This window comes from Leopardus geoffroyi, chromosome C2, assembly GCF_018350155.1.
Source record: "Leopardus geoffroyi isolate Oge1 chromosome C2, O.geoffroyi_Oge1_pat1.0, whole genome shotgun sequence".
NCBI classification, from domain to species: domain Eukaryota; kingdom Metazoa; phylum Chordata; class Mammalia; order Carnivora; family Felidae; genus Leopardus; species Leopardus geoffroyi.
This window is the reverse complement of record NC_059333.1, coordinates 112,569,268-112,641,356: the sequence shown is the minus strand read 5'-3', so window position 1 is coordinate 112,641,356 and position 72,089 is coordinate 112,569,268. Positions and strand designations below refer to the sequence as shown.

The 72,089-nt window shown below is 35.5% G+C and overlaps 1 protein-coding gene across 1 annotated transcript; it reads left to right on the top strand.

Annotated features, from left to right (window-relative positions):
• Positions 1 to 41,004: 41,004 nt before the first annotated feature.
• Positions 41,005 to 49,545, top strand: SUCNR1 (succinate receptor 1). The gene is made up of 2 exons (XM_045503234.1): positions 41,005 to 41,973; positions 47,374 to 49,545. The coding sequence occupies exons 1-2, from the start codon at positions 41,866 to 41,868 to the stop codon at positions 48,325 to 48,327; spliced, it is 1,062 nt and encodes a 353-aa protein (XP_045359190.1). The 5' UTR covers positions 41,005 to 41,865; the 3' UTR covers positions 48,328 to 49,545.
• The last annotated feature ends 22,544 nt before the right edge of the window (positions 49,546 to 72,089 follow it).

Below are 72,089 nucleotides of genomic sequence, written 5' to 3'. Positions count from 1 at the left end.
CATGGAATAATTTCTCTTCTGCACTTTAAATTTGGTTACAGAACAGCAAATCAGTGTATTAGTTTGCTATGTGGAAACCTGATCAGTCTAAAAACTCAAGCCTCAGTATTTCAGGAAAAAAAGAACAAAGGTGCAAAGGATTGATGTTAGGAATATATGTTTTATTCATAACTGTCTTCTTAAATTCTTATGTAGTAGTTGTTATTATCAGTGGATGATTTTTTTTTCATTTTTTCATTTTAAATTCCAGCACAGTTAACATGCAGCGTTATATTAGTTTCAGGTATATAACATCGTTATTCGACACTTTCATACATCACCCAGTACTCAGTACCACAAGTGCCCTCCTTAATCCCCATCACCTATTTTACCCATCCCTTCACCTACCTCCCCTCTGGTAACCATCAATTTGTTCTCTGTAGTTGAGAGTCTCTTTCTTGGTTTCTCTCTCTCCCTCTCTGTCTCTCAACCTCTCTCTCTCTCTCTCTCTTTTCCTTTGCTCCTTTTTGTTTTTCTTAAATTCCATACATGAGCAAAATTATTGGTGGATGATTTTTATACATTAGTCTGAGAGTAATTCTCTCACTTTTTTGTTCCTTAGAGTGGATTAGGTTTTTTAAGTCGTTTATTTATTTTTGAATGAGAGAAAGAGAGCATATGCCTGTGAGCAAGGGAGGGTCAGAGAGAGAGGGAAAGAGAGAATCCTAAGCAGGCTCCAGGCTGTCAGCATGGAGGTCAACATGGGGCTCGATCCCACAAATTGAGATCATGACTTGAGCATAACCCAAAAGTCACTCAACCAACTGAGCCACTCAGGTGCCCAGTGTATTAGATTTTTATTTTTTTAATGGTTATCATTTTAAAATCTCTAAATTTTCTTACCTTCCTTTTTCCCCCCTTACTTGATGAGTTTTACACTAATTAAAAGAAATGTCTGCGTGTCTACTACCAAGGCTTGTCTCAGCATGGTTTCAGATCTTTGGAAAAACCACATTCACCACTAGTAAGAATGAAGTTGTTACTCTTCACAAATACATTTGTCCAAGTTTGATATCATCTATCATTATAAACTACATTTCTTAATGCACAACCAATTTCTTAGTCCAGGACACCAAAATTTAAGCAATATATATTTGAAGATATCTGGATCTCTGAATCTTTTGGTCAGAGGACAGTGATAGCTTATTTTAGCCCGGTGCCCCCACACAATATTGTTGATAGTACCACATAACTTATAACTACCCTTATAATATTTAAAATGTTACATTTTGACAGGCCTTTTTCAGGTTTTTTTTTTTTTAAATACTATTGTTTAAAGTGGTGTTTACTCTTGATAGACATTATTCTAGATAAAAATGTCCCAGGACTGATATTCACTTCTTTTTCTTCATCAGGGCTGGAATTATTTCTGATGGTTTTTCTAAAATTCTCAGCTCTTCCTTTTTACTAATATTTTGGCTAGAGCACCATTATAAAATAAAAATATAACCCTTTTTGGAAAGCCTAAGATACTTTAAAACTGAGGTTCCTTATAAAAGATTGTAGAATTCTGAGAGGGCTGTAGATGGCTTCCTACTCATTTGTCAATCTTTTATTGTCTCTGTTTGTTTTAGTACATTTAGGACTCTGAAGAAGATGAGATGCCTATGTAAGGGAAATTAATGTTTCATTCTAGTGCTGTCTTCTCCCACTGAGTATCTGTTGACTCCATTTGGGTGGTGTATCTGACTGAGAACTCGCTCTTGCAAGTAAAAGTCTGAATAGCTAACTCTATTTGATAACATAAAATCCATTTTGTGTTTTGATGACCTGATGTCAGCCTTCTCTTCCAAGCTGAGACTTCAGATTCTCAAAATCCTCGACCTCCCCTAAATCCTCCCAAGGTGATTCACTCTTTAGGGAGGCTCACTCTCATGCCAATGACAGGCCCAGGAAGCCTGCAGTCTATCCTACTTCTAAAACCCAGAGAGACATGTTCTAACTACTTCTGGTTGAGCCTGGCATACTAGTATGAGTTCACATTGTCCAAAAAGGAACTTAATATTCTTTTTAACTCTAAGCTACTAAAAACTAAAATTTACATTCTTATGATTTTGGCAGAGTCTCCAAAGTCATGCTTCCTTGTGATTAAAATCGCATCTTCTCTAAAAAGTGTCTAATCCTATGCGATGATTAGAATTTGTCAGTTTTCTGACAAATTAAATTAAAGCACAGTTTTCATCTTGTGCTTTAAAACTCTATGCCTGTGAAAGACCTGAAGTTTAGAGAATGTATTTCTTCTTTTTCAAACACTTCTTCCTAACTTGTGGGGGTGGCAGTCTGTTCAGCAGGATCATGTGTAGATTGGCCTTTCAGCTATGAACAATTCAAATTTTAGTAACTATCTACTCTTTCATTCCCTTTATGCTTAGGATGCATGGTGGCTATTTAGAGAACTAACCAGTTTTATAACTTTATAAATCTGTACTCTGTGAATTAAATGCTAAATTTAATTAGTATTAAATTAGAGACAAGGGCTAATTTAATGGGTAAATTCATCTTTTATCTATAATAAAGTGGAACACCCCTTACATATATTTAAGTGTATAGACTGCTAGATAACTTCCACTTTTAAACTAGTTGAATTTAGAAGTAATATATATTAATATATTAGTTAAATCTCACTTATTTATAGTAGATCAAAAGGTTGACTTATCTTCAGTGCAGGGTTTTTTTGAACATTTCTTTAATTATTAAGGATTAATGCAAATGTGAACTTTTCCTTGTGCCAAAAAATGGTCTAACAATAGTTTAGTCCCATAACCGTTACATGATAGCTATAATTTCTAGATAGATGAACACACACAAATATAATAACTCCCTGAAAAAATAGCTTCTCTTAGAAAATATTTTCCCAGTTAATTGAAAGATCTTCAAATAAACATGGAGAGTTATTTAAATGTTTCAATCAAACTATGAGGCCACAATAAAAATAAAAGAATACAAGAGCACCCAAACCATTTGTCATTAAAATAATGATCTATATAATTGATGTGAAAGCAAATAAGTCAATAGTTATGATTAATACCATTACATTTTTGGGAAAATAAGCCAAAAATTTTGAGAAAAATTAACTACTAGAAAATAATGGAATGGAAATCATGAAAATTAATCCCTGCAGCATAATGTCTGCCTTCAACACAGCTACTCTTCTGTCTCTTAGAAAATAAATGACACAATGGGTATTGTCAAATGAATTTAGATTTCTGGTGTTCAATCAACTTTTCAATATTGTGCAAGGAAAATATGAAACTACTTTCACAGTCGGGATAAAACAAGATAAAAATCAGTAATAAGAAAGTAAATAAAACCAAATCTATGTAGTTTGAATGTAACTGTTCATCAGAATAAAAGAGGCTACAGATTGAGGACCAGTTTATTTCATTTCTTCTTAGTCTGCTCCCTTGTGTTTCCAGGAAGCTGTTACCCAACATAAGCTAAAAGGCCAAGTTATGTAATAGCCTTATTATAGATGTCCAGTAAGATCAAGTTTTAACATCTCTTTTCTTTTTTTTTTCAATATATGAAGTTTATTGTCAAAATGGTTTCCATACAACACCCATTGCTCATCCCAAAAGGTGCCCTCCTCAATACCCATCACCCACCCCCCATCAATCTTTCTTAAATTTTTAAAAAAATTTTTACTTTTAGAGAGACAGAAGAGAGCACAGGCAGGGGAAATGTGCAGAGGGGGAGAGAGAGAGATTATCTTAAGCAGGCTTCATGCTCAGTGCAGTGCCCAAAGCGGGGCTAGATCCCATGACCCTGGGATCATGAACTAAGGTGAGACCAAGAGTTGGATGCTTATCTGACTGAGCCATCCAGGCACCCCAACATCTCTTTTAAAGTGGTTTAGAAAAATGTTTCAGCCTGCTTCAATTGAACATACAGAAAATATTTGAAACTATAAATAAATGCCTCAAAACCAACATCTTGGATTAAATTGAAGGAAAATAATTCCTTTAGTTCCTAAAATTCGTTTTAAAAATGAAAATATTATATAAACTATATATATTTCAAGAATTTAAATATTTTTATTTTCATGACTGTTATGGAAATTGGATCTCTGAAGCAATCACCAAAAAGATGCTATATGAAACAATTTGGCTGTGGGCTTTTTTGTATTCATTCAGTGTCCTGGGATTTGATTTTGAAAGCATTTCCTAATAATTTCTTTATGAAATAAATTAGATTATTATTACCTGATATAAAAGGAGGCACATGAAATTATTCTGTGGGCTGTTGTCTTTAGAAATTGCTTGATCATAGTGAATAAGTCTTTTAATACACTGTTGAATTTGATTTGCTAGTATCTTGTTGAGAATTTTTGCATTTATGTTCATCAGGGATATTGGAGTGTAATTCTCCTTTTTAGTGGTGTCTCTGTCTGGTTTGGGAATCAAGGTAATGCTGGCTTCATAGGATGAATCCAGAAGCTTTCCTTCTGTTTCTATTTTTTGGAACTGCTTGAGAAGAATAGGTATTAACTCTGCTTTAAATGTCTGGTAGAGTTCCCCTGGGAAGCCATTTGTCCCAAAACTCTTATTTGTTGGGAGATTTTTAATAACTGATTCAATGTTTTTGCTGGTTATGGGTCTGTTCAAATTTTCTCTTTCTTTCTGTTTGAGTTTTGGTAGTGTGTGGGTGTCTAAGAATTTGTCCATTTATTCCAGGTTGTCAAGTTTGTTGGCATATAACTTGTAATAGTATTCTCTAACAATTATTTGTATTTCTGTGGTGTTGGTTGTGATATCTCCTCTTAATTTGTGATTTAATCTATTTGAGTTCTCTCTCTTTTCTTTATGAGAAAGTCTGGCTAGGGGGTCATCAATTTTGTTTATTCTTTCAAAAAACCAGCTTTTAGATTCATTGATCTGTTGTACTGTTTTGTTTTCGTTTGTTTATTATTATTATTATTATTATTATTAATTATTATTTGGATTCTATATTTTTATTTCTGCTCTAATCTTTATCATTTTTTTTCTCCTGCTGGCTTTGCTGCTTTGCTTCTAGTTCCTTTAGTGTGAGGTTATGTTTTGTATTTTGGATTTTTCTTGTTTCTTGAGATTGCAATGTATTTTCCTCTTAGAACTACCTCTGCTGCATCCCAAAACATTTGAACTATCATATTTTCATTTTCATTTGCTTCCATAAATTTTTAAATTTCTTCTTTAATTGCCTAGTTTACCCATTCATTATTTAGTTGGATGTTCTTTAACCTCCAGGCATGTGGAGGTTTTCCAAATTTTTTCTTACGGTTGATATCCAGTTTAATAGCATTGTGATCTGAAAATATGCATGGTATGATCCCAGTTATTGAGAGCTGTTTTGTGATCCAGTATGTGATCTATCTTGAACAAATCAAAGGACAGATGATGGAAGGTTGAAACCACTACTGTGAGTAAGGACATAAAGCAACCACAGTCACAACGATAGAGAGCATGCAACACACTCCAAAAACACATCCTGAAGGGCTAGGCCCTGGACAGTGTATGACCCCTTTTTAATATAGTAGTACTTGCAGGTGTAGGACACATAACAAGCTATTAAAACACATAAAGGACAGAAAACTAGTCAAAATGATGAAATGGAAGAATTCCCAAAGGAAATTCCAGGAATAAATGATAGCTAAAGAATTGCTCAAAACAGATATAAATAATATATCTGATCAAGAATTTAGAATAATTGTCATAAGATTAATAGCTGGGTTTGAAAAAAGCATAGAAGACAGATGAGAATCTGTTGCTGCAGATTCAAGGAACTAAGAAATAGTCATGATGAATTAAGTGTTGTAAATGAGGTGCAAAATAAAATAGATATTGTGACAGCAAGGATGGAGGAAGCAGAAGAGAGAATAAGTGAAATAGAAGATAAAATTATGGAAAATGATGAAGCTGAGAAAGATAAGAAAATACTAGATCACGAGGGAAGATTAGAGAACTAAGTGATTCAATGAAATGTAATAATATCCATATCATAGGAGTTCCAGAAGAAGAAGAGAGAAAGGGGTGAAAGGTGTACTTAAACAAGTCATAGCTGAGAACTTCCCCAATCTAGGGAAGGAAACAGACATTGAAATCCAGGAGGCACAGAGTACTCCCTTCAGACATAACAGGAATCGATCTTCTGCATGACATATCATAGCAAAACTGGCAAAATACAAACATAAAGAGAGAATTCTGAAAGCAGCTAGGGACAAATGGGCCTTAACCTACAAGGGTAGACACATAAGGGTAGTAGCAGACCTATCTACTGAAACTTGGCAGGCTAAAAGGGAGTAGCAAGAAATTTTCAATGTGCTGAATAGGAGAAATATGCAACCAAGAATCCTTTATCCAGCAAGGCTGTAATTCAGAATAGAAGGAGAGATAAAGGCTTTCCCAGACAAAAACAGAAGGAGTTCATGACCACCAGACTAGCCCTTCAAGAGATCCTAAGGGGGACTCTGTGAATAGAATGCTACAAAGAATACAAAGGACCAGACACATCATCACAAGCATGAAACCTACAGATAACATAATGACACTAAATCCATGTCTTTCAATAATAACTCTGAATGTAGATGGGCTAAATGCCCCAATCAAAAGACACGGGGTATCAGAATGGATAAAAAAAACCAAGGTCCATCTATATGCTGTCTACAAGAGACTCATTTTAGATCTGAGGGCATCTTCATATTGAAAATGAGGGAATGGAGAACCATCTATCATGCTACTGGAAGTCAGAAGAAAGCTGGAGTAGCCATACTTATATTACACAAACTAGATTTTAAACTAAAGGCTGTAACAAGAGTGAAGAAGGGCATTATATCCACCAAGAAGAGCTAACAATTGTAAGTGTTTATGCCCCAACTTTGAACTCCCAAATATAAATAGCAGTTAATCACAAACATAAACAAACTAATTGATAAGAATATGGTAATTGCAGGTGACTTTAATACTCCACTTATAACAATGGACAGATCATATAGGCAGGAAATCAATAAAGAAACAATGTCCTTGAATGATACCTGGACCGGAAGGACTTGACAGATATATTTAACCCATCCCCTACCCACCTCCCTTCTGGTAACCATAAGCTGGTTCTCTATAGTTCGAAATCTGGTTTCTTGTTTCATCTGCCTCCCTCCCTCCCTTCCTCTCTCTCTCTCTCTCTCTTTTCCCTTTGCTTGCTTGTCTTGTTTCTTAAATTCTACATATGAGTGAAATCATATGGTGTTTGTCTTTCTCTGACCATTTCACTTAGCATAATACTCTGGAGCTCCATCCATGTCTTTGCAAATAAAATATATAAAATGTATATATGTCTATAAAGCATATATGTAATGTACATGTATATAAAATCTTTATCCATTCATCAATCAATGGATGCTTGGACTGTTTCTATAATTCAGTTATTGTAGTTATGCTACTGTAAACATTGGGGTGCAGTATCTCTTGAATTAGTATTTTTGTTTTATTTAAGTAAATACCTAGTAGGGTGATTGCTGGATTATATAGTAGTTCTATTTTTAACTTTTTGAGGAACCTCCATAGTGTTTTCCAGAGTAACTGTATTGCTTGCATTCCTACCAACAGTGTACAAGCATTCCTCTTTCTCTATAATCTTGCCAACATTTATTGTTTCTTGTGTTTTTGAGTTTCTCACACACGTGAGGTGATATCCCATTGTTGTTTTGATTAATTGACCATATAACTGTGGGCTCATTTCTGGGTTTTCAATTCTGTTCTACTGATCTATGTGTCTATTTTTGTGCCAGTACCAAACTTTTTTGATTACTATAGATTTATAATATAACTTGAAGTACTAAATTGTAATGCCTCCAGCTTTACTTTTCTTTTTCTTTTTTTTTTTTTAATTTTTTTTTTCAACGTTTATTTATTTTTGGGACAGAGAGAGACAGAGCATGAACAGGGGAGGGGCAGAGACAGAGGGAGACACAGAGTCGGAAACAGGCTCCAGGCTCTGAGCCATCAGCCCAGAGCCCGACGCGGGGCTCGAACTCACAGACCGCGAGATCGTGACCTGGCTGAAGTCGGACGCTTAACCGACTGCGCCACCCAGGCGCCCCTTTGCTTTTCTTTTTCAAGGTAGCTTTGGCTGTTCAGAGTTTCTTGTGGTTACATAAAAATTTTAGGATTGTTTGTTCTAGTTCTATGAAAAATGCTGGTGATATTTTGATAGGGATTGCATTAAATGTGTAGATTGCTTTGGGTAGTATGAACATTTTAACAATATTTGTTCTTCCAATCCATGAGCATGGAATGTCTTTCCATTTCTTTTTGTCACCTTCCATTTCCTTCATTGGTGTTTTATACTTTTCAGAGTATAGGTCTTTCGCCTCTTTGGTTAAGTTTATTCTTTGGTATCTTATTATTTTTGGTGCAATTGTAAATGGGATTGTTTTTGTAATTTATCCTTCTTCTGCCTCATTATTGCAGTATATAAATGCAACAGATTTCTGCACACCACTTTGATATCCTGTGACTTTACTGAATTTGTATATCACTTCTAGCAATTTTTTTTGGTGGGGTCTTTCAGCTTTTCTATATATAGTATTATGTCATCAGCATATAGTGAAAGCTTTACTTCTTCCTTAATAATTTAGATGACTTTTATTTCTTTCTGTTATCTGACTGCTGTGGCTAAGGTTTCCACTACTATGTTGAATAGAAGTGGTGAAAGTGGACATCCCTGTCTTTTTCCTGACCATAGAGGAAAAGCTATCAGTGTTTCTCCATTGAGGATATTAGCTGTGTGTTTTTCATAAAAGGCCTTTATTATGTTGAGGTATGTTCCCTCTACACCTACTTTATTGAGGATTTTTATTATGAATGAATGTTGTACTTTATCAAATGCTTTTTCTGCATATAGTGAAATGATATGCATCTCTTAGACTTTCTCTTCTTGATGTGATGTATACACTGATTGATTTGCAAATATTGAACCACACTTGCAACCTAAGAATAAATCCCACTTGATCGTGGTGAATTATTTTTTGATGTATTGCTGGATTTAATTTGCATGTATTTTATTGAGAATCTTTGTCTCTATGTTCATTATGGATATTGGCCTATACTCTTTTTTAGTGGTGTCTTTATCTGGTTTTGGTATCAGGGAAATACTGGCCTCATAGAATGAATTTGGAATTTTCTCCTCCTTTTCCATTTTCTGGAATAGTTTGAGTGGAATAGGTATTAACTCTTCTTTAAATGTTTGGTAGAGGCATGCCTAGGTGGCTCAGTCAGTTAAGTGTCCAACTTTAGTTCGGGTCATGATTTCATGATTCATGAGTTCAAGCCCCTCATTGGGCTCTCTGCTGTCAGCACAGAGTCCACTTCAGATCCTCTGTGTCCTCTCTGCTCCTCCCCTCCCCCTCTCAAAAAGAAATTAATATTTATAAATAAATAAATATATACATACATAGATACATACATACATGTAGAATTAGCCTGAGAAGCCATCTTGTCCTAGACTTTCCTTTGTTGGGAGTTTTCTGATTATTGATTCAGTTTCTTTCTGGTTATCAGTCTGTTAAAGTTTTTCCATTTCTTCCTGTTTCAGTTTTGGTAGTTTATGTTTCTAGGAATTTATCCATTTCTTCCAGATTGTCCAATTTGTTGGCATATAGTTTTTCATATTATCTTATAATTGTTTGCATATCTGTAGTGTTGGTTATTTCTCCTCTCTCATTTCTGATTTTATTTATTTGGGTCCTTTTCTCTTTTCTTTTTGTAAGTGTGGCTAGAGATTTTTCAAATTTATTAATTTTCAAAGAACTAGCTCCTGGTTTCATTCATCTGTTCTATTGTGTGTGTGTGAGGGGGAGGGGGGTTGTTTGTTTTGTTGTTGCTATTTGTTTTTGCTTTGGGTTTTGTTTTGTTTTGTTTTTACTTTCTGTATCATTTATTTCTGCTATAAGCTTTATTATTTGCTTCCTTTTACTAGTTTAGGGTTTTTTTTGTTGTTCTTCTTTTCTAGCTTCTTTAGGTGTAAGTTTAGGTTGTTTATTTGAGATTTTTCTTGTTTCTTGAGGTAGGCTTGTATTGCTATATACTTCCCTCTGAGGACCACTTCGTTGCATCCCAAAGGTTTTGAACCATTGTTTTCATTTTCATTTGTTTCCATATATTTTTTATTTCTTCTTTTATTTCCTGGTTGATTCATTCATTGTTTAATAGCATGTTGTTTAACTTCCATTTATGTATGGTCTTTTCAGATTTTTTTTTCTTGTGCTTAACTTCTAGGTTCATAGTGTTGTGGTCAGAAAAGTTGCATGGTGTGACTTCGGTCTTTTTGTATTCCTTGAGGCCTGTTTTGTGACCTAATATGTAATCTGTTCTGGAGAATGTTCAATGTGCACTTGAAAAGGATGTGTATTCTGCTGTTTTAGGATGGAATTAAGTTGATGGTCATTCAAGTTTGAATGCATTATTCTCTTTTCCCCATGTTTTAGGTATGTGTTATCAAATCTCATGTGTTTTTTTTTTTTGTGCGTGTGAATTCTTGACTAATTTTTACAGAAATATTCATTTTTTACTGCTTTGGTGTTTTCTGCCTTAATACTATCACTTTTAGTCTCTCCTTTGCATTCAAAGAGTCTCCTTTAATATTTCAACCAGGGCTGTGGTGCCTCAGTGGCTCAGTCTGTTAAGCATCCAACCTTAGGTCATAGTCTCACAGTTGATGGGTTCGAGCCCCACGTAGGCCTCTGTGCTGACAGCTCAGAGCCTGGAGCCTGCTTTGGATTCTGTGTCTCCCTCTGTCTCTGCCCCTCATCTGATTGCTCACTGTCTCTCTCTGCCTCTCAAAAAAAATAAAAATGTTAAAAAAAGTTTAAAAAAATTTCTTGCAGGGCTGATTTAGTGGTCATGAACTCCCAAGTTTTTGTCTGGGAAACTATCTCTCCTTCTATTCTGAATGATAGCCTTGTTGGGTAGAGTATTCTTGACTGCAGATTTTCCCCATTCAGCACTTTGAATATATCATGCCAGATTTGCCTAGACTTTAAATGCCAACATTTGTAGGTTGTAAATGTGTCCAAAGATAACTCTCCAATGGTCTATTCTGACGACTAATAGGTCAGTATACTTATTATAAGTTCTTAAAATTTGAGTATTTAAACTAGGTATCTCTAAACTATAATATTAGTAATCTATATTATATTTGACTTAGTTTTTATTATTTAATCCATGTCTTTTTTTATCTTTTATATTATACACAGTTCTTTCATGCATTAGGGGATTTGTTTCTTTTGTTTGTTTTCCTGTTTGGTGGGAGAATACATTTTTAGTTTTCCATATTTGAATGAAATTCTTAATAGATTCTTCATAAAATGAATAAAGAAAAAACATAAACCTTATAATTAATCACAATGTCATTTTCCCAAGTAGTGTCCCAGGTTTTGATATGACCATAATCTCTAAGTACAGTACAGTATATTATGTTGTTTCAGGTTGAAAGGAAAAGAAATCCAGGTGGGCACAAACTATGTTATATGTACATACACTTGCATATACACACACACACACACACACACACACACACACACACACACACAATTTTTTCACCAATACTTTGCCTGAAAATTTTTGGTGATTGTGGACAAAACTTCTTTCATATCTTTGGATTAAAATTCTTACTTGTAAAATGATAGTGTAGGAGTTGGTTAGTATTTTTCAGACTGAGGTCTACAGATCTGAGTGTCTGCAAGCCTTCTGGAGGAATTTACAAGTATTTTGTTTTCATAATTCTTATAATTTAACTGTACACACAAATTGTAGATCATTTAGATGAACACCTTATAACTGGCTGTGTTCGTGAAGCCAAAACCTAAAGTAGAGGTTTTGAATTTGTCAGGAAGAGTTTTTCAATATATAGTCTAAGGATCTTTGTCATTTTCAGAGATATTTCTGGTAGTCCACAAGTGCTCAAATGTGAGAAATATTTCTTAAATTTCTTTCAGCGTTTAACATTTATTTTAAAATATAATATTCACTTGCTTTAAATGAGCTACCAGCAGAAGGCAGCATACCACAAAAGAAAGACATTGATTTTTCTCTATTATGTTTGGGTGTTCAGCTCCTCCAAGCATTTCAAAAGAAACAAACTCAGCTAAAGCAAAGCTGCAGTAATGTTGTGAAAGAAACTGACAACCTCCTGGAAGTGTTTGCTGAAATATCCAGCATACTGATGGTACTCTGAAATGCTTGTTGGCAGAGTATGGGAAAGGAATGTCACGAGCTCTGAGGGAAAACAAAAGCCAATAAAATAAAATAAAATAAAATAAAATAAAATAAAATAAAAATAAACCCCACATATTTGTAACATCAGTGATACTGAAGCAAAGAATGTTACAAGTTTCAAGGAACTATATTTCACAAGCACACCAGTCCTTCCAGTGAGCTTTCAAAATAATTGAGTTTATGCAAAGATGAGATTATGAACAAATGGATTGAACAATAATAGGAGTAATTGATCAAAAGACAGATTGGTTGCTGATCAGGTTTAGAATGAACATACTCCAAAAGGGAAGATGGTTTAGAATATTTGGACTAAGCAATTGGAGTAACTCTAGACAGAAGGAAATAGGTGGCAGACAGTCTAATATCTATTGGGCTTGTAAACATTTTTGTTTGTAACTCAGATCATCTACCAACAAAATGATAGGTTCAAATTCTGTCTCCATTAGCAAATAACTCATGATCCACAAATTTGTTAAGACCACTAAATAGGGCAGTATTGAAAAATTGTCAAATACAGTATTTAGCAACTTATTTTTAAGAGTCAATATAATTAACACAATATTTAATTACTATATTGATGTTACTTTCCTGGTCTAATTATTTGAGTTTTATTTGATTTAGTCTGATAGTTTGAGTATAACACAATCATAAGTCTGTTACCAAAATACTTAACGGTTAAAATTTTTCATTAAAAATTATAACTAATTAAAAATTCATAACTGACTAAATATTTTATTATAAAATATATCACATTCTACAGTTAATTCCTTTCTTATTCACATACATGTTTTATTTTTGGTACAGAATAGAGGGAATCAATTAAGAAATTATGACTTTAATTTTGAAAAGCAAAGTATACTTCTTTATAAAGAGAATCATTTTTAATTGTAAAGAAGACTCTTTATGGCCCCATAAATTCATTCCTGATAAAATACATCCAAAATAAAAACAGAAACCCAGTTAAAAAGAAAACTACACATCTAAGTTGGATCTGCCTCTTCCTTTCTTACCAATGATGAAAAAATAACCAGCTTGAGCAACTTTGTAGGAAGGATGCAACTAACCTGGAGGTCAAAGACAAACAACAGAACAGGCCATATTTTATTATGATGTTAACAGAAATAAAAGAGAGAGCAAACATCTCTCTCCCTGCTTTGATAGTTTACAGGATAAAAAGCAACAGCTGGCTTAGCTTTCCCAAAGCCATCTATCATGAACAAAATTACCTAACAATGACTTACAGAGAACCCTGTTTCGTCAATTGAACTGTAGGTATATGGAGGGAAGGGGCCTATTCATTTCTGTTCTGGGACTTCTAGGTGATTGAGTCCTGCTAAATCTACAGCACACCCTCTCGTATTCTCCCTCAGCTCAGAACAATATCTCAACACTTCACTAATTTGCGTAAGAGCCTCCTGATTTTTGCCATATCCACGTGCCACCTTTGCAATTAATTCTCTTATTTTTTTTAGTAGTTAACTATTGTAAATTAAATATATTTATTCTTAAAAAGTAAAACTTCATATTGTATCATCATCAAGACACCTGTGTTACCTGTCATGAATATAAAATGAACACAGAATACTAATAAATACATGCTATCTGAGTCCCCTTGCCTGTCAATGTTCTGAACCTGAGGCTGTATACCCCCTTTTAAAAAAAAAGTAGTAGCAAGCATTAAAAAATATTAAAAACTTGAGATAATCTAAATCAGCCTTTCTTAAAAAGTAATTGAGAAGGAGGTAAATACTTTTCTCACTATGTGAGTGAATGTCACAGTATTTCCTACAGTCATCTGATGTCTTACCATTAGTAAGAGGACCACTTTCTGAAAATGCAGCGTATAGCAAGACAAAGAGTGATGATAGTTCAGTTTCTTAACTTCATACAGAAAAATATGAATTTCTTATCAGGTTTTCATATGACTCGGCTTAGCCTATCAGGTCTCTCCAAGTTGAGGTGGAGTCTTTTCAGTACTTATCACAAGAGGCCTAACAAGTTTTGTCCTCCAAAGACTCTGCTCTGCATCTATCCTTGTCATTCCTTTCTCCTGATATGCTATTTTCTGACCATGTTAGCTCCAAGTCAATTGGTTGTTAGCATCCACTAGCTATTATATGAGACTCAGAGCAACTAAGGGCTAAAAATTAAACACAACTAAGAAGATTTGGCATAAATAGGAATTTGGAATTTGCTGTTGTTTCCACATTTACTTCCTACGGGTGCTAGGTTGAAGTCAGAGTTGTGATTTTGTGTTTTTTGTTTGTTTGCTTTAAAGTTTATTTATTTTTGAGAGAGATAGAGAGAGTGAATGCACTAGCTGGTGAGGGGCAGAGAGAGAGGAAGAGAGAGAATCGCAAACATGCTCCACACTCTCAGCGCAGAGCCTGACACAGGGCTCAAACTCACAAACCATGAGATCACAACCTGAGCAGAAATCAAGAGTCAGGCACTTCACCACCCGAGCCACCCTGGCACCCCACGATTTTGTTTTCTCTTCAGTTTTATTAATCACTGTATGTTTAAAAATCATTCTTTGCCTCCAAAGTCTGCCACTGATCAACCTATAATTCCATTTCTAGGAACAAATGATAAAACATGACAAAATCAATTATGCCAAATCACATCAGGCCTTTGGTCAATTAACATCATTTGGCTGAACATAATCCATTTAAATCCCTGACATTCAACTCAAAAGCATATCCTCTTCCTTTAGTTCTCTGATAAGAACTTTACGTCCTTAATTTTACTGATAATTAATTTCATCCTCGTTTTTATTAGTAGTAGTTCACCTACTTTCCATTTCTATATTCCTGTCCAGTGCCTATCACAGTATTTTATACTTAAAAACCAAATAAATCCTTCCCAAATCAATACAGGGAAGGAATAACTAGGAAGTAATCTTATTCATATAGTCTCTATCTTCACAAATAATATGTTGATTTTGTAAAAAGGCTATCTATTGCTTCTTGTGTAACAATGTATTGAATCTCTAAAAATGAGTTTTGAAATATAATATTTGGAGGTTAACTTTGTATTTTAAAACCCAATGTGTAGAATTTGACATGCATGAGTGTTCAGTATACAAAGGTACTCTGTTCTTCTCCAAGAATGGAGAAAGTCATACTTTTATCCTTATTTCATTTAATAGAAATGTATAGAAGCCCTCAGGGAATTTATTTCACCAAATATTTATTTTTTTTATAAATTAAAACTACCACGACTATATCACATAATAGCAACCTATATTCAGATGTAGAAACGGAAGCTTTAGAGTTGTTTCATAAAAACCAAACTAACACTCTTTTAAAATGTTTGTTTTTTTCACCTAGCTATAATTTGTTACTGAATAAGATATGAATCAAAGTTAACCACTCTCCATATTTTTATAATTGTAAAAACATGTCTAAAATGGTGAATTATTTCCTCGTTGGAATTTTAATCAATTACACGTTCTATTTTGTAAATTATTCAACAAATAATTAAGCTGCTCTTATGTGTTAGGCACTTAAAGTATATAATGATTAAGCAACTTTTGTCCATTCTGTTTAGTTGAGGCTCTTTGGTTTCAAGTAAAAGAAACACATTACAGCCAGCTACATAATAGAGCAGTTAGTGGAGAAGAAATGTGAGAGTGAAATTATTAAAACATAAAGAACAGATCCTAGAGAGCCAAGGGCAGGACCATACAGAAAAAATCTCAAGGAAAGAGAGGGTAACAAGCACCTAGAACCCCAGATTCTTGATCTCTCAAGGGGGGTTCTTTTTCTTTGCTTCAGTCTTCTGATTTAAAATTGAATAAATGGGGTCCCTGGGTGGCTCACTTGTTAAGCATCTGATTTCAGCCCAGGTCATGATCTCACAGTTTGTGAGTTTGAGTTGCACATTGGGTGAGCTCAAGGCCTGTTTCTTGAGACTCAGTTCAGGTGAGCACGAGCCTTACTTTGGGTGAGCCCTGCTTTTCTCTCTCTCTCTCTCTCTCTCTCTGCTCTTTCTGGGATTCTCTCTCTCTTTCTCTCTCTCTCCCCCTCACTCACTTGTGCCCTCTCTCTCTCTCTCAAAAAAAAATTAAATTAAATAAATGATACAACCACACATGTCATTCCATAGAAAACCCTGATATGTGCTGATTTCTGCCCTTCTTGCTGCTCATATTCTTAGTTACCCAAACTTTTCAAAGAGAAATCTGATTGTTGGGTATATTTTCCCAAACCAGGACATTGAGCCACAGGTCAAATCACGTGATGCCACCACCAAACCAAAAGCTCAGCAGGGCCTGGGGGTTAGAGGGGTTTCCTAAATGTGAGTGGGCTTTCTCATACATTTCCCTCCCAAACTTTATGATTTTGTTGAGGGAGATAAGCATATTATCCAAAGCCTTCTTTGCATATTCCAAGGTAAAACCTAATTTTATCCATTAGTTTCTTTAAATAATATATTGACATCATAAAACTTTTCTATGTCACTTTTGAAGTAAAAATCTTAGCATGTTACAGACTAAACTCTATTTTCTGAGATATTTTTTCAACACCCTATTTAAAAAAACGTTTAAACTATTTTCTGAAACACCTGGGTGGCTAAGCGTCTGGTTGGTTAAGCGTCTGACTCTTGATTTTGGCTCAGGTCACGAGCTCATGGGTTCATGAGCTTGAGTCCCACATCAGGCTCTGTGCTGACAATGAGGAGCCTGCTTGGGATTCTCTCCTCCTCTCTCTCTGCCCCTCCCCCCTCTCACAAGAAATAAACTAAAAACTATTTTCTAAGATTTGATTTCAGCTCTTTGTATCTATCTTTATAATATGCTAATGCTAATATTTGCCTTTTGGTTTTGCTCTGGTCAAGACTGAGAGAAAAACCACATTTTTTATTCTTGCTAAAATAAACCAGAAATAAACATGCTATTTATATCTTAGAGAAGTATTTGTACCATAAGAATCATTCATCACTAAAAAATTTTGAAAAATTCCATGCAGTTTATTTTTGAAGTTGTTTCCTTTTTACCATTAATTCCGCTTTTATTGTTCCTCACAAGTTGTCTGTTTGATACTATTAGTTTGCTATTTTGTATTTTTAAGTAGTTTTCCATTTCCAGTTGGAAATACAAATTTGTATTATTTAAATATTTCAACTGTCTAGTGGATGATCTTTCTCTAGTTCTTATTTAATGACACATTATATCTGTCTTTCATTAATTAGGCTGATACTTTGACTCTTTGGAAATTCAAATAACCGATTTCATTTAGCTTTCAATTTTGTTTACTTCTGCTCTTTTCAGTATTTCCCCTTCTGAGTTCCTTTTTGGCTCTGTAGGTGGAGAGTTAATGGCAGTAGTTGCGTTTTGTTTGTTTTACAAATATAGATATTTAGGTCAATACATTACCCTTAAGGAACGTCTAGTGACAAGGCGCCCCTTGTGTGAAAGGTTATGTTTTTATTTTCAGCTTTTTGTCCTTTCTTTTCCAACCCTTAATATAAACATTTTCAAACATACCAAAAAGCTGAAAGAATTTCACAGTGAATACTCATGTACCTACCACCTAGATGTAACAATAAATGTCTCATTATACCTGATTCATTAGCTCTCTATTCATTTACCCATTCTCTATCTATCCATCACCCCAACTTATTCTTTCATGCTTTTCAAAATTGCAGACATCAGTACTTTCCATCCCTAAACATTTTAGTGTGCACTTCACTAACCCAAATACTAGCTATTGTTTTTGCTTTCTTTGAGGCAAAATTTATATATTTGAAATGCACAAATCTTAAATATATCATCCATTGAGGACCAACAAACAAGTACCTGGGTGAATCTTATCCCTATCGAGATAGAAAACATTACCATCACTCCCCAAAAGTTCCCTCATGCTCCTTCTCCAGCAAATCTTAGCCCCACTGCCACAGAAGCAACTTTGTTCTGATTTTTTTTTTGTCACAATAGATTTGTATTTGTTGTTGTAAGAATGCTTCAATTTTTAGTTTTTTATGAATGAAAAGAAACCTATTTTGCCTTATTACTGTCAAGCTATTTTCCTCTGTTAATCTATTCAAGTTATTAATTGATCATATTAAATTTATAATCTTATTTACAGAAGCTTCAGTATTCTAGAAGTACAGTGCTAAACAAGTTGATGATTAGATTTCTATTTTTCTTTTAATTTAGTTATCTTGTTGTATAGTTCATTCCTATAATATTTGAAATGAATGAAATTGATATGGTATCCATCAAATTGTGAAGTTGTAATTTTACCATTTTCATTATTTTTATAAACTCCACCCAAAAACCATTATGTCACTCAACGTATTTCTTATTAGTTCTCATCTTAACTTCTTATACTGAATAATTATATATAATTACAGAATTTTAAGCATTTCTGCAAAATAACTTGTGTATCCTTCGGTTTCTGGTGTGTGTCTTCAGGGCTTTTAAAAATAATTTTATTTAACTACTTTATAGTTTTATCAATTTACACTACATAAAGTTGTGTTATTCTTTGTTATCCTGAAAAATTGGCCTTGACATATTCTTTTTAATATTAAATTTTACCTTTCTGAAATGAAATTTATGTATTTAGACAATACACTGCAACAATACGGTAGATACTGATGGAAACCTAACAAAAATTATGATCTGATTTTGTAGGGATGATGAAAAAAGGTAATTGCATTTAATTATAGGTAAGACTGTATGTACTTACCTTTCAGAAGAAAGTCAAAGGTAATACTTAAAATTGAGAAGTCAAGAAATATCTATATAAACATCAAATTTAGAATTAAAGAACTAAAATACTAGTGTTTTCTCAACTATAAATAGTATAAACTTACTTGTAGTCCTTTTAAAACATATTTTGAAATAGTATTTCTGTCCAACATTTTGCAGGCCATGTCCAGGGGCAGTGGGCAGCTAATGTATAAAATATGATCTTAGGCATCAAAAGTTTCTATTTCCACATAATTATCAATTGTCATAAATTCAGCTTTTTGGAGATACTATCTTATGGTTATATTTAAATGTATGTATAATTAAATTACTATTATGTATATATTATATATATACATATATATACACACACTTAATGTATAAATATTTATATATAATTAAATATACTAACATATGTGTGGGAATTTAGTGGCAGAATATATTATCTCCAGCTGATATTACAAAGTAAGTTAGATTTGATTTGTAACTTTAAAAATAAGTAGAATTTTGACAAGTGGTATTGGAGGGAGCATTCCAAGAGGAGGAATATCATGAATTGAAAAATAAAAGAGTGTGCCATCGAACGTGTAGAGTGCAAAAGAGTAATGCAGTGGACTAGAAGGTGAATAGGCTGTGTTGGCTAGACTTGCTGAGTTGGAAATTAGGGGTTTAGACTTGATCCCATATAGTAGGTACTGCGAAATGTCCTTGAGTATGAAATTATTTTGATAAAAAGAGTTACTTGACACTCAGATATTTTTAGGAATAATTGAGTTAGAAATGAAGAATCCTGTGAAATTATTCCAATGATTCAAGTGTGAGAAAATAAAAATCAAAATTAGAAAAGTGGAAAAAGAAAGCAAGTGTGTCTGTATGTGTCCATGTGCACATGCATGGGGGGGAGACTCTTTCATAATGTAAATATGATTATTATTCTGTCATTTATAACATTTCAATTCTTCCTTCTGCCTTTGTTGCACTCAGCAGTGATGTGTGTTTCTTTTTTTCCTGTGTTCCAGTTCCACCGGCCTTCTCTCTCTTCCATTATGTTCTCTCTAGACATACAGCCCACATTCACTGCTATCCTCACCCCGACTTCGCTGGTTGACACAAATTGCATTCTTCACCCTGTTTATGTCCAGGGCTCCCAATACTATACATATCTCAGACTCTCAGTTACTCAGGACTCTGAATATTGTCTTATCTTACCTTATCTCCTACTTTCTCCTTCCTGAACCTTTCTACTGTTCCCTCCAAAAATCATGGCTGATTAATAGTAAAATCTCCATACCTCAAACCTCAAACTCTTCTCTATAATGTCTTATTTTCCCGCTCTAACATTATAAGCTGATTCTCCTATATCCCTTGAAGTCAGTGACTCCCTTATACTAATGTGCCTAAAAATGGGGGAAGCATCCTGTGGCTCTTCACTACTTTTTCCAGGCCATTCTCCCTCTATCTTCTTTAAAACCCCCACCATTGAAGTCCTTGCCTCCAAACTGTAGTTATCCACTATCTCTCCTTATTGCTGTCATATGTAGACTTCTGAGCCACTACCCATTTTTCCTTGTAGATTTCACCTTGTGGATTACTGATAATTCTATCCATACACTCCATTCAGAATTAGGATTACAAAATCCACCTAGATGATCCTTCCAATACTCTTTCAACTTAGGCTTTTTTATCCTCCTTTCTTACAGTGTTATTTCCTATATCAGGTCTCAGCCACCTGTTCTTGTGATTGGCTACACCCTAGATTTTGTCATTACCACTAAGTCTTTTTCTTCATAAACTCAACTTCTGATGCTCTACTCCCTGACTACCCTCTCCTGTCTTTCATTTCAGTCCCTGTTGATATCCCAACTTCAACAATTTTCCAAACTTACAAGGGTATTGAGCCATGAGAATCTAATATAATTATTGCTTATTTTTCCTCCCTTTCTGAATTAATACCCATACATGTTTGCTCTCCCAGCTTATATACCATGGTGTATCAATTTAGTCCTTCCATTGTAGGTACTCTAAATTGCTTGCCTCTCCCTCTCACTCACACACTTACCTGGCACAACCTTAATTGTAGTTAAATTCAACTTTGCCTGGACACTCACAGCCAAATGAGCCTGGAGAAAAGCAGACAATTCTGTGGAGCCCTAGCAACTGAAACCAAGTGGACCTTAAAACTACCCAGAAATCCCACATTTTTTCCTATTGCATTGGCATTGCCTATACATTCACACCTTCTTTTTTCTTCTCAGACCTCTTATACACACGTCTCCTCACTATCAGTCAACTATCTAGTTCACTGAAGCAAATGAAAGAGGACTTCCCAGTCTACCTTGTCTACTATTGCATCTACATTATTTACAAACACTCTGACTTCTACTTTGTAACTATGTGTTCTTACATAAAATTGAGCCTTCTACAGATTCCATCCCCTCTTGCCTAACAAAGCCAATGCTCCAAAACATTGAAAGGTAAACCTTTCCCTCTTTATTAATTTTCCTCCTCCGTGTTCAAACATTATTAGTTCTTCCATTAAAAGGAAGGAACGAACGAACGAACGAACGAATGAACTAAGGAAGGAATCTTGCAGAAGACCATATTGTCCTCCAGCTACCACCACATTCTCTCTTTTCCTTTAAAGGAAATTCTCAAAAGTGTTAATACTAGGCTCCAATTCTTCTCCATTTGTTCTCTGCTATATCCACTGCAATTTGTGTTTTAATCCACAAGTCCATCAAAGTACTCTTGAGTGTGTCACCAATGGCTCCACACTGCTAAATGTATCAGTGAATTCTCAGCCAACCTTATCTTACTTATCTGTAGGAACTGTAGCACTGAATGATCTCCTGCTTTTGGAATGTGGAACTTAACACTCAGTCTTACTGTTCTTGATTTCTCGATCTTCTTTGCTCATCATTTCTCCACTCTTCAACTTTCAAGTGTTGGCACACCTCAGCATTCAATCCATGATCTTTCCTTAGATTATCTTTTATTCTCCCTCACTTTCTTGAGACATAATTGACATACAACATTGTGTAAGTTTAAGAGGCATAACATGATGATTTGGTATATGTATATACTGCAAAATGATTACCACCATAAGGTTAGTTGACATTTCTATCACCTCATACAGTTTCAATTTTTTGTGTGTGATGAGGACTTTTAAATCTACTCTCAGCAACTTCAAATATACAGTACAGTGTTGTCAACTAGAGTCAGCATGCTGTACATTACATGTCCGGAACTGATTCATCTTCTAACTGGAAGTTCAAATTCTTTGGCCACTTTCACCCATTTCCCCCACTCCACACTTCGTGTTAACCATCAATCTGTTCTTTATTTCTATGAGTTCAGTTTTTTCGGATTCCACATATAAGTGATATCATACAGTATTTGTCTTTCTCTGCCTGACTTATTTCACTTATAATGCCCCCAGGGTTCATCCATGTTCTTGTGAATGGTAGGATTTCCCTATTCTTTTATGGCTGAATTATCTATCTGTGTGTAAATACATATTTCTATGTCCCATATTCTTTATTTATCTGTCTTTGGACACTTAGGTTGTTTCCATATCTTGACTATTGTAAATAAAGCTGCAATAAACAAGGGTGTGCAGATAACCCTTCAAAATAGTCATTTCATTTCCTTTGGATATATATATCCAGAAGTGGAATTGCTGGGTCACATGGTAGTTCACTTAGTTGATCTTTTAAGATGGCTTTACTTACCATCTATGTCCCGGTGGCTTCAGATTTATATCTCCCACTTATTTCTATATTTCCCATCTATTTCTCTCTCCTGAACCTCAGACATATGTACAATTGGCAATTTGACATATCTAGTAGGCAATAAAATATAACAGTATCGCAAACAGCTGCTCCTGTAGTCTTCCAAACTATGTAGAATTCTTCCTTCCCTTAGGCAAAAAATCTTGTATGAATCTTTTCTTCCTCTTTCCCTTACATCTCATTATTTCATCAGCAAATACAATTGGCCCTACTTTCGAAATTATCCCAATAATCCCCCAAATATTCCTTATAATTGCTACCGCTACTGATCTGGTAGAAGCCATCATCATCCTCACTGCAATAAATCTTTGATAAACAGCTATACTTTGAGGAGTGAATTAAAAATTGTTATTTTCTTAAACAAAATTTGTAATTTAGTACAATCAGCCGTTATAAAACAAGAGCAACAGAACCAAATTTGTTTTTAATTAAGGAACTAAGTAGGATAGTTATCAAATAATTTAAATATGCTGTTTTCCTTTAGCAGGGAGATGAAAGCCCAGCACACAAGTTACTTCGAATTCTGTTATAGTTGCTATGAAATGTTTAGGTCAAAGTTTCTTTGTTTGTTTTTTTTTTTGTTTTGTTTTTTTAAGAATCAATAAATAAAAATGTGGAATGTTTTAAAATCAGCAAGATTTGCTAGCATGTATCATACATCCCTTAGAATCCTAATGAATGTATCCAAGAGTTTAATTCTAAAACTTAAAAGAAACAAGGGCAATATTTTTAAAAATATGAAAAAGGAAAATAAGCATATGATTCACTCTATGTAATAGTGCTTCCCTTTAATTCATGTGACATTTATTGAACTCTAAGCAGGTGCGCTTCCTATGAGAAGTGCTCTGGAACCTTAACAATGAAACAATAAACTGGGTGTACTTACACATCAGAATGTGTTATGTGCCCCAACAAAATTATAAAACAGTCAAACAAACAAACGAACAACAAAACAAAACAAAAATAATGACTATGGGAGGCTAAGATTTGAATTGATTAAAAGGAAGGAAGATAAAGGGCTCAGTAAAACATAGTGGCCAATAAAGCCAATTACCTTTTTTTCTAGAAAATAAGTGACAGAGATCATAAAACAAGGTTCTGTAATGTTGAATCCAAAATGTTTGTACATTGACTCCCAATTCTCTGTAAATATATTGCTGTAAAATCAATCAGAAAGTGGGACACTATAAAATGGCTGATAGGTTTCTATATGAATCTGACCAGGAATCAACATCAAATAAATTACAGCTTTGGCCATTAATGTCATAAGAGCAAATATACAATAATTATATGCTCATTATTCAAGTTAAGTTAGCAATTTACACTCTATCCTACCCACTCACTCATATACACAAACATATACCTGAAGACACTGGGGAACACAATGATCATGAACAAATATTTGTAAAGATAAAGACCATTCTATTCTAAATATTGAGGAAAATATTGCAGTGATTAATCAAATCTAAAATAGGGCCTGTGATAGAGAAAAAAAAAACAAAGTATAAGAATAAAGCTAAAATTATAAAAGAAAAGAATAGATACAATTCCCTGCTCATATAACCCCCATTTTTTTTAACTTGGGAAAAAGTAATAAATTGTGCCTCTTTCTTTATATTTTATTTCTAGGTAGTGGTACTCATGAGTCTGATTAAGTAAGACTAGATATATTTAAACTTATCCTTTCAAGATCACATAATGCAGAGGCCCAAGCACTGAACTGAGCCAGGCATTCTGGGTACCAGGGATAGTAAGGACTCCTGACTGGAAAAGGGAATGGAGTTGGAAAATAATTCAGACATAAAAAGTGAATAGTCATTATTTTATCACTATCCAGTTAGCTCCCTTGCTGTTGATTAGGAATTAATAAGTAAATTGCCTGTTAAAGGATTAAAATTTGATGTAAAATAACTGCAGCAAGTCCAAGGTTCCCTGACTCTCCTGGTTACAAATGTTCTAATCTCCTATTAGGCTAGGCAAGGGATAGTTCCAGTGTCAGAGTGCCTATGCTAAAAACCCTCTTCTGTCTTTTGCTATGTAGGTCACTCTGAGTAAATTACTTAACTGCTCTAAGTCTCTGTTTCTTCATCTATAAAATATGGGTACTATATTAAACTTGTACTTTTTCTGAAATTGAACTAAAATAATATATATAAAGTTCCATCCAGTGAGTGAATGGTACTTATTATTATCAAATAAACAGCCTTTAAGAACAGATTGGGTATGTGGAGATAAGGAGGAAAAGTCAATAATATCTTCTCTCTTTTTTGATTAGATAACTAGATGGTTGGCGATGCCATTTATGAAGACAGGGATACAAAGAAGACAAATATGCTGTGGATATGTGTTGAGGAAGGGCGTGGAGAAGAGAAAGATGGTTCTAATTTTAGGCACATTGCAATTAAGGTTTATAAGAGGTACCTTTCACTGCTTTCCATCTCTATCCCTTTCTAAGGAAAACCATATTCAGCATGTACTATCTGCCTATTCCTCACTCAAGACCCATAGACCTAGCTGAAAAAGGTGGGCTTGGAAAGTTAGACCCCTCATTCAAAAATTGGGGATGAGGTCATTAGGCTAAGGAAGTTGTGCTGAAACAATATGCAATCTTGGTGGCTAACATGACCTTTTGCAGCCATATAGAAAGAGAAGATGATGGGTCAAATAGAGAGAGAGAGAGAGAGAGAGAGAGAGAGAGAGAGAAGGAGAGTGAGGGATAATAGAAAGACAGATATAGATAAGTAGAAAAAGAGACCAGCTTTGATTAATTAAATCACTGACTTTTCAAATTCCAGGTTCTTGGTGAGGCTTGACTATACTTGCATTTGTCTTCTTATCTGTGATTGCCTCCTTAAAATAAGCCTGCTTTGCAACCAGATATGCCCTGACTACAATACTCTGGGTAAAGCCACCTATCTAGTTGATGTTTTCTGTAATCCCAAAGGGCTCTAATATCATTTCCACATATGCTCAATAGAAAATCATAGATTCTATTTTAAAAACAGATTAAGATGATGATATTACAGACAAGTTCATATCATGCTCATGTACTTTGAACTCAAATATATATATTCCTCATTTTAGAGTTGGCCTGACATGGAGGGCTATGTTTACTTCAAGGACTTCAAAAATTATATGCCACTTAATCTAATACTCTTCCCAGAAACCCAAGAAAATGCATCACTCAGCAAGACAGTTTTGCTGCAAGCCCTTCTAACATAATGTCACATAAAGTTTAATAAAGAAACACACTAAAGGGCATAAAATGCAGTGTGCTAAGAAACCAAGAGTCACATGATATCACATTTTTCTAAGTCCCATATTTAGTATTCCACATGTCAGTGAGTCTTCAAGGAAAGGTGGGAGAGATGAAGCTTTCCATTAAGAGTCTAGCTACATCCTTACTCTCCTGCCTTTGTAGTTCCTGGTTGGTAACTGATAGTTCCAAATACATCGTTAAGTCATTTTTAAAGGCAGGGGCTTTATTTGATTCACTTCTCTTTACCTCGAGACAACTGACATAATACCTAACCATAACAGGGATAATTTAAATGTATCATTCATTTATTTATTACCAAATCTATATAGAAGGTGGCACTTTTCTATTTAGGGAAGGGTGTGAGGAATATGCTGCAATTTAGTATAGAAAAATTATTGTTTTTTTAAAGCTACACTTACTCCTAAAGATTTTGCCAATCAAACTACAAATAGTCTACAATGTACATCCTTGGTTCACGCATTCAAGCAAGCCACTTCATAGCTTGCCTTACACGGAACTCAGGTTTGAGAGGCAGTTAGGAGACCCAGAGTTCATGGCCTTGGAAAGAGTATCACTGAATTGTGAGCTATGGGAAATTTTAAAATATAAGAGGTCAAGGAACTGGCTCTCATAGGACATGGGACACAACAACTATGAGACACAAGAAAATAAGCTTTGTGAAACAAAATAAAGGTAGAACATAAAAATGCAAGTGACTAAAAGATCTTTGAAACCATCATGCAAAATTTTAACTATTGATGAATAATATTACTACGTGAGTGCGGTACTGAGAAAATCTTGCTGGGGTATTCTACCTGCACCAAAAAAAATGTTGCCCATTCAAAATTATAGTTATCAGTGGGTCTTTATCATGGACATTATCAAGAGTTGCAGCTTTTAGCCTGTAAACATTGTGTCTCAAGGGCTTTTAAATCTCAGAGGAAAAATGCAAGACCAAAAAAGAAACACTGTAATTAAGTGCATTAGGTTTGGTATAATTAACTGTAATCTAGAATTAGAAAAGCTCCCTCCTGTAAAGCTTGACCTCTGGTATGTGGGAATTCTGTTATGGCCTTTGGGTATAGATACGTAGACATTGTTTTAGAGACATGTTAATTAGCTAGTTTGAATTATCTTGCCAAATTATTATAAATCTGAAATTTCCTCTGTTTTACACCTAAATACGACCCAGTGTCATGTTTGTAAAGAAAAAGGCCATTGAGAGGCACCTGGGTGGCTCTGTCAGTTAAGCACCTAAGACTCAGGTCATGATCTCACGGTTCATGAGTTCGAGTCCCGTGTCGGGCTCTGTGCTGACAGCTCAGAGCCTGGAGCCTGCTTCAGATTCTATGTCTCCCTCTCTCTCTTTTTCCCTCCCCTGCTTGCACTCTGTCCTCTCTCTGTCTCTCCAAAATAAACATGAAATTAAAAAAATAAAAGGAAAAAAAAGAAAAAGTCCATTGAGAGGTGGCATGGACACATGATTCATGTTCTCACCATCTGTCATCACATGACTGTCCTAATCCATCATGCAGGTAGGGAGAACTCATTGACTGGGATTAGGAAATCCCAAGCATTTATCCCCTTTGTCTGCAACAGAGGACACAGGATGGTGGAACTGCTTTATTCTGGGAACATTTTTGAAATTAAGCATGGGCTTAATTTCTCCCTTCAAGATGAAGAGTGCCAATTCTTCACGACAGAATACTCATATCTCTTGGCCCAGATAGGGCCACTGATCTGACTCCCTAAATCATGCCAATTTAGGTTTCTGGATATACAGGGACAGAGAAATATTTTCAAGGGACATTTATTTCTTTCTTAAATAAGAATTTTTGTAAGGACAACAATGCAGCATCTTTTTTTCTAGTTCATTTTAATCAACTCTATATGGAAGTTATAAAGCATTTGTTGCCAAAGTTCAGACAACTCATTTTATATGTCCTTTTTCTCTTTTTGATACTTGCATGGTTTGAAATGGGATACATTAAATTGGCAGAAACTTAAGAACAAAACCATATAAATGATAGTCAGTACAATAAATACTATCAAGAAAATATTTCATCTGCTATTATGATTACATCTAGTGTAGTATGTAACTTTAAATTAAACTAAGACAGGTACAAATCTAGATGCAAATAATTTTCCCTTGGGGCACTGTGTGGCAATTATTTATGTGATGACAGAAATAATACTCAAACTTCATAATTCAAACAAGCCACATAATCTCAAGCCATTTATCATTTAGCTCCTTAAAAGCAATAATAAGACATTGATGGGCGCCTGGGTGGCTCTGTCGATTAAGCATCTGACTTCGGCTCAGGTCATGATCTCATGGTTCATGAGTTTGAGCCCTGCCTCAGGCTCTGTGCTGAGAGCTCAGAGCCTGGAGCCTGCTTCGGATTCTGTCTCCCTCTCTCTTCCCCACCCCTGCTCACTCTCTCTCTCTCTCTCTCAAAAATAAATAAACATTAAAATAATTATGAAAAAAACCACATTGAAACAGAATCATTATCAGTTTAAACTTAATGATCCTAACCATGAACCATGTTTTCTCATTGTACAGCTGTTTTATTATTCTATATTTAACTGATAAATGCCTGAAGGAAACCAGGAATAAAATAAATCGACACCTAACATTTATTTTATATGGCTTTTTCTCCTTTTAGGCCTAAACAGGCAGTTTAAGTGTTTCCGTATTAAGAATTTTAAAAATATTTTTAAATTTTTCTTTATTGATTTTAAGAGAGAGAGATGGAGGGGGGAGGGGCAGGGAGAAAGAGAGAGAGAAAATCCCAAGCAGGCTCTGCACTGCCAGCGCAGAGCCTGACATGGGGCTTGAGCCCATGACTGTGAGATCATGACCTGAGCCGAAATCAAGAGTTGGATGCTTAGCCAACTGAGCTACCCAGGCACGCCTGTATTAAGGAATTTAAAAATAAATTTATTGTAGTCGGGAGTGAGAGGAAGGGCTGGCGTCTTATTTTATGAGCTGAATGGGGCTAAGGAATATGATTTTATTCTGTCTTAAATGTGAAGCTGTGAGGGAAGACTGAGAGTGCTGAGCTGGGGTACCACAGGGCAAAGAAGGAAGCAAAGTTCTCAAAGACCCTGAATCCTTGTGGTGACTCCTCCTGTCACACCCAGCCATAGTCACACAGCTCCACCTGCCTATCTCTGCATCCAAACAGGAGACACATCTTCCACTGCTTGTGAATGGATGCCTGCCAAGAAAGGGAGGATTTCTAGACACTCCTGGAATGTACCATAGAGTGCTTTAAATCACTATTATTTGTAACTTCCTGTGGGGAGAGAATCTGTGTGTGCTCCCCACAAGAACTGAGGAATTTTCAAGTCGTCATTTCTATAAATATTTGTTTACATATCAGCTGTTTCCAAGAACTAGTTATTTCATGACTACATGGGGGATAGGAGGCAAAGGTGAGGAAGAAAATGTCACAATATTGTTTCAAATTAGGTATTCTCCTAAAAACAAGGCTGAGGACTCCTTGAAGTTACGCTTGTGTTCCCTAATGCACCCAGCACAGGTTCTGTCACAGAGTGGTGTTTAAAACACACGCTGGTTGGAAAAGTAATCTTGGACTATGTATGTGTATGTACTTGTATGTAATCATATATGTGTGTGTATATATATATGATTGTGTAGTAAATAATATTGTAATATTCATTATACATATTTGCCATGTATATTTATTAAATATACATATATATTTTAAGTACCAGTTAGTGATGGCAAATGTAAAGATTTATGGAGTGGTATGCTAACAAATGTTAAACAGCTGTCTCTTTGAAAAGTGGGTGTTGAGGGGAGGATGTGCTGATTTAAGGCTTTGCCAATTTCCATGGTGTAAATATTCCAACCATGCCAAGTTCAAACTACTACCCTGACCTCAACTAGTTCAAAAAATTGCTGAAAAATTAACAAAAGGGTCTTAGCAGCTGGTACGAGTGGGATCCACGATTGGCTGTAGGTATGTATTGATGTATATATGTAAGTAGAATGAAAGGTATCTATTTGTGTGACAGTGTCTTCTGAATCTCAGAGGAAGTGACTTTTTTGTGTCACATTACCCTAGACATTCCCATTCTCAGTCGGCATTGGCTTTCTGTGACCTATGTCACAGTATGTTAAATCAAATTATAATTGTATCAACCACGGACAATTATTAGTGTTCTTAAGTAGTTGTATAGAGTATACTGGGCACAATTAATCTTTAGGCAAGAGAGCATAAATTATTTCTTTTAATTTTAACTGAAAATAAAATAAAAATTTTAACTGGCATACATCTATAGTAGACATATATATTTAGTTCTGAAATTTCTTGACATATGGACGGTGGAAGAAATTTAATATTTCATTACATGAAAGAAATTTAATATTTCACTACTATTGTAGTGACACAGGAAGTTTTATTATTTAAAATATAACTACTATTCTCATTTCTTCTTAGCATTATCTTCAAAAACTCACTTTCTAACTCACATTTCTATTTTCCTTTCAAACAGGAAAGGTTTCAAACAAACTTTGCCAAGAATAGCCTTTGTGATTAAAAGTGAAAAGAAAAATCAGTTTATTATATGTGAATTTTCTAATGTCCAGAATAATTCTCATATTATACTTGGCACATTTTTGAAACTTTTTAAAGTACTTTTTAGACAGATTTAAAACATAATGTGAAGGGCTAAAAATTACTCAATCTGAGCAGTGAAGTTCTTTCAAGTAATTGAAGGCATTTCAGTTATCATTTAGACTCCAGCTAATTTTCATGTAAGAACATTTACAGAGGCCAATCAAGGCAATATTCTTTTAGTACTGAAGGAGCCATTACATAACTGGAATATGGAAATATAAGAACGTATATATTAACAGTGTGACTTATTTCTGTTGTCTTAAGGAAAATATTATCAATTTATGTTATTCATTTCAAATTACTATGTTAGGGGACCTCTGCTTCCAGGAAAATGGACCAGATATAGTTTTTCCTATTCTTCTTGTCTAGTGCAACCAAAAGTATAAGGCTCTGAAAGAGGAAGATAAGGCAGACAGATAGCTAGAAACTTTGGTATCCAGAGAATAACACAGTAGTGACTTCTGTTGTTTTGTTGTTTTTGCTTCATAGATACCAGATTTGGAGCTAAAGAAGCACAATCTAAAAATGCCAGTGGGCGTAGACACACAAAAAGAGCCCCCAAAAGCCTTTTGGACAAAAAAACACTCTAATCAAACTTAGCATCAGAGAAAAACACTGGCATGCTCCCACCTACTCCAGAGAAGGCTGAGTAAGGAGGCTAGAAGTCTCCCCTCACCACATGGTAAGGCACTGCAAAGTCTCCTGTAGGGAGCCAGGAATTTCATCCCCACTGGGCAGTAACATGGCACCTCCCTCACAGCCAGTGCAGCTGGGGTGGTCTCAGAGGAGGTCTAGTGGAGAGTCAGGACTGTGCCCACTGCCTGGTGGTAATGAGCCACCCACATGGCAATGTCTGCAGAGGCCTTATGGAAAACGGCAACACAAAATGCTGGTGAGGATGCAGGAAAATCTTGAATTACTCATATGTTGCTAGCGAAGTGTAAAATGGTAAAGCTATGCTGGCAAACAGCTTAGCAGTTTCCTAAAAAAAAACTAAACATGCAACTACTACACAACCCAGCAGTTTTATCCCGGGGCATTCACCCTAAAGAAACGAAAACTTCCATTAACACCAAAATCTTTAAGATGTTGCTAGCAAGCTTATTCCTAGTAGCTCAAAGCTGGAAACAATGCAGACATCTCTCAACAGTTGAGTAGTTAAACCGTGGTGCATGAATACAATAGAATACTACTCCTCAATCAGAAGGAACACACTATTGACAATAGACAACAAAGTGGATGATTCTTTTTTTTAATATTTATGTATTTTTGAGAGAGAGAGAGAGAGAGAGAGAGAGAGGCAAAGTGTGAGCCAGGGAGGGGCAGAGAGAGAGGGAGACACAGAATCTGAAGCAGGCTCCAGGCTCTGAGCTGTCAGCATATAGCCTGACATGGGGCTTGAACCCATGAACTGTGAGATCATGACCTCAGCCGAAGTCGGATGCTTAACCGCCTGAGCCACCCAGACACCCCAAAAGTGTGGATGATTCTTATATTAAGTGGAAAAAAATCAGTCCTAGGAGGTTACAGCCTGCATGATTCCATGTACATAACATTTTTGAAATGACAGAATTATGGAAGAAGAGAAGAGATTAGTGGTTACTGGGGTTTAAGGAGGTAGAAGTAGAAAGGAGAATGGTTATTAGAGGGCAACATGGGGGATCCTTATGGTGATGGAAATGCTCTGTATCAATGTTGATATCCTGGAGATTTTCTAATAAGTTTTATAAGATTTACCACTGGGGGAACCTCGGTAAAGGATACATGAGCTCTCTCTGCATTACCTCTTACAATAGCATGTGACTCTACAATCTCTTAAATAAAATTTAAAAATATTGCACAGTCACCAAGCCAGAAAGTGTGAAATGCAAACACTCTTCCATAAGCTCAAGGATAATTTGTAGGCAGTATTCATATTACTTGCTTTAGCGCCCTAACTGTAATGGATGGAGGCTCTTATTGGCTCGCATTAACTTTTCATCTGCACAGTATAACATTCTCCTGCCCCCCTTTTGTGCCACACGATCAAATATTTGTTCTTTTCCTTTATTTCTCAGTTTAACAGTACAGGTTTCTTTCTGGGTAGTACAATTTTATTATTTTTTAATTTCCCTAGAACTAAACATAAGTAAAATGCCATCACACATTTAGAACTTAGTATTACTGGATAGCTACAAATAAACTTTAAAAATTATGATTGGCAAAATATTTCCCACTTTGGAAAAGCATTGAATACAAACCAAAATTAACAAAAACATATCAGTTCTGGGAAAATCTTTCCCATCTGTGTAAACAAAACTGGATAGTTATAAAGTTCATGGAGACAACAGACTGCATTAATTAAAAATGCAGCAGACCCAGTTTAGAGAAAGGTACATCAGATTCCTTAAATTTTGCTAATTTTTATCATCAGCAATGAATTTATTGCTTATTCTTGGTGAAGTTCTTGTTCTTCCCATTAATTTCTTGTTCTTTGACCTTGGCATGCATGTGTCTATGCTTCCAAACATTCCCCTATGTCAGCACACTCTTTGATGTCCTGGATTCTGAGATGATCTCCCCCATTTCTATGATTTATTTTCTTTTTCATTCTCTTCTTGAGTTCACAAAGCATGATACCATGTAATAGAATTATTTTTCCTTCATTCCCTCCTCCCACAGATTATCTATGAGGCTAGAATTTCATTTCTCTGGGGAACAATATTTGGCAATTTCTTGTCCCTTGTTCTTTATATATAACTCTTCCTGCTATTTAAAGGGAGGCTTATGTAATAACCAATGGTAGAAAAGGCCCTTGCATTAGTCACAAATCCGCTTTTCACAAAATGAATTGTGAAAATTTTAAGCACTATTTGTTGGCAAATACTCTGGATTACTTTAAGTTGAATTTGATACCCCATAAACCTTGAATAAGATTTAAAAAGTCATGCAAAGAATGATCACTGAAACAATAATTCACTTGTTACTTAGAAGCTGAAATTTTGCAAAAAATAGTGGAAGAGGTCTAAATAATTTTCAGACATAATAAAGCCATTAAAACCAGAATAAACAAATCTAGCTAATGTAACAACTGTGGTCAGACTCACAACCAGTTTTCTAGAAGCCTGGAAAATAAGGAAATATGAAAGGGTGGAAAAGATTGGGAAAAAGTACCACATGGTCCAACCGTTCCATTGCTAGGTATTTATCCAAAAAATATGGAAACACTAATTCAAAAGGATATAAGTACCCCTGTGCTCATTGTAGTGTTATTTATAATAACAAGATATGGAAACAAGTGCCCATGAAAAGATGGACTGTTAAGATGTGGTCTATATATATATATATATATATATATATACACAATGGTCTATGTGTGTGGTCTATAAGACAGGTCTCTCTCTCTCTCTCTCTCTCTCTCTCTCTATGTATATATATATATATATATATATATATATATATATATATACAAAATGGAATACTGTAATACTCAGCCATAAAAAAGGAAATCTTATCATTTGTGGCAACATGGATGGATTTTGAGAGTATTATACTAAGTGAAATAAGTCAGGGAAAGACAAAATGTATTGTTTTACTTATGTGTGTAATCTAAAAAACAGAACAAATTAACAAAATAAACAGTACAAAAACGAATTCAAAGATACAGAGAACAGATTGGTGGTTACCAGAGGGGAGAGTGGTGGTTATGGGCAAATGGGTGAAGGGGCTCAGTTGTATGGCGATAAATGGTAACTAGACGTGTGGTGGTAATACAGTGGCCACTTTGTAGTGTATACAAATATTAAATTATAATATTGCACACCTGAAACTTATATAATGTTATATACCAATTTTACCTCAATAAAAACAATAAATACCAAAGACAAAAGAAACAAATTCTCAGTTGGTACCAGATTTTCAAGAAGTTATCATGTGTTAGAACAAGTAATTTATATTAAATGAGAACTCTTATATTCAAACCAAGATGTACTAAGAATGATATCTTTAATTTGTAAGGAGTTGCTGGAGGATCCTATTAAGAAATATCTTAAGCTTAATTTTGGGTACAGAAGAAACAACAGTGTGATTGATAAATAATGTTTACTATGAACTCAATCATGGAGAGAGGCAGCTTTTGCTTGTCATTCATAATTCAGCCCACCAATTTGCTTCTTCTTTCAGAAAATCAAGGCTCAGATAATGATGTAAATTGTTCAAGGTCAATATTTGATTTAGCAAATCAAAAGAGATTTTCAGGGATTATGGAAAAGCTGGATCATTAATAGAGTATTATAAAAAATGTTTCTTCTAAGAATTCAAACAATAACAAGCACATATTATGGACTAGCTGAAGTGATATGGAGGGCAAGCAAGAGAAGTTTCATGTGGGATTAGACTTTATTGAGAATTTTAAAAAGATTTAAGTGTACAAAGATCATAAATTCCTTCAGGTCAGGTTTTTACACCTATTTATCCTTTTACCCTATACCCCCTTGAACCTAGTGGGTGATGAGCACACATGTTTATTGAATTCACTATTGAAAAGAAGGCAGGAAATGAGCTACACAATGACATATTAGTGTCTCACTAATGGGTAAGGAATTGAAGTGAAGAGAGAAAAAAAATATCATTTACTGCTCGTGGAAGTCTCTTCTAATCTCTGCTTCTTTTTCCCCTCTCACGGATATTGGTATTTAACACTCAAGAATTTACTGTCATTAAAAAAATTAGTTCATTTTTATTTTCCCTTTATTCTGATCTCTGCTACAAATGAGCATTTCATGATTTCCAGGTCCTGATACACATATAGGTCTTAAAAGATGTTGAGTAAAGGAGGAAGAAATGATAGTACCAAGGGAATAGGCCATTTTTATTCAAAAGGTTTCCTTGGACTGTGAAGGGTAGAGGCTGTATCAGTGGTAAAACAAATTGATGCAGCTGGTGCATTTCACTGTGGTCACAGTTACAAACAAAACAGAGTTTTGTTTGGAGTTAATTGTTTTTGGCATAAGCTTTTGTTTTGAGTTCCTTTGACAGTGAGAAGCTCCTGGTTTCTTATACCCCTCTCCTGAAGATGGAGTCCTCATGGAGGGTTAAACTGTTGGGTCCTCTTCCTCAAGTTTGCTCTTATCTTTCTTTCCTTCTTGTTTGTTAAATAAAAGAAACAATGGTAGGTGCTAATCTGGGGATGGATCAGAGTGTTTTTTTTCCTCTTCCAACAGGAGGCAGTATACACACACACACACACACACACACACACACACACACACACACATATCAGGGTGGGCTCCCTACCACTCTTTCCTCCCCCAACATGGTTCCTGGCATCTCTGTTGTACACAGAACATCCCTCCGTGTTCCCACACTCAGCCTTCTCCATCCATCCAGGTCCCTGCTAACCACTGACACTGAGGTCCTTGTGCTCAGGATGAGGCAGCTCTACACAATGGTTTCTAAGCACATCTCCTGATCCGATAGTCTGTGCTAGGCATTTTGACCAGCACTAGTAACACTTTAAAGTATAATTAACACAGTGTTATGTTAGTTTCAGATGTACAACATCACGATTCAACAATTCTACACATTACTCAGTACTCCTCTAGGTAAATGTACTCTTCTTTGAAATAATACAAGTGATGGTTTTAAAGTTAGGTTAACATGAAAAAATACTACTTATAGACACATAAGTAATACATACAAAGTGGGGGATATTTTTAAAAGGTAGTGTTTGAAGTATTTTCTTAACTTTTTACACTGTTTACCTGTAATTGTCGGAAATACTGCAGCCTGAAAATTCATTATATTACATTATATAATACATTATATAATTACAATATATAATACATTATATTACTGGTCTACCAGTGAAATCATATTTTATTAGTTTTGCAGTATAGTAAGTCAGTGCAAAACATACTTCAAAATTAATAATTGCATCAATGAGTATATTGCAGAGGTAAAGATACTGGTACAGGAGAATTATACCACTAAATGTTTTATTAATGGGGCAGGCAATTTCCTTAATTTAACCTATAATGCACTCACAAAGCACTTAACTCTCTTAATGAACATATTTCCCATACTCTAGGGAATTTTGAAAACCTCTCAGTTCAATTATTAAAGTGCTTAGTGAGATTCAATCAAACTTTATTGTTCCTTATTCCAAAGGAAAATGATGAATTAGAGCAAACAAGAAATGCAAGATGGGGAATAATTAATTAGTACCCAATTGAAAGTGTTTATATGTACATCAAAACAATGAAATAGCTGTTGTTTGTTTTGTTTTCATAATAATGCAAAATATTCCAAGAATCAAGCAAATTTATGCAAAAACACAGTAAGTATGACTGGAAAAGACTGAGTAGTTGAAGAGTCAATTAACAAATGAATAAAATATTTCAATATTTCAGGCAAACTCCTTTATTTTAATCAAAAAGGCTATGCCTTAGTGACAGCCAGGAATGAAAATTATCTCCATATTTCACACAAATGTTTAAATTTCATATCAAACAAACAATACAACATTATTTTTGTAGGGAAACACCTGTGATTAAGTTTACCATATATCGTTAAAAATCATTTAGCTGTTGGAATATGAATATAAGCTGAAAATTAAAAGGTAGTTTGCTGTGTTTCTAGGTTACCTATTAATAGTTCAAAGAATTTAGAATCTTTTCAGCTATAGCCAAATACTTTTAACAAGTAATATGGTTGAACTCAGCAGAAAACAATTTCTTTGAATTATGCCAAAAAATAATAAACATGTCACATTTTTCTCAATCGCATGATAAAAGAGAAATGCTGGCAATGATGTTGTGGCAATGACAAAGGTCTTTGTGTAAGAGGAAACAGATTGCTTTGTCTCAGCTTGCATGCCTATGTCGAACAGACAGCTTTCCATGGTAAAGCAAATTTGGTCAATAGATAGTTTGGTTTCTAGAATCTGGAAGAGTGTGTGTGTGTGTATGTGTGTGTGTGTATACACATACGTGTATATGGTATGGTACCATATATCATATATATGGTACCCACATATGGGTATATGTAGTGTATGTATGAGGCATACATATATATGTATATACATATATGGGTATACATATATATGGGTATATGTAGTGTATGCCTCATACATACACTACATATACCCATATACATATATTTTTATGTATATATATATACATATGTATGCCTCATACATACACCACATATACGCTCTATTATGTTTACTCTCTTGCTGTTCTCTTAATGTCTTATGTAAAACCATAATTGGATAGGGAAATAACCGTGCAGCCTTGGGTATGTCCACCCAGTATAGCAACACCAAAATTTCCTCCTCAATAATCTTCTTGATCCATCTCAAGCTCTTTGGAACTGTAATATCATTAGCAAGGTAATAATGTTGTTATCACTCCTACAGGTTTAGGATAAATTCCTTGAGTTGAATTAATTTTCCTTTATTTTCCCTGCTCTTGATTCCTTGAAGATCTGTGTGACCTTAGACCAGCGTGTTTTCCACACAGACTTGTTAATGTTGTTGAAAGAAATGTGTCTTCCAAACATGCTCAAGGATGTTTAGAAACTTCCTATGAATACTTTACTTATTTTCAACATTTCTGGTTTCTTTTCTAAAATGTTCTATTTAGATGGCAGATTATTGAATCTGATAACCAGTAAATATAATAACCAATAACTAAACTCAGTGTTAGGTTTTTTTTTTTTAACGTTTATTTTTGAGACAGAGAGAGAGAGAGCATGAATGGAGGGAGGGTCAGAGAGAGAGGGAGACACAGAATCAGAAGCAGGCTCCAGGTTCTGAGCTGTCAGCACAGAGCCCGACGCAGGGCTGGAACTCACGGACCGCGAGATCATGACCTGAGCCTAAGTTGGATGCTTAACCGACTGAGCCACCCAGGCACCCGTGTGTTAGTTTTAAACTTACTTTTATTAGGCCAAAACACACAAAAGTGCTATATTTAGAGTAAAAAAAGTTTAACAATAGTCATTTTATATTTCAACCTAACATTTCCTTCTTTACCATGAAAGACACAAAATAACAGTCAAAGGCTTGGTCAGAGTAAAACAGATAAGACTTCAAATTATAGCCCAGGCATTTATGAGCTGTTTGATTATGGATAATTATTTGATCTTTGTTCTTCCTCAGTTTCTTCATCCGAACATTAGGGATATCAACAGTCTACACTGCATTGAATCCTAGTGAATATTAAAGGAACTAAGGCACACAGATATTGTTATAGAGTGAGTGTTCAGAAAATATTAGACTGATTATTAACATTGAATTTAATAAATAGTTTTATTATCTTTCCTAGTCTTTTATTATTCCTCCTGAATTTCCTGATGAGTGCTCCTGGTTTACATGAACTGCTCTTGCGTTCCTGGCCATAGCATTTTCACATAACATCTCATTTGGTTACTATGAGCATTATGAGGTTTATGGGGTAGGAATTGTTATTCCCCTTTTCCAAATGAGGAAACCATGTTATGTTACCTTTTCAAAGACTGCACGGAAAGTAAAAGGCAAAGCCAGAATTAGAATTCTATTTTTTTTTAACCGTACTCGCTTTTATAAGGTCATTTTAAATGGACATTCCTGGGCAGCAGATAGTTTAACACTGATGGCATTGGTTGACATGATCATTTTGAAGAGGCCTCCTTCTCATTTGTTATAAACGTCTGGAATAGCAGGCATTTATGTAGCAATTAGTATGTACCCATACTATATAATATATGTATAAACGATGTAATTCTACCATATACATAACAACTCAGTGAGACTGGCACTTTTATTATCCCTCCTTTACAAGTAAGAACACTGAGCGCCAGTAAGCAGTGAAACCAGGATTTGAAAGGGGGCAGTTTGCCTCCAGGGCTAACCAGTATGTCATATTAACTTTTAGACAATAAATTATACTGCAAAATGACTGCCTTTAAATTTTTCATTGCTGCTCAAGCAGTAAATTTCAAACATGTCACATTGTTTTTAACAAAACAAAACCCCCAAGCTTTGCTCGTTGAAATTTTATACGCTCAATAGAAATGATTTTCTAGATTTGTACTCTCACAGGCAAGACTGCTACATTAATTTGCAGAACTGGGTGCAGAATGAAAATATAGGGCCTCTTGTTAAAAAGTTAGTAAAAATTCAGTTGGGATGTAACAGTAGAACATTAAGACAAGTGTGTGGTCCTTTACAGCATAAGGTCCTATGTCGCTAAAAGGTAGCACACCCATGACATGAGCCCTGTTCACAGAGCACATAACTCTGACTCTGGCCTTGATTCTGTTCAGTTACCTCCTGTAGATCTGAATAAAGACTCATAACATGAAAAGAATGGAAGTAATGGAGACCTTTTATTAAATCCGCCCCATAATGACTCCAGCTTCTCCATTATAAGCATCCTGAGGCAATGGGACCTTTGATGAAGAAGGACGTGGAAGGGAAGTAAGACTACCAGGCCACAGATCCGATCACTCCTTCTACAAGAAAGCAGAAGTATAGACCGTTTTTCATGTTAGCAGTCCAGAGTCAGGATGTGGGGAGAAGAAAGAGGAAGTTCTGGTGAATTTATACCACCCCACAAGGAGGGAATAGCACTTGTCTCTCACCAGAATGGTACAGAAGCCTGTGAGGTATATCCATGTCCATGGTTGTTTGGAGGGAAGTCATGTTAGTTTATGTTTAAAATTAATAAGCCTGGACCTGGTCATCCAAACGCTTTGGTTTTTGCCCTTTTAAAATTATAGACAAAAATGATGTTTTTAGTTGTTTTTTCTTTTATATGTAGAAAAGAGCTGCATTTTTGAAAAATAGCTCTCATTAATTCTTGAACTTTGAGTCAATCTGTGGTGTACATTAAAGTTATTGTCATTCAATCTTGTAGGCAATCAAGAATCAGAGCTGGTGATTTTAAAATCAAAATACATAGGTTTAGACTCAGGTTGCTTTACGTATAGATTCTGTGATCTTGGGAAAGTTGATTGACCTCTCTGAGCTTCTGTTTTTTCATCCATAATATGGAAAATTTTTTAAAAACAAGAGAGAAAAACCTCAGAGTTTTTGTAAACATCCATTACATAAAGGTACTTAGGTACTTAGTGCAATACCAGGAACATCATAAGAACCCAGCAAATTATGGAGACATTATTTGAAATAAATACACGTGCATTTGACATATAAATGCATTTATATTTCATGCATATATATACTCTTAAGTATGTTATATATGTGTATATGTATATATATACACACACACACACACATATATATATATATATTTTAAGTTTCTAAGTTTTGGGCTCTCATATATTGGAGAAGGGGAAATTCTTGGCTAGAAGAACTGACTCTAATAGAATTTCTTTTGGAGCTTCTGCCTGTCACTGCTAACTCAACATTCAACTTTATCACGGTCAAATGAAATTACTACTGCTTGTAAAATAGGGACTTTCTCAGCATAAACCTTATGCTTCAGATCAAGCAGAATGAGTGTTTATTTGAATATAAATCTAATACAATCCTCAGAAAAAGCCAGGTGTGCTTCCTGTCCAAAGTTGTGGAAGTGTGCTTTCATGTGCTATGCTAAGCATTGATTAGAATATATGAAATGCCACGTATTGAGGTTATCTTAGGTAGACACCACCTCTCTCCCTAATCCCTAGCCATCTGATGTGTGTGTGTGTGTGTGTGTGTGTGTGTGTGTGTGTTTAATGTGTCTCTTGATTTTAATCACAGAAAATAAAATGGGAAATACCTGAAACTCTAGTGTCCCTTTTGCCGGAACACTGACAAAGCATATACCCAAATTTGCTTTCAAAACTTCAGTTTTATACCTCCCTCAAAATTGTTGATAATAGCTGTTTAGTTATATGCCCAACATAGAATTCATCAAAAATTGTCAATTTGAAAAATAAAGAAAAAGCATTAAAAAAGCAGAAGGAATTGTATATCCAACATAAACTATACTAACTTTCAATATGCAAGTAAACGTGAAAATGACCAATGCTTCTCTGTTGTTTTGATAGTGAATAAGATGATTTCAACAGTAGTCTTTTCAAAATCTGTTTGCGACATGAGTAATTCGTTTTGTGTTTCAACTTCACAGGAATTTCCCCTTGAACTGGACTTGGGAGTTCAACTGAATAAATTATTTCTGGACTTTTGAATTATTAATCTTGTCTGCATGGTATGCAAATTAGGCTTCACTATGTCCAGCAGCACAGTCTTGGGTTAGAAGCTGTATCAGGTTGCAGGCAAAGACTTTCCGTCAAGGGATCAGGGCCTTCCAACAGAATGGTAAGTTATAATGCAACTCATGTCACCCAGGTGTACAAAGTAATGCCAGACTTCCCTCAGGGGTTTCTTTTTAAATGGCCTATAAGCAGTTAAGGTTTTAAATAATGTTTAAATGAACTGTCTGAACTGTCATTCACAACATGAAGAACAATAAAGGAAACTAAAAGGAAGTCATAATTTTTTCTCCTACATTTATTTTTCACTAAATTGAATGTCTTTTTTTAATTGCCAAATACTAAATTTATTTAAAGAGGTTTATTACATTTGCTAATATCTTGGTAACGTATTTCAACAAAAAAGAGTAATCAGATTGGCTTAAATGTAACTACTTACAGAAAAAATGTAAAGTTTCTAAATTGTATGACAAAATCAACCACATGTAATATTTCACGTTTAGAAAACAATATGTTAGAGGGAATCTTAAGTTATTCTAAAGATTAAATTTAGCATTTATGTTAAAATTACAATTACAGTTGCAAAAGTTACAATTTTTCAAGAAAGTAATTCACTAAGGAAAAATGACAAATTGCAGAAGCCATTGCTATTTTACCTTCCAGAACTTTTTATAATTGGTGAGTTTTTTTTAATTCATAAACATAATTTGGTACTTTACTTTTTAATACCTTGACTTATAGTATAAATTCTGGAATATACAAAAAAAGAAGTTATCAATATTAAGTGATTGTATCTTTTCAGTGTGAATATATATTTTTTCATTCAAGTTGTTTATTAATGAAAATAGCAATTTGTTAAAAAAGACTCATACTGCCATGTAAATGTGCTTTAAAGAAGCAGTTAAGGTTTAAAATGCATAAGTAATCTTTGTTTAATTATAATGATTGTAAAAAACAATTTAAATGCTAATAAGCTGTCAAATATATTTTTAAATTTAAGCTTCAATAGTGTACATTTTTAAAAGACTGAATACAATTAAGGTGAAAGAAACATTAATCCAAATTAAAAATGAGTACTACTTATCTGCTTATGTGTGTATTGACTATTGCTTCTAATTTAATAATTCTAACAGGTTTAGATATATGTTTGGATATATAATTAAAGATTTCACTTCAATTACCAATAGCTAAAATAAATAAATAATTCACCCAAAACAGTTAAAACCTATTTATCATGATTTCTAATTCCTAAAAATTAAAAACACAACCACGAGAAAGTGGAACAGAGAATATTAATTTTTCATGAAGGAATATCCCTTCAACTGAGAATTTTCCTTAAAGGATCAGCTTACTTCATCAATTTGTAGAATTATAATGGCCACACTAAAACACATTAGACTATAAACATCATCTAATTTGGACTCTAGCACCCAGAAAATTATGGGTCTCAATGAGACTTAAACTGGCCTGCAAATATAAGACAGCCTGACCTTCATGAACCACCATTTATTAAGAACTTAAGAAAATTACTTTAAGAATGAAATAAAGTACCAAAAAGCAGATTATAAAATATCATAAAGAGGATAATCTCATTTCTATAAAAAATAAATTCAAATAAATATCAAACTGTAAACAGGTATCCAGATATGAGGACTAGTTGGTTTACAGACAATTAATTTTCATTCCTTCTTTTTGCCTCCCTGTACCTTCTTAGTGTTACAGAATAACATTCATTTTTCAAAGTTATTTTTAAAATAAAACTAAAAATATAAAGCAACCGCTCTGAGAAGCAAGACAAAGGTGACTAGTCATTCAGTTTCCTTATTCCAGTTCTGATGTGCTGTATCCCTGCTACTTCCCTGAATCTCCATTCCCATGGGACAGCTTGAAGCAGAAGAAGCCTTCTCCATGGCGTTGGCACGGCCCCTGACTTGCCCCAGTGCTAGTTACTGGGAATCGGGCACATGTAGTAATGCACGTCTTCATGGCTGTTTTTTTCTGCAATAGCAGTCAAACCTTCCTGCTGCACAGAAGCTACTGACGTCAGCCCATGCATTTTAAGAACTGAGTAGTCAGAAAAATAAGAGAGAGGACTAGAAAAAGAACTAGAAAAAGTGGAAATTCAAAGTGGAACAACTGAGTCTTAAGGAAACTTTCTATTGTCTTACTATACCTTTGAGTGTGTGCACCTGCTTTTTTGAGCACTCCCCAAATAACGAAGTTGCCCAGATCTGAGCTCTGAGGAGCTCCAACATTTGAAGCTTGGGCAAATAGTCCACAAAGAGAGAAAGGAGGATAGTGAGAAGACTGCCATGTCATAGAAAGCAGGGAAGAATGTACTTCCAGAAGTCATGGAGCTGAAAGCATCAGGGAATAGAGTTAAAAATAATAGTGGCAAATTGCCACTGACTTATAAAATAAAGCCTATATATATTTTTTTAAAAGACCATTAATTTTGTTGCTGTATTTCTAGAAATCCTAATAATATCAAATACATGTTGATTTGGGGAAACAAATAGAAAGTCCAGATAAACTGACTCTATTATATACTATATATATATATATACTATATATATATATATATATATATATACTATATACTATATATATATATACTATATACTATATATATACTATATATATTACATTATATATACTATATATACTAAATATTACATTAATAATATATATAGTATAATTATATATATTAATATATATACTATAATTAATTATATATACTATATATATTACATTAATAATTATCTGGTATTGGGGCACCTGAGTGGCTCAGTCAGTTAAGCACCAGACTTTGGCTCAGGTCATGATCTCATGGTTCATGTGTCTGAGCCCCAAATTGGACTCTGCTGTCAACATGGGGCTTGCTTTGGATTCTGTCTCCCTCTCTCTGCCCCTCCCCTTCTCTCTCTCTCTCTCTCAAAAATAAATCAACATTAAAAAGTTATCTGGTATAGGGGCGCCTGGGTGGCGCAGTCGGTTGGGCGTCCGACTTCAGCCAGGTCACGATCTCGCGGTCCGTGAGTTCGAGCCCCGCGTCAGGCTCTGGGCTGATGGCTCAGAGCCTGGAGCCCGTTTCCGATTCTGTGTCTCCCTCTCTCTCTGCCCCTCCCCCGTTCATGCTCTGTCTCTCTCTGTCCCAAAAATAAATAAACGTTGAAAAAAAAAAATTAAAAAAAAAAAAAAAAGTTATCTGGTATCTCATCCCTAGGGATAGAACTCTTAATACTTTGGTACATTTCCTAGACTTTCTGATGTTTATTAATGTCAGAGGTAAATTCATAATTTTTAAATTGACCTTAATTTAAAAAATTGATTCTGGAAGATATATATGAAATCTTACCTTCCACAAATGTGTGTCTAAACAAAGCAACCTAACTACCACAATTGCCTGTTTTGAATATTAGTCATTTTACGTGTAGTGTCAACTTAAAAAATTTTTTAACATTTGTTTATTTTTCAGAAACAGAGCTCAAGTGGGGGAGGGGCAGAAAGAGAGGGAGACACAGAATCTGAAGCAGGCTCCAGGCTCTGAGCTGTCAGCACAGAGCCCGACACGGGGCTCGAACTCAGGAACTATGAGATCATGACCTGAGCTAATGTCGGATGCTTAACCGACTGAGCCACCCAGGCACCCCACGTGTAGAGTCAACTTTTAGACTGAAATAGAGCAATGGGCTTAATTTGCTGGATTTACTGCTTCTCTGACCTTAGAGGAAATATTTGTAAAAAATGTTTTTTTTTAAACTATCAAATGTTTATCTTCTTTTCCACGCAGCAAGCATTTACATACCATCTCCCTATCTGGCAGTCACTATGCCAGAGGTAGAAGATAAACTCTGAGTGTGATCAAGTTGTGAGAAATTCGAAGAAACTTCGTTTATAATGAGAACATAGAATGGGGGGCTGAAGTTAAGATGGGTGGGTCAGACAGCCTCTCTTGGGAAATCCACACTTGAACTGACGTCTGAAAGGACGTGCCGATAGAAGGCAGTGTTTGTGATGGGGCAAGATCACAGGGGGGAAAAGGTCAGTGAGATGGGTTTCAGTGAACTGAGCATTGGGAAGTTCTCTGTGCAATCAAAGAACAGGAAGAAGATGAGTAAGGAGGGGGTCAGGTGAGGTGAGGCTGAAGTGGCCTACAGGAGCCAGGTCATGCGTGTCATTACGGATTTGGAATTTATTTCCTAGACAGAGGAAAGTCACTTAAGTCTTTTGGCTGAGGAGAATCAGAATTATGGTTGTAGTTTTCTTTCTTTTTTTTTTTTTTTTTTTTTTTTTTTTAAATTTTTTTTTTCAATGTTTATTTATTTTTGGGACAGAGAGAGACAGAGCATGAACGGGGTAGGGGCAGAGAGAGAGGGAGACACAGAATCGGAAACAGGCTCCAGGCTCTGAGCCATCAGCCCAGAGCCTGACGCGGGGCTCGAACTCACGCACCGCGAGATCGTGACCTGGCTGAAGTCGGACGCTTAACCGACTGCGCCACCCAGGCGCCCCATGTAGTTTTCAAGATTGTCATACTTTCAAGCCAAAGGTAGGTTGAAAGGGAGCCAGAGAGGATGTGAGGAGACCCTAGAAGATACAGTACAGGCCAAGATAAAGATGATGGTGACCTGGACTAGAATGGTGATGAAGGAGATGGAGCAATGGTAATGGAGTCAAGAAATATCCAAACACTATAGGCAAGACTTGGTAGCTTACTTGTTATTGGAGACAAGCTACAGACGACTTCAAGGATGTTGCTTAGATATCCTACAGGCTCTCAGCAAGTAGTGGCCACCATTACTATTATTACTAACAATTGAAGTACCATATTTTAATTTTTTTAAATCATGTTTTAAAACTGGAATTATATTTTACAAATTGAGTGAAATAACCACAATTCTTTGACAATATGGAAACACAGTAAAATCTATTAAAATAGCAGGACCGGAGTTCTAAGAATCCCTGTTTCCTCTCCTAGGTTGTGGTTCGATTGTATTTAACTTAGCAGAATTGGGTGAACAACTATGATATGCTGGGGACCATGGGAGGTGCTGGAAGCAGAAAAATGAACTAGATGCTCCACTTATTTCACTGCACCATTTCTTGGCCTCTTTGCTATTTGTCAAGTCCTCTACGTGTGTTTTCACCTCTGGGCATTTGCACATGCTTCCCCTTATGTCTGGGACATTTTTTACCATTATAAGACATGCATTTACTTGCATCCTGGTTCTTCCCAAGAGAGTATAAATTGTTTGAGATTAGGAGCTGTGTTTGACTCACTGCTGTTATCCCCAGTGCCTAGCGCATAGTTCAAAGGCACTTAATAAATATTTGTTAAAATAATATATTAATGATATATCTGTATATGAATGTGTATGTATGTGCACTCCTTACTAACCTTTCATAGTTCAAGTGTTTTTTTTTAATTATTATTACTTATGTGAAGTTTTGTCATTAGGCATAAGCTGGTGTTTCAACTTTATCTTTTCTCTCTCTTCCTTAGGCGTGGAATGAAACTTGCCAAAATTGGCTGGCAGCAGAGATTTCCCTGGAAAAGTACTACCTTTCCATTTTTTACGGGATCGAGTTTGTTGTGGGAGTCCTTGCAAATACAACTGTTGTGTTTGGCTACCTCTTCTGTCTGAAGAACTGGAATAGCAGTAACATTTATCTCTTTAACCTCTCTATCTCAGACTTGGCTTTTTTGTGCACCCTCCCCATGCTGATAAGAAGTTATTCTCAAGGAAAGTGGACATATGGGGATGTGCTCTGCATAAGCAACCGATACGTGCTTCATGCCAACCTCTACACGAGCATCCTTTTTCTCACTTTTATCAGCGTTGATCGATACCTGCTCATGAAGCATCCTTTCCGAGAACACTTTCTGCAAAAGAAAGAGTTCGCTGTTTTAATCTCTTTGGGTATTTGGGTTTTAGTAACCCTAGAGCTCCTGCCCATACTTTCTCTTATACATCCAAATATAGCTGTCAATGGCACCAACTGTATTGATTATGCAAGCTCTGGGGACCCCAAATACAACCTCATTTATAGCATGTGTCTAACCTTCTTGGGATTCCTCATTCCTCTTTTGGTGATGTGCTTCTTTTATTTCAAGATTGCTCTGTTCTTAAAGCAGAGGAGCATACAGCTTGCTACTGCTTTGCCCCTTGAAAAGCCCCTCACGTTAGTCATCATGGCAGTTGTGATCTTCTCCGTGCTTTTTACTCCCTACCACATCATGCGGAATGTGAGGATTGCTTCACGCCTGGGAAAGTGGAAGCAGTCCCGCTGTGCTCAGGCCACCATCAACTCCTTATACATTGTGACTCGGCCTTTGGCCTTTCTGAACAGCACCGTCAACCCTGTCTTCTACTTCCTTATGGGAGATCACTTCAGGGAGATGTTGATGAGCAAGCTGAGGCACCAATTCAAATCCCTGACATCCTTTAGAAGATGAAGTCATGGACTGATGTTTCCATTCAGGGAAAAGTGAGATGCTTGTGTAACACACTGTTTTGCATGTGCAGATGTAGGCCAATTAGAATTTGATTTAACTCATAGACGTAAATCAGAGAAGCAAAGACTTGACACTCTTTTAAAGACATGCTGTGCCCAGAGTCTGTGAAAAGAAGAGGATGGGAAGTATTTATTGGTTTCTTCACCTAAGAATTGAAAGGAACTGGACTGGCATTGTCTAGTGCTTGAGCATATAAATCCAAAACCCTAGGTGTTATAAGACTTTCTCAACCAGTGTAAAAGAAATAGAAGATAGATAAAGCAGCAAGTAGTCTGCATTTAATCATCACCAGATCGTGAAAAAAAATGTGTTGGCAACATTCTCTATGTTATTCTTATTCATTTGATCTTATAACTTAATGTGAAAACTGAATAACAGATTAAGCATACACTATTAGAGATTATTGTTAGAAATTGTGGTCTTGAACAAAATTTAAAGTCAACCATAGCAACAAGCAAGAAAGCAATGTAATGAGTTCAAGGATGTCTATATGTATTTCTTTGTATTGATCATGAGTTGGAGTCAAGTTGTAATTATAAGTCCTATTTTGTTTCATGGTTTTTAGTGCAAAGAATCAAATTAAACGGAGCCTAAAGAGATGGTTTGACAAAAAGAGACATGTTTGAGCTTGTCTCTCAGGAAATTTAGGTATAAATGATTTTACCAAAGTACACAAAGAGAGAGAAGAAGAAGATTTCCAAAAATCTCAGAGCTATGGAACACAAAGTGTCTATCAGAAAACCCAAAGCACGACAAAACAAAGCAAACAAAGCAAAACAAAACAAAGGTAAATACTTTTGGACGACTGTATCTTAAAGACAGTGACTTACATCTGGAATGAGCCTTGTTTTCATGTTCATAGAACATCACATAAGACCACTGAAGGAAGTGTTCTAAACAAAGTGCACTTTATGAAATTGTAAAATGTAAGAAATATTTATGCGCATATTCATATAGATTATCCAGGCATCCCTCTATGCCACAAAACAAATATAGGAAAAACTAAATGGATGCTACATTAGCTTTTTAAAATCAAATAAGTATCACATAACAATTCACTTACATGTAACAAAATGTGTCCATGGCCACATGTCTATGCTCATTTCCTTAAAGTCATTAGCTGTATTTATGCTAAGTAAAATAAGTCAGTCAGACAAAGACAGATATCACATGTTTTCACTCATGTGTGGAATTTGAGAAACTTAACAGTAGACCCTGGGGGAAGAGAAGGGGAAAAAATAGTTTCAAATAGAGAGAGAGGTAAACCATGAGAGACTCTTAAATGCAGAGAACAAACTCAGGGTTGATGGGAAGGGGGGCAGAAATGGGTGATGGGCATTGAGAAGGGCACTTGTTGGGATGAGCACTGGGTGTTGTTGTATGTAAGCGATGAATCATAGGAATCTACTCCTGAAGCCAAGAGCACACTGTATACACTGTATGTTAGCTAACTTGACAATAAGTTATATTAAAAAATGATTAGTTGTAACATGAAGGATAAAATAGGTATTATGAGTACAAAGACAAGATTCTGTTGCCCTCTCTGTCCTATACTCTGGTGATATATTCTGACAGTACAAAAACCCAAAGTATTCCCAGTTAGTGCTTACATAATTCAAACAAATGAGATATTATAAAAATGCATTACTCACAAAGGATTTATTTTCTTACTTATTATTAGGCTTTAAGATATTTTTTTCATGCCTTGCCTTTGTGTCAATATTTTTGAAATTTTAGTGTGATTTTATACCTGCCTGATAATAAACTGAAAACATAATCTCCTGAATATCCTCATCAGAAAAAGCCACAAAAGAGCCTTAGGAAAGAAGTATTTACTTATTTCTGCAAACTTAGAAACATCTAACGTAATTGTAATTTGCTTTTTATGCATGGGTTTTAATTTGCAAAATTGGAAATAAATTTTCCCTACCCTTACCCAAAAGATAGGGACTCTTTTAATTAGGGCAGTGAAATATTTTATAGAACTACAAGCTCTTAGATATATCTTGTAACCAAAATGTTAAGTAACTTCATAGCATAATTCTTAATCCTTTTCTTGCCCAAGTCTGTCACCTGGTAGCTTTACCCTCAGCAGACAAGAGACCTGCACGAAAACTATAAGAGCTATTCCATTTACTTTTTGTACTAGGTGATTGTAAGAATTATAAACAAAAAATAATGGAAATTCTTTCTGGGTTTGTAGTTATCAAAGGAAATGATGTTGAGCTTTGGTATCTTGTCTTTTGATGGGTTCCTTATTGTTTTTAGAATCCTGTCTAAGCTATTTGGTCCAAAATTTCACTATCTGGGCCCACCAATATTATCATATGTTATCTCCCACCGCCAGTTTCACAAACTATACTCTCCAGCCAAAGATGGTTACCTCACTTCTATATGCAGAACTTCCTTCACTATGCACAGCTGCATGCTCACCCCTGTCCCATCATGCCCAAGTACAAAAAATTTTATGCATTTTTTAAGGCCCATGTCATCTGTCACTCCTTCTGAAAGCCTTCCTTTAGGTCGTCTCCTCCGCAGATCTGGAAATAAATGAATTATTTTTGCACTTATAACATAGTTGTTTAGATTCAAGTGAACTCTAAGGTCTGTGACTAGAAGAACCACATCTAATTTTTTATTGCCCTTCTAGAACTTAGCAAGGTATATTTTATATGGTTGTTTATTATGAATCAATGTCCTTAAAATTGAATTCAATGCTCGTTTTTAGTGTACATGATTGGACTACTTTCTGTCATCACTGCTTTTATAAGTACTGCTGTCTTATATAAAGAATAGAGTGTATATATACAAACACATGCGCCAGATGCCATTGCCACATCCCTTATATTTTCCTCCATACCTTTGAACATAGTTCTAATTGATGCTTAAAACCTGTGTCTGCTAGTTCACAAGGTGGGTCATATCAACATTTATGCTCATTGATTGCATTTTATCTTAAGTATGGGCCACAAATTCCTGCTTTTTCATATCTAATAAATTTGGATTATGTTCTGGACATTTTGAATAATATATTGTGGAGTCTCTGGATTCTATTATGTTCCATGGAAAAGTACAAATATTTTGTTTCATGGCTGAACTCAAACTCCAAGCCCTGCAATCTCATTTCAATTATTTTAGCCTTAACTGAGCTGTTTAGAGTCTTTCCAGCACATCCATAGTTCAGAGGTCAGCTAGAGACTTGAATAGAATTTATATACCAGATGTACAGTTCCCTGTCTGTAACTCTCTCTTCTCCAGGGTTCTTCCCCCTTCACTTTCCAGTTGCTGAGTTTACTCTGGACTCATTCTTTGCTTTCTTATGCCAGATAGACTGTAGGTTCATTTCTATATTTTAGCAAACCAGCCTGGCCTGATTACTTAAAAATGTAACTGTGAATGTCACTCAGTGCCTTTTACTTCTGTCAGGTGTGGATCCCCCTCCTTGCTTTGTTTTGTTCAGTCTGTAGTATCTTTATGTAGTTGGTTGTTTATATATTCCCAGAATTTAGAGATGTCCCTTGCAGGAAGTGTGGATCAATAGGAATTACTAGGCCATTACTAAAGCAGAAACTTTTTTCCATTAGAATTAATAAGCTTCACAGAATAATATAACTATATATCATAAGTAGTTTAAATTCCCACTCATAGCTTCTAAATATTCTTAAGGGCTTATTTCATATTGACCATCATTTGACTCCAGCCTGTGCATTTATTCATGCTTTCTCTATTTTCCCTTGCACGAGTTTTGGTTTTAAACCTAACCTCTGCAATAATTTTCAACAAAAAGTAATTAAAAAAAAAACCAACAAAACCAATAATTTTTCTGAAAGCAAATAGCATCCACTGCCCATTGTCCTGCCTTTTGCTAGTCTCCATACTTTCCTCATTCTGGGTCCCACTCCATACTTTATGAATGGTAATTTTGCCCCACTTAGAGACTTTGGTACCAAAAATATTTGAGTAGACCAGTGGTCTTAGCAAAGAACTCTTTAAAACAAATGTAAAATTGTTCCTAAAAGAAATTATTGTCTCAAGTCCAAATAGAATTGAAAAATTCAATTGTCAAAAGACAATAAGTCTTTTATGGTAATAAACCTACTTGTAGCGTATAGCTCTTGGTCACTATATGGTAATCTATTGTATGGATATAGCTGTATTGCTTTAGTCAATACTTCATTGCTGACATTTAAGTTATTTATAATTTTTAGTTTTCAACTCAAGCTCATTTTGCAGTCCAGGCTTACCAGTAACAAATCAGGTGCTTTGATCTCTATTTGCTATGGATTCCTGTGAGAGTAATCTATTATTCAACCCTGGGTGGAAAAAGAAATGAGATTGTTCAGGACTGAGTCATCAAATCCCATCGTAAACCATCAACACAATAATAGTAATAACAAACACAGGTAGCACTTAAAATGTACCAGGCACAGTTGCTCTAGCACTTTATACATTTAATTCATTCAACTGTTGCCAAACCCTATGAAAGTTACAGATGAAGAAACCAAGGCACAGAGAGTTTAATGGTCACATAGCTAGTAAGTGGTAGGGTTGCACTTCAGAAACCATATTTAGATTCTAAGAATGTTTACGTTATAATTTATCACATGGTTTAGTCCCAGAGTCATCTTATAACATAGCTCTAAGGAAGACAACTCCAGGATGATGTGAGAATGAGTTCTAGAATAGGCTCTGGAGTCAGACATTTTATTTACACATGCAGAATATTGGACGCATATAAAATCTTGAATTTAACCATATGGTATGGAATCCACAGATAATATTTTCAGATGATACAATAAACTTAAGAATGTGTAACATGTCAGAATAGAAATTTCTGTACATAATGATCAGGTGTATAACATTTATAGGTAGCTGGCTTCTTTAGCAATGCAATGTGAAGTCCTATGACCTAGAACCCTGTGATTATGTTTTAGTGAGATTCTCAGACAGAATCAATAAGTCATGTCCGTATTTTCTCTAAATTTTAATAATATGGACAATATTTTATTAGAAAATTTACTTTTTGATAACTTTCTGTTGAAAGTAATAATGTATTCAAATACCAAATTTTCTCTTATTCTATATACCATATAATTAGATTTATAACCTCTAGCTGTGAATATGTTTATTTGATTTGATCCCTAAAGAGAGTAAATTACAGTTTGTCATGTCACATTATATATGTGCAAATGAATACTTGAAATACATAATGTTATACTGATGTGTGTATATATGTCACATAAAGAAAAAGAACAAGGAATGCCATGTAAAAAAATTATTGGCTGTGTCTTAGTAACTCATTAGATTCCTCAAGAGTCTTGCCATTTAGGTCGTATTATTATCTCCAATGTACTGTTGGGGAAATACGCTTTGAGAAATTGAGCAAGGCAGGGGTCAGAATCGGCTTTGAAACTTAGATCTGACTCCAAAGAAACACAAACTCTTCATGACAATCTCTGTTAAGAAGTCCAAGTGATTACCCCAAATTTCAATCCACTAAGATATTTTGGAAAAGTTGTTTACAACCTATTATGAAACATTATTTTCAATAAGAAAACACTGATAATGGGAAGGGAGATTTAAAATTTTTTCTTCCTAAAAATGTAGTTTTCTTCATTTGAGATTTAACTTCTAAGAATACAAAGAGTTTGAAATTAATTTAATGAGAGCTAATTTCATAGCTTTCCATTCAAAGTGTAGTGTACTAAGTTAAAATATAACAAAGGGCATGTTTTAAAAGTCTCCACCCAAGTTAACTTGTGACAGACTTTAAAGTTATTATCATGGGGGAAAGGATGAGGGCATTCATTCTTAAACTTAATAGTAGTTGCTGAAACAGGGCTGTTCCGCCTTGCATGTATTACATTTTACCCACTTCCTGTGGTTTCCAACGGAACAAAAACTAAGTAGTAAATATTTTGGTGTGTTACAAAATCGATGCATCCTACAAGAGCTATAATGTGTGTATTAGAAACTATTACTTCAATTTTAGCTTCAATTTGTCCACAACTGGGATAAAGACTAGTGCTTGGTGAATCATGGGGCAAGGCAGCATGCACTGTGTGCACATAGGTGTGTATGAACAGGTCCACAGGGGAAGAATTCATCATCGGTGCAAAACAGGTGCATTCAGCCAATTGTTTTCAGGACAAGGCCTTTGTCATGGGACATGGGTGATTCTGGGTACAACACAATGTGGGTCACTTAGGATTTTTTTTTTTTTTTTGGCTTAAGTCCCACATAGTCATGTTTGAATTCTGGGGAGAAAAGTAGATATAAGTTAATTGAAAAAAAGTTGTTTCATTAGAATCTTTGTAAAACATAGGGGCCCAAGCAGCACAGCTTTGTGAGCCACACACCCCCAACATCCACCCACATTACCCAAAACCTCCATATAATAGAAGGTAAAAATAAAGATTCTCTCACGTGTAAACTTGGAACATCAAACTATTTTGAAACTTGAGTTATAAAATAACATCCATCAGCAATGATGGTGGTTTCCATTAGAACTAATGATGACAGATCTACATGGAAGTACCCATCAGGAGCAAAGTGGTTAGTTAGATCTGTGTTCAGCAATGCCAGGAAGATGCCATGAGAAAGAATCTGTCAGGAGAGGAGAAGGGAACATGAGCATACTTATGAACCTAAATGAGACATATCCCAGGGGCCTTACATAAATACACACCTGGGTGGGATTTCACACATGCTGAGTAAGTGGAGCATAAACAAGACAAAGCACTGGTTTCTGTGATTCTATTTGTGCTCCCAAATTAGTGGACCTGGAGAAAGTCTGGACATACACATATAAATTTGTTATATACAGAGATAAATATATACATTTGTAATACATTTAATCAAAAAGTAAAGCTCATTACATCAATAATTCAATTGTTTTGTTCCTCTGTCATGTTTTTCCATTAAATGTTTGTCTATACTCCGAGATTGATGAGACAAAATAAACTAAGATGTGTCATGAGTTCTAAACACATTCAAAATCAAAATCAAAATCATATCACGTAAACAGAGTTATGTGACAGCTTACCCCTTCTATAACAAATATACTTACTCAACAAATTCAATAAATATTCAACACATATTTATCGAATGCCCAGCATAAGCCAGAAATTATGTCATTGGTTAAGCTCTGAACAGCAAATGTTCCCCTCATTAAATTAGCTCACGATCTTAGTTAGCTTCAGTTAGCTCGCGATCTTAATAGGAAAAACAGACGTATAAACAGATATGCATAACATGGTCAGGGCAAAAACAGAGATGTGCCCAAATTACTAAAAGTGCATAGAAGAGAGGTCTGACTTTTGTCTTGGTAGGTTAGGAAATTATGTGCGGGTGATGTTCATCCTGCTGAGGGCTGGCATGGGAGTGAGCAGCACCACAGAGCAAGAAGTTGAGGTGCAAAGGCAGAGGCCCAGAAGGTAGACGTTTGCAGGCCAACCCAGTGAGGGAGCAATTACTGTGGAAGTGTGCAATTACAAGGAAGGTGATCAGTAACAACCCTCTGGTAGTGGAGACATCATACACATGCACAGTGCTGTTCGGCTTGCAGTGCAGGATACATGGAACCATTTAAGGTTTCTCAAATGAGGACTTTTCCCCAAAGGGTTACTTTAGGGAGAATTAAACAAAGACAGGAAGCAAAATTTACTCAATAATTAAATCGTTAATTTGACGGACTTTGTCCTACTATCTTTTACTGCTCTGCAAGCTCTGGCCCTTGTATTTTAGCCACCTTTTAAATATTGGTGTTCTTGGCTCCCTTTTCTTTTTCATTCTTTCCCCCCCAAGAAAATTTCATTCTTATCTATTGCTTTAGGTCTAGTCTCTGAGCTTAAATCGAGTCCGATGTTACCAATACAGGGAAAGTTAATATTATCTTCAAACCTCCTTTTGAGATTTTAAAGATATCCTGTCAGTAAAGAAACATATTTTAGAAATATTGGTATCATCTTCATGATGGCATCCAGTAAGAGAGAATGTCATACTTCGGCTGTGTACAACATCGTTTCTCAAGGTACATAAAAAGCGGCTTGAGATCAGCATAATCTGCAGATCTCTCAAGCTGTTCTTTCCAAATTCCTGCAAATTTTTATGTCCCTTTTGAAGTGAGGAAATCACTTTGAATGTCTGTTCCTTTTCAAATGATCTCCAGGATGCAGCCTCCAAATGTTAAGAGCCAATATATAGAAATATCTACTCCATTATCAATTATAGCAAGCAATCTTATTTTGTAACTGGTTTCCTTTGCAGAGGTCACAGACAAAATATCCAGCGTAAAATATACTTATAATTTTTTTTTATTTATCCACGTAGGTGCAAATATCAGTAACATTCATATTTCTTAGAAACGGTTTCTATTCTTTTACTAATTATTGTTTATAATCACTTACAAAAAGAAAGATGTTTTTTTTTGGTCTTATAACTACTCAGAGCTTTAGTATCCATTACTCTTTCTCAATCACAGCACAGAATAGTCATTAGGAAATCCCATGATTTAATTTAGACAGTGTTTAAATACTTCAAGATAATGTTAAAATAGTCTGACACGAATAAACAGCTCAACTCAAATAAGTAAATAAGTAAGTAGTAAATAAATAAATAAATAAATAAATAAATAAATAAATAAAATATATCCAGTTTCAAGGTTTACTAACATTTTCAAGGTTATGGGCCATCAAGAGGCATAGGCATATCAAGGAGAGCTCTCGAACTTCATGAACACTTTCCCAGGTCCATCTTTCTCTCATTGGACAAGCTCTCTGATCCAAAATAATAGACAAGGTATCTAAGAAAGCTTACAGAACACTTTAGTGTTTAGATTTTGATCGATGTTTTATGTCAGATACTTACAGCTTATGTGACATAGGAAGCCGTGCTTCATAAAGCCAAATTCTAGCTTTATTCATCAATATATCAATCATAAACCATGGATATTCTGCTAAAAAATTTCATTATTTCATAGATAAGGACTCTCTAGTGAATATCATTAATCTGTTTTTGAGGAGGTCCAATTTTAGACCATGTTTACAAATTTAGACCAGCTTTATTCCTTCTGAGGTGCCTCTCTACTCCCCCAAACAGGAAGGAAGTGGATCACAGGCAGCTGCTTGAAATCTTTCCTTCTCAATCCCTACAAGGCGACTTGAAAAGGAATTGTGGAGATCCCTGACTGTTATTTTCAAACTCCGTTCCAGTGCACTCCAGTTTAGTCAGTTACTATTGTACACAGTTACAAAACTGTGCTCAGTTATCAATAAATATAAAATTTTCATATCCACGTCACATATAGATTCAAATAAGAGTCAAAAGCATAATTTATTTTCAAATCAGCATTATGTAAATAATTTCTACTACACTGACCTCAAGTATTTTGAAATACTCCTGACTTCAAGTATTTTATTTTGTTAGAATATTGTATTATATTTATAATATCTCTTGTTATTTAGAGAATTATGATACAAATTCAATGAGGTGGAAAGAAATATCCATTCTAAATGTCTAATAACTAGGAAGAGCATTATTCATAAAACCTCTAATTTTTTCATCACTGCTTTTTTGCATTTTTGGACAGCACACCAAGCTTTTGTACAGGAATGAGGTTGAAGGCCATAAAATGATACCTACAGGGTTTATGTGAGTTTAAGGACATTAGAAGTCATAAACAACATGTCTTAAAATTTAGATAAATAAAACAAAGGGCTAAATAATTTCTATAATGTCATATCATCAAACAAAAATGTGAAGTGATTGAATACCTTGGAAACGGAATGAAAAGAGTTTGTAATTTAGGCAGCTATTGATTATGTAGAGTATAGGTAGAAAAGGGATCATAATTTTATTTTTGTTTCATTCAGCAATTGTGATATGCTTAAAAGAGAAATGATCATTTATTTTACCAGATTCCTGAATAATCACCAAATTGGTGACTGTGGATGTATTTTGTTTATACAATTGAAATGGTTTTATTGGGAAACAGTCATTTATATTTTTAACAAGTATTACTCAAAATTTTTCAGAAAGAATGAACATATGTGGTTTGTTATCTGGTCTTACACGATTCAAAATCACTTCATTTTTAAGAAATTTTTCTTCCTTGTGATGATATTTAAAACTATTTGTATATCTAAGAATGTTTAGGAAATTTTGTTCACAATTCTATGATATATAAATAATGATGAAAGGACATTGAGTATTGGTTTTTAAATTATCCTGAAATTTTTAACTTTTTATTCTGGACCAAAAAGTAAATCCTAATAATTAAACAATAGTAAAATGAACTCCTAATGTCTCCCTGATGTAGCATATATATATATATATATATATATATATATATACACACACATATACATATATATACATATATACATATACATATATATACATATACATACATATATATATATATATATATATATATATATATATACACACCAACAGTATTAAACTCATGTATTTAAACTTTGTGATATGTTTAAACTTACTGTAGTTGTATCTTGGCTAATGGTTAAATTGTTTCCTATTTGGCCACTGAGAAATTCTTCAAGTAGGCTTCTAAGTATTTTGGTATGACTGTTTTGGTGTTTTTGATAGTTTCCTTACCATTTAGTACACCATCTTGAACATTTCTTATTAGTAAAATCAGCAATTTATTAAGGAACTCTCATTCTTTTTAGTGAGACATAATATTTCAATTTGAGTGGTAATTGTGTGTTTCTTCTAGATTAATTATTTGTCTAGGAATTTTAGTGGATAGCATTTTTTTAGATAAAATACATTATAAAGAAAAAATAAGATAAAATACATCATGAGTTTATTCTGTCTTCTTTTTCCCATGCTGAGAATCCCGATTCTCAATAATGAGGAATGATAAATTTACAATACCATGTAATTTCCTCATTTACTTTTTCTAACTTACATAATAATCTCAGAATGTCAATATTAACATTACCACAGATGATATGATTTCTAAAATAATTTTAAGATACAAATTTCATTTTGCAGTTATTTTTGTCCTTAGAATATACCTACTAAAGATGTATAATCTATGAGTATATTTAAAGTTAGTTGGAATAGTTTGTTTCAGTGTAGTTATATCAACAACTGGATACACTTTCATTCTTTGTTTGTGGTATAAACATGCATGCTAGATAGTCCCCCAAAATGGCCTCCATAGATTCTTTTCTTACTGGACATATGTGCCACTCTTCTTTTGAGAGGTGGAGTTTATTTTCCCACACCTTGAATCTGGGTTGGTCTTATGACTGTTTTAATCAGTAGAATGTAGCAGAAGTGATTTCTGGGGATTTCGGAGCCCAGGACTTATGAGAACTAACAGCTTTTGCTTTCTGCCTTCTTCTTAAGTCTTCTTGGACTTCTCAGGCTTGAGAAAGTACAAGAAGTCATGATGATAGTCCCCTCAAGGAGAAGAATCAAGACCTCTGGTAAGAGTCCCAGCTAAGCTCCCTGCAGATGGCAGGTAACAGCATGAATGGAACCATTTTGGACCCTGAAGGTCTTCCAGTATCCCCGAGCCAGACCCTACTATTCTGTATTTTCATAAAGTAAATTTAAAAAATTGTCATATGTTTCCTGAAGTTACAATACTTGGAACTTCTCTTTTCTTTACTTCAGTTGACACTGTTTTTTCAGTTTGGATTCTATGTCCAGAAGTTAGTTTTCCATCAACGTTTGACTTTATCCTAGAAGATAGCTTCAGTTGATTAATTTTGAAAATTTGTAATACTCTAAATCAACCTCACACCTGTCCGTGGACCCCTTGTGCCAAGATGTGAAATGTAAAAATCTTCCGCCCTCCCCAGTTTGCAATTGCTGATTCTCAGATCGGCCCCTCACACTTTCGGTGAGTAATTACTGGCAGTTTGGGGGTTCTTCTGTTTTAACGTTCAGAGGACACCTCGTTGCTTCCATCTACTTCCCCTAACTTTAGTATTGTCATCATTTTCCCAGTTGTATTTTGGGATTTGGGGGGAGGTGACATCATTCTTGCTATTGTGTGTTCAATCAACTCATTGATTGTGAAGAACAGGTAACATAAAAGAGGATTTAAAAGGAAACGAGAAAGACTTGAATTATAATTTTACTTTTGCCACTTCCTAGCTATGTGAACTTGTAGAAATTTCTTAGTATCACTAAAGCCTAATTTTCTCTTTTACAAATGGGGATAATAATGGACTTTGCCTCATAGTATTATTGTAATGGAGACAGTACAGGATGTACCTGATACCCACTTAACACAATGAACAACACATGATAAGCATTCTGTAACTTTCCCCACATTTATTACTTATAAGTAATTTCAAATGTATCTATGAGAGTCCTAAATTTAAGGATAGATCACATTGGAGCGCCTGGGTGGCTCAGTAGGTTAGTGTCCGACTTCAGCTCAGGTCATGATCTTGTGGTTAGTGAGTTTGAGCCCCACATTAGGATATGTGCTGACAACTCAGAGCCTGGAGCCTGCTTTAGATTCTGTGTCTCCCTCTCTCTCTGTCCCTCCCCTGCTTGTTCTCTCTCTCTCTCTCTCTCTTTCTCTCTCTCTGAAATAATAAATGAATAAACTTAAAAAAAAACAGTAGCTCACATCTAGGAATAGTACAGAAAAGGTGAAAAATTATTTTACTCTCTTCCACCTGCTGGTACATTGAACACTTTCATCAAAAAAAGGCCCAGAATAAGGGCAACTGGGTGGCTCAGTCAGTTAAACGTCCCACTGTTAGTTTCAACTCAGGTCATGATCTCACTGTTCCTGAGTTGGAGCCACACTTGGGTCTCTGTGCTGACAGTCCAGGCCTGCTTGGGATTCTCTCTCTCCCTCTCTCTCTCTCTCTCTCAAAATAAATAAATAAACTTAAAAAAAGGCCTAGAATAGCAGGAGAAACATGCTATATAAAACAGTAACTATCAGGGTAGTTACTGCTGTTATTGAGCACCTACGTTGTGTCTAGTGTTATGCATATATTCATACATTTAATCCCTAATGTGGCCTCTAAAGCAGGGTATTAGCATTCCCACCTTCATGGGCAGATTCCTCCATTAGAGGAATCTGATAAACTCCCCAAGTTAAGCACATGGAAATTTGATGTCCTCTCACTTGACTTCCAAAGGACTCCATGCTACTCTTACACCAGCAACAATGGAAGGAGCTTAGCTTCAAGGAAAGAGGAACTTAGCCTATTGGGGAGAAGAGTAGATTTGGATGCTATTTGCAAATATTCAAAACTTTTCATAAGAAGGAGGAATTAGATTTAGTCTGAGGTGCTTTTTAGGACATAACTTGTCCAGTGGTTAGGAGGGAACTGAGGTGGTGATTAGACAAGAGCAAATTTTCTATCCTATGAGTATCTGAAAATTGGACGGGCTGCCTTGAGAAGTGATGTTACCCACCATTGGCTATGCCTTGTGTTGTTGGAGATGCTGTAAAAAGTGTGCGTGTGTCAAGTGGGCCTGGATGACCCCTTGGTTCCCTCCTACTTAGAAAGGCTGTCACTGTAAGTATTGCCGCAAGCATAACAGAATCCCCTCAACTTTGAGGCACTTGAGGTTAGTTTAGATAGTCTAAACAGCAACCAGTAGTCTATACTGAAAGTATCCTCTCTTATGTTCAAATTGCCACTCTTCAGAGTTTTTTTAAACTCTGAAATTATATAGATGTAATATCAGCTAACATTTGGAGTGTTTACTATTTGCAAGATCTTATGATTCTAAGAGCTTCACCTGAATTAAATTATTTAATTCTCCTAACAACTTCACAAGGTAGAAATAATTATCATTTTACAGATGAGGACATCAAGGCATATCAAGGATAAATAACCTGTCAAGTGTTACAAAGTTAGTAAATGGAGGAGAAAGGATTTGAACCTAACTAGCTTAACTCCAGAATCCACACTCCAACTATACAATGGAGGTGGTGATGATGATAATAATAGAATTAATACTAGCTACCAAGAGCTAAATATTTTCTAATTTTGTATAGCTAAATTTTATACCATTCTTCTGATACTCGTTCTCATTTTACTCTTATCCATACATCTAGGAAATTTAGCTGAAGAAAGTAAGCCATAGCACAGTCATGTATTTTGTCTCCACAAATGGTAAATGGATGAAGGATTTGAGGCCAGGAGGGTGTAATTTTATTTATTTATTTATTTATTTATTTATTTTAATGTTTATTTATTTTTGAGAGAGAGAGGGATACAGCACAAGTGGGGGAGGGACGGAGAGAGAGACACACACACAGAATTCAAAGCAGGCTCCAGGCTCTGAGCTGTCAGCACAAAGCTCAATGCAGGGCTCAAACCCATGAACCATAAGATCATAACCTGAGCCAAAGTCAGATGCTTAACTGACTTAGCCACCTAGGTGCTCCCAGAGTGTGTAATTTTAAAGTCTCTGTGCTTAAATCAGTGTTTTCCATATAATTTTGTGCAGCTATGGTCTACCTGCCCCACTGAATTACTTCCTTTTGGGTGATCCAACTCTCTCTCTCTCTCTCTCTCTCTCTCTCCCTACCCTAGAAAAACCTTCCTTCAGATACCCATCCATGCCAATGTGACAAACAGGCAGTCCCAAAGCAAATCAGCACATATGCACTTAAGAGGTGACTCTGCCTCATGGGCTCACTCATATGGTCCTGTTCTGGTTGTCCTTTAAGCTTTGTGCCCGTTACTGGATGGCATCATCTTTCAGGCAAGGTTATTTGCATTTATTAGAGTTCAAGACTCTTACGTGAAGGAAAGACAAAGACTTGTGAAATTTTAGTATGAATCAATTTCTTATTTTATTTTGCCAACACCACAGAATTCGTAAGAGGCTAACATTTAGATAATTTATTATACGTAAATCTAGCTCTGACTGGAAAATCCCTTTTACTGCTACCTTAATACGACTTGGTGATATTTATCTTCAATCATTTTTTCCTTTACATCATTAGCACTCTGTTTTTAATAGCCAACACTTAGTCAAGTTAATTTAAAGGTTCACTGTCCAGATGTTGCATTTCATGAAAAATAGTGAAAGAAAATAGAGGTCTCATTTCTTTCCTAGTGTAATTTCAGAGGCTGAGGTACTGAGTACTAACTGCTTGCAGAATGTTCACAGTCCCTTAGAGACTCTGGTGGCCAGGACAATCTTACCACTATGTTAGTCATACTAAGCACATTAATAGTGAGTAGTGCTAATAAGACGTTCTGTTTTACCTTTTAATATTTTTCTTTTACCAAAAAAAATGATGTTGAGTAATAATCTGTTGGCAAAATCTTTCTCCCTGATTTTCTTTGCTGCATTAACTCCTCAAGGTCATGACTAATGACTTTCTCATGACCCTGAGTTTCCTGGGTTTGTTTACTCCGGGTAACTGAAAAGGTTGGATATTTCTATACATATCTTAGTGTCTCAATAATGTCAACTGTCTCAATGGACAGTACCAAAGATTATGAATGAAATTGATAAGGAATATAAAAAATGTGAATGTATAAACACCTTTCTACCATCTGTGCTACTATATGAAGGGATGTCACAGGCAATGCTATTCAAAGTGGAATTCAAATGATATTTGAATCATATGACATTTTTGCAACAGGTTTTCCATCCTTGGAAATGCCATAGTCCAATATTAAAATTAATTTGCATTCTTTAAAAACAAACAGACTGGCATAGGCAACAGCATATTATCCTGGATGAGGATAAGAAATTGCCTTGGGATTTGTAATTTGTCTTGAATAACACACACACACACACACACACACACCACACAGACACACACACACACACTGTCCTGTGAAAGTCAAGAATTGTTATATTTCTTTTTGTTAGTTTATATATCATATATCTTAATTTCTACATCATTATGTAAGTCCAAACTATCAACCTTAAAACAGCTAGTTATTTTACCAGCAAGGTGGGTTTGTTTAGGAACAGCAAAGGACTTGTAACTGGGGACATGCAAGCTATGATTAACCATAGGCAAGTCAGGAGATCTAAGGAGAAGAACATTATTTCATAGAGAAAAGGAGGAAGTTGGGAGGGGCTGCTTTGAAAAAAAAAAAAAAAGTCCACTAAAGGAAAGCAAGAGTTCAGAATAGTAATTGTGTTTCATTCGCTAAATTGTGGCATTTTCTTATTGGCTGTGCTTTTGCCCAGCAAGGAAACATTCTTCCTTCCTCTTGCTGGAATAGTAAGATAGGCTTGTTCTCTTTGGAAATGCAAAGGATAGTCTTATCCTGTTGGAGTCAGCAGTTGAAGAGCAAGAGAGGTAGAGGTTTCCTTTCCGGCCTTCCAACTCCATTTTAAATGAGCTTTTCTTGGGGCGCCTGGGTGGCGCAGTCGGTTAAGCGTCCGACTTCAGCCAGGTCACGATCTCGCGGTCCGGGAGTTCGAGCCCCGCGTCAGGCTCTGGGCTGATGGCTCAGAGCCTGGAGCCTGTTTCCGATTCTGTGTCTCCCTCTCTCTCTGTCCCTCCCCCGTTCATGCTTTGTCTCTCTCTGTCCCAAAAATAAATAAACGTTGAAAAAAAAATAAAAAAATAAAAATAAATAAATGAGTTTTTCTTTATTCAGTTTAACAAAACTAATTCAATGCTTACATACCTTAAAAATTCCACTTGTAGGAACCGCACAAGAGAATAGTTAATGGTGAATCACAGACTGAGGCTCAGATTCCAGATAAAGGTTAGGTCACAATATTGAAGGGGAAATGAGGGTCAGGAAACCTAATATGGATCAGAAACCAAAAGCAAGAACATAATTATGAGTCAGGGAGCACTGTCATTTCTATAATAAGCACCCCAGGAATCAGAGAATAGGAAGTCCTATATAGGGTCTAAGGGTGTTAACTTTAAATCCCAGCCTACGTAGCCAAAGGCAAGTGATTTAATCTCTCTCAGGCTCATATTCCTCATGCTAAGTAGGAATCACAACACTTCTTTGCAGGCCATTCTGAAAATTAAGTGAGTAAATGAGTTTCAAGTGTCAGACAAATCATAGAAACTCAATAATGGTTATTTTCTCTAACCAAGATCAAAGCAGAAGAGGGAAAAGAAGTACAAGTTGAGATAGTAGCTTGTACTTCAGCAATTTTTCATGGGGTGTTCTACAGTCTCTAGATTATTCACAACCAGTTTTGTTCAACTCAAACCACTGAGTTGCTTAAAGTAGCTTGTGTTCCCTAGGAGAAGAATTTCAATAGTGAGTCCTGGTAGCGGACGGATGACACCTATGAATGAAGGGAATGGATACTCAAAGAGTATGGCTTGTTGATTTGGTACTTTGTACCAGCTGACAGACTTCTCACAACTCCAGGAAGCAATGCTGTGATGCCACGAGGGAGGTTTTAAGAGAAACCAACATGTTCAAAATCAAGTTAAAGGCAGAGCTGGAATCGAATGAGTGGTCCTTAATGTATCTCTGACATTTTTATAGAATCACAGACCCACATAATGTTAGAAATGACAGTTACTGTAATAATCATTTAGTTCCAAAACCAATATCAATAACAACCAAAAGCAACATGTTTGATTAAGATATAAATGATCACTTTAAAACATAAACTATGAATAACTGAAAATTGTTTAGGATTTAAAAGAACTAATGAATCTGAGTGCCTTCTCACTGCCAAACAATTGTTAAGACTCTTCGCCATAACAGAGAAGATATTTGCAAATGACATATCAGATAAAGGGTTAATATCCAAAATGTGTAAAAAACTTATCAAACTAAACACCGCAAAAACGAATAGATGCTTTTCCAAAGAAGACATCCAGATGGCTAACAGGCAAGTGAAAAAAAAATGCTCAACATCACTCACCAGAATAATATAAATTGAAACCACAATGAGATACCACCTCGCACCTGCCAGAATGGCTGAAATTAACAACTCAGGAAATAACAGATGTTGGCGAGGATGTGGAGAAAGAGGAACCCTCTTACATTGCTGATGGAATGCAAACTGGCATAGACACTGTGGAAAACAATATGGAGGTTCCTCAGAATATTAAAACTAGAACTACCCTATGACCCAGTAATTGCACTACTGGGTATTTATCCGAAGGAATCAAAAATGCTGATTCTAAGGGGCACATGCACCTCAATGTTTATCATAGCACTATCAGCAATAGTCGAATTATGGAAAGAGCCCAAATGCACATTGACTGATGAATGGATAAAAAAGATGTGATATATATATATATACAGTGGAATATTACTCAATGATCAAAAAAATGAAATCTGGCCATTTGCAACAACATGGATGGAACCAGAGGGTATTATGCTAAGGGAAATAAGAGAAAGATGAATATCATAAGATTTCACTCATATGTGGAATTAAAAAAAATCAGATGGGGGGCGCCTGGGTGGCGCAGTCGGTTAAGCGTCCGACTTCAGCCAGATCACGATCTCGCGGTCCGTGAGTTCGAGCCCCGCGTCAGGCTCTGGGCTGACAGCTCGGAGCCTGGAGCCTGTTTCCGATTCTGTGTCTCCCTCTCTCTCTGCCCCTCCTCCGTTCATGCTCTGTCTCTCTCTGTCCCAAAAATAAATAAACGTTGAAAAAAAAAATCAGATGAACAGAGGGGAACGGAAGGAAAACTGAGATAAAACAGAGAGGGAGGCAAACCATAAGAAACTCTTAAATACAGAAAAAAAAAAAAAACCCTGAGGGTTGCTGGAGGGAAGGTGGGGGAGATGGGCTAAATTGGTGATGGGCATTAAGGAGGGCACTTGTTGGGATGAACACTAGGTATTATATGTAAGTGATGAATCACTGGGTTCTACTCCTGAAAACAATACTATACTGTATGTTAATTAACTTGAATTTAAATAAATTAAAAAAATAAAAAAATAAAAAGGCTCTTTGCCATAACTAAAGCTAGCTATGCCTTCACTTGTATTCTCCTCGTGATGAAGTGTTATTCTAATTCAGTTATCAAGATTTCAGGATTTAAATGGAAGACTGAGTCTGAAAGCCTTTGCTTTTCCATGAGAAATTCTCAGTCACTGAGATAAATTCAGTGACCTTATCAGAGAAGTCTAGATATGACTCCTGATGTCTACTGACTTAATCACAAACAAGGCCTCTGCAGCTGTAACAGAAACTTCCTCTTATAGATAAAAATTTGCAGCGTCAGCCCCAGCCTCAGGTCCAGCCTCCCACCCAGAACCCTCTCAGGAACAGACGATACTCCCGCCCCAGCCCTAGGCTCAGTCTTACATGTAGGCCCAGAACTAATCCAGAACTAGGCATAATCTCAAACCCAGATTTAGGATTAGGCTTTGTCTCAGCCATGGCTTCAGACTTCAAGTCTAGCCTAAGATCTGGACCTAGACCCAGGCCCAGACCCAGGCCTAGCCCATGACCTACTCACAGGCCCACCATAGGCCCAGACAAGGCCTGGCAAATGATTCAGCCAGAGGCCCAGCCAGAAGCCTAGACCCTGACATGGGCTTCACAGCCTGGCTCTTGAGATCTAATCTCTTTTCTTTACCCTATTGCCTAAGGATTCACATCTATGCTAAGACGAACATTGTCTGTTTTTAAGATCATTGAATGGTATGCAGATAGAGAATATTTGAACATATTTATTTATTTTTTTAAATCCAAAGAAAATCAGGCCAATTTTTCATTTTTTGTAAATTCTGTAAGAAGGTACACTGGTATCTTTTTGTTATTTTGTTTCTGTTTTGGTTTTTGCTTTACATTTGAAAACTTCATGGTTAAACCTTCCTCATAGGTGTCTTAATATTTTTACTGAGTGTGCTACCTGACTCTCTACCTAAACTGTGGTTAGTTTTGTGAGCCTGGCCACCGAGAGTACGTGGTTCATGTCAAGCTAGTGGCACTGATTCTGTTTGGCTTTACTGCATAGAGCTTTAGGATCAATGGAGGTGGGGAGGGGTGCTGAAACCTCCCATTCCCAGACACACACAAACCTCTAAAGTCTAGTCCTGTGTCCTATGAGTCTCCTTCTCCTAGTGACAGATTGAATCTCTGTCTCTTTTGACTGAGAAAACTGCCCGTAAATCATCATGCCTTCTTCCTCTTGGAGTTGCTAATCTGAAAGCTTGGTAGTCTTTGCATTTTCAAAATTTGCTCCTTAATTAAACTTTATTTCTCATAACTCTGGCACTTACAATAGTAAGCCTTGGCTTTCAATATTCTTATTTACGCAATAAGGATTTTTTAAGCCATGTGTAGGAACCAACTGACAATTTGTTTTCAACTCTATCTATTCCCCTTCTATAGCAATAAATGCCTAGATTCCATTAGGACATTCAATGGACATTGAGACCATTTGAAAAGGTGGTAGAAAGTTTCAGATATCAATCATTCTATCACATATTCATTCTACCACATTTATTCCTCTATGCTCTCTTCAAATACTATTTACTTTAGTTCATTCTTAAGACTTTTCTATACTTTTCTAGAATTTGGAAACTATTGTCTTTGCTCAGAATCCATTTCTTGAAAACATCTCCATGATGTGTGGATCTTTGAAAGATTTCTCATCTCCATCCATTGGAGGTTACTGTGTATTTATGTAGAAGGCCTATGAGAGTTTTCTCCATTTCTTTGGGTAAATAGTCAATTCCAGATTGTTTTCATGCTCTTCTCTTTTCTTGAGGGGATGACATACTTTTTTTTTTTTTTTGAAGGGATTCAATACACATTGACGTATACAGGACTAATGTGTCTACTTCTTTTCCTCAGTCCTATGCTGTGTCTACTGCTATATTGTTCAGCAAACTCTAGCCCACTTATCCCCACTATCATAGCATCTTCACCCCCCTCTACTTTTCCTCTGCCATGTCAAAGGTCACTTCCTATCCTTCTTATCCTACCTATAAGGTCTGTACAAAGTCCCAATCAGCTCTCTTGTCCCCTTTTCAAGGATACAGAAAAATTTTAACACTCTTCTGAACTAGTCCAAACTGTGAGAAACTTAGGATAGGATATCTGTGACCATCTCTAATGACACATCCCTGATTCTACTCTTCTATCACTAGGCAACAATGATGTTGTCTGGAAACATGTACATTCAGGGGACTTGACTTTGAGAGTTGCACTCCCTCAGGCTTCATAGAAAACTTGCCTCCTCTGATTGCAAACCCCTACCAAATCCATCTATGGTCTTCATTTACCCCACCCAGAGCTTGGCTAAGCTGAGGGTGGGGCACAATATACCATCTCAGTCACCTTCAGCTTCCAAACTCTAGCCCCTTCCTCTCCAACAATACTTATCCCACTTACATGTTAAATTTCATCTTCGTTTGTGTGGGAAAACACTCTTATCTCAACATGCATTTCTCCCCAACTTTATTCTCAAGATTTCATGGTCAGCAATCTCCAGGGGCTTAGCCTTTTGTTGCCTAAAAAGTCCTCTGTGGTCTCAAAAAACTTGGCTTTTATAAGGTGTTGGCTTTCAAAATGCCTGACTCATAGGAGTTTTAACATATCTCTTGAGGAACTCAATAGATTTCCTCTTTCTCAGCTGCATATGACCTTCTCTGAGAGACTGAAAGCCACTTACTTGGTGGGTAGAAATTGAGGCAGCAGCCAGAAAGTGTAGGAGAAAAAAATGGTTATTTTTCTCCAAATTGTATCCCATAACAATGAGAAGAAAGCAGACCACCAGGTACTTGGTAGCTGCTTAAAACGTTATCATTTTCACCATTCCTCAAATCACTAAATACAACATCTGCATTATTCCTAAGATCTCTATTCCTTTCAGTGAGTCAAATGGCCATCTCTTTTCTATAAATAGAAAACTGGGAAATTTTTTTTCTACTAGATGGCCATATATCCTATCAAAATTCCTAAGCTAATAAACAAAGAAATTAACAGCAACATCAATACAGGAAAAGAAAACAAAATCAGTATACATTCTAAATTCTACAATTAAAAAATCACCATGTCCAACCATGTCCTACAGTTTGTATCATCTATGGGTTAGCAGACTGCTACAAAAGTCACTGCACACAGAAAATATGGTCTCTTTTGAGATGTGGTCTTCTTCCCACTGTCTGCCAATATCATGTATTTATCAGTTTTTACTACTCTTGTTGATGGTATTCTGAACCATGTGAGTGTAGCTTTCTGTCTCCTATAGTGCTACTCCAAGCCATCAACCAGAACAATAAAACTATATCTATTTTGTATTAGTTAGGGTAAAACCTCAGTTGCTATCACAAAGGACCCAAACAACCCTGCGGTCCAAAGAAATTAACTTTTTTTGCTCAGGTGACAGTCTGGCAGAAACAGGACAAGACAGGTAGGTGACTGCTCCATGAGGTCATTCAGAGACACAGGTTTCTATTACCCCATTGCTCTGCATTTCTTGTGATTTTACCCACATCTACGTGGACAAATATCATTCACATCTTCCCCGTCTATGTTATACCTTGCAGGAAGGAAAGAATGGAGAGTACAAAAGCTTTCCTTTTAAAGAAGGAAGCACACATCGCTTCCACTCCTTTCCATTGTCTAGAACTCAATCTCATCCTCAATCTTGGCTATAAGATGAGAAATATAGTTTTTTCTTGGTAGCCAAGGGCCCAGCTAAAACTCATGATGTTTTATTACTAAAAAAGATAAGGGGAGAATTGCTGTAGTGGGACAAATAATATCTCTGGCACCAGCTGTTAGTATTAGCAACTGAAACCCGAAGGCGTTCTTTCTGCTCCAGTCAGCAAGAAGGAGTCTTTGATCAGAGAAAACTCCAGTGCAGTATTTCTCAACCTTGGCACTATTGATAGTTTGGACCAGATAATTCCTTTTTGTAGAATTACAAAAGGTTGGGGAGTGGGACTGTTCTGGCATATTTAGCAGAATCATTGGCCTCTACCCACTAGATAGTAGTAGCATCCCCGCCGTCAGTTGTGACAAACACAAATGTCTCCAGGTATTGCCACATATGCCCTGGGAGACAAATTAGTTGTGACTGAGAAGAACTCTGCTAGCTGTAAGGTGCCACCTAGGAGAGCCTCTTCTTTTAAGGCATATTTCCTTTGTTTTCAAATAAGCTATCCCTGAATATCAGAATTTTAAAAAGGAGTCAAGTTAGTCTTATTCCCCCATCATATTCATTCAATTAACACATATCTGTTAAACACATACTAAATACTAAATAACAGACCTCATGCTGATTGATGGGCAAATACAGAGATGAATTAGGAACCAGGTCCTCAGAGCTGCATTGTCTCATAAAGAAGATAATATATGTAAACTATTATACAGATAAATAAAGATAAATAAAGCAATAATACACAATAAATATTTATTTATATTTTATTTATTTATAAATTTTTATTTATTTATAAATATTTATACAGATAAAGATAAATAAAGCAATGATACATGATAAAAAGTGAGACATGCCCTCATTTTACCAACTTTTTTAGAATATTCCTGCTGTCAGTATAGCTGAGATGGCAGTTTTTATTTTGTTTGCTGTCAGGGTGACTGAGTTATCATCTGAACCTTGTGTTTTCCCCACGTTTTGACCTTAAAATGTCCTTTTATAAACTTCCAGAAGCTGTTCACTGTTCTCATTACCTCAGGTGTTCCCTCCTTACTTCCATTAGAAACTGACTTAGAAAAAAGAAAATGATGTGGTTGCCTGAAGATCCATTTAAGACTATGGTACTTCATATTTTAGTCTGGGATCCTTCCGTTGCAAG

What these genes read in the sequence shown, in the direction of transcription:
- SUCNR1 (XM_045503234.1), top strand. Translation starts at nt 41,866, where the DNA reads ATGCAAATTAGGCTTCACTATGTCCAGCAGCACAGTCTTGGGTTAGAA. An exon ending in CAGGGCCTTCCAACAGAATG is followed by an intron (nt 41,974 to 47,373) that starts GTAAGTTATAAT and finishes TCTCTTCCTTAG; the next exon opens with GCGTGGAATGAAACTTGCCA.